Source organism: Neltuma alba, unplaced genomic scaffold (assembly GCF_004799145.2).
Source record: "Neltuma alba isolate B1F8T4 unplaced genomic scaffold, ASM479914v2 tig00003724_pilon, whole genome shotgun sequence".
In the NCBI taxonomy this organism is placed as follows: Eukaryota; Viridiplantae; Streptophyta; class Magnoliopsida; order Fabales; family Fabaceae; genus Neltuma; species Neltuma alba.
In genome coordinates, this window is record NW_021633405.1 from 1 (window position 1) to 55,288 (window position 55,288).

A 55,288-nucleotide genomic window follows, 5' to 3' on the forward strand; every position below is an offset into this window, starting at 1 on the left:
GAATGATGATGGCATTAAGAGCTTTTTCCAGGAGTGCACGAGCTTTACATTAAGTGATTACCTTCCACACTGTCACAAATACATTCTTTCTTGCTCATTTGTTAATTGGCTTTAGAATATCAACCATTTTCTAGTGCGTGGATTATGAGAAGATCTTGTTTTACGATTTACTTTATGTATGATATCATTAGCTCTCAGACTAATTTTGTGGTTTTATTGACATTGACCATATTCTACTTCTCCGTTCCACCAACATTCAATTTTTTATAGTAAAAAGTATGCTCAATACATATCCTATACATGATTTTCTTGAATTTCTTGACATTCAATTGAGCATAGTCTACTTGATGGCCCCAAAAGAGCATATCATCCTACTTTTCGTTTCACTGTTTTTGTTATTTTAGACAGCCTCGATAGATATCATGAATTTTATTTTGCCAGGGATTCAGATGAAAGCTGAATTCCATTAATAGTTTTAAAAAAATTTCCGTTCAACTGGTTTGGTTTATTATTCAAGGACTCTATTGTCTACTTTACCTGTGAGAATGAATCCAAAATAGGTTCCTAATATGTTTTGCTAGCTGGTTTTTCTTCAGCTATTTCATTCGTTCTATGTGTATATTTGGTTGACGATAATTTTATCAGTTAAAAGAAATTAAAATTGCAAAAATGTCTCCAGCTAAGCTCTCTTCGTTAGAAACTTTCATTTCATGATTTACGAGACTCGTGAAGTAATTTGTATGTCTGGGAATTTGCAGATTCTTCTTAATCCCTTATATTTGCCTGGCTCTCGAATCACATCATCACATTTCGACACAAAAGTACGAGCCCTGGCACGGAAGTATTTGTAGAAGCCACTATTGAGCTCTTGTGGTCTGGGGGACAACTTGCAAACCCATAGCTTTGCTGCCAGAGTCCCACGCGGTTCATTCTTCGTTTACTTGAAATAGTTGTATCGCATTATTATAATTATTTTTATTTTTATATGATTTGGCTGTAAGGGTAGCTTTTTGCTCGCTATCAGTAACATGGTGGTTTTGGCTTTGAAGTGAGTGTATGGGTAAACGATGTTATTGTAGTGACATCCATTTGCAATACATGCTAAATTTGAGTGGCTTCGTGGTTGCAAAGACGAAAGCTCGTAACTGCACACCGTTTGAAGCCCCTCTAAATTGGGATGGCCTTACTTGTAGCAATGACGTGCGCGCGCGTGTTTCCACCCACTTTGATATTCATGAAAGCAAGAAATCAATGACCCATTCTCAGACTTTTTGCTTCTTGGTGCAACATGCATTGACTATTTCACTTTAACGCATAAACAAAAACGCAACAAAATAAAATCTCAACAATGCAAGACGCGAGCAAAATATAACTCACCTGAACAAAATGCACAAAGATATTATTATTGCTCAATTAGCAACCTCAATGTCCTGTGATTGACTGATTGAAATTAAACACAACAATAAATCTCAATTCTAAATGCAGTACTGGGGGAATCATAGGCAGTAAATATATTTGCAGTACTTATTGCATACAATCATTATTACCCAACTTCCTTACAAACATACCCAAATGCACAGAAAAAATTTAATCCATTCCATCCTTACAAGTTTCGAAAAACCTCTCTGTAAACAACATATATAGCTGATGACTTTTTTTTGGAGTCAGTATCATAACAAAAAAAAAAATCTTTAAAATCCATCTATTCTTCTTACCCTTGAAAGAGCAAAATATAATTGGCCATGTGTAAAAACAAGCTTACATAGATATAAGCCCACATGACATAATGATAAACCTTGACTTTTATTAATGGTCATTGCAAATGAAAGTGTGATTGGAAATTGTCTTCTTTTCATCAGGAAAGGCAAACAACATTTTAATGGATTCATATCCATTCGGTGAATTAGAACCTTTTGATTAGGTTTTGAACCATTTAATGTTATGGCTTCAATCACAAATTTACTAAGATGACTAATACACAATCTGGTTCCATTACATAATCCTGCAGCTTGGTCAATATTTCTTAAAAACATCACAGTTGCTCCTACCTTTAAAGTCAACTCATGCAAAGGCATCCCAGATCTACTGATTGTATTAAAAAATTCAGTTGTATGGAGATCATCAAAACCATCACTGTCTTGAGATGATCTGCAAATTGTATCACAACTAAGATACTCGATTGATTCCCTTGGCGACAAGGAACACATGTAATCATTCACTTGATTAACAAATTCAATCGTTGATGCTAAAATTGCCCTATCATTGAAATAAATGGTATTTGTTAAATTATTTAGTAGATTTGGATACGTCGATGACACAATTGTAGCCACTGGATCTGTACAATCACCTATTAGCAATTCATGAGGTATTTCAATCTCTACTATACCATCATGTGGCGTTCCTAACTTACCATCCCCCACATCTAAAAGCCACTGTGAGAATTTTTGCAATTGACTATAGTCATTGTCAGATGAAGTTGAAGATAGTCGCATATTCTTAGTCAGTTGGAAGATGAGGCAATGATCCCAAAGGTAAGATGAATTAATACATGCATTAACAATATCTGCTCTTGTACCATTTGGGATTATTGGAAGTATATGATGAAAATCACCACCCATCAAAATGCACTTGCCACCAAATGGATAATTAACATGCATAATATCCCTTAATGATCGATCAAATGCTTCAATGCAGTAACGCTGAACCATGGGAGCTTCATCCTATATAATTAACTTTGTGCATTGAATTAAATTTGCTAATGGAGAATTTTTCTTGATATTGCACAGACTCTTCATTCACATAAATGGGAATTGCAAACTTTGAATGTGATGTGCTACCAGAGGGTAATAGTGTGGCAGCAATTCCGCTTGAAGCAACTGTAAGAACACTATTTCCTTTGGCATGAAGAGTTGATGTTAACCCATTCCACAAAAATGTCTCCCCTGTGCCTCCATACCCGTTTACAAAGAAAAAAGCTCCAGTTGAAGAAGTCAGTGAAGGCAAAACGGTCTCATAACTTAGTTCTTGCAATATGAGATAGTTTGAAACATCAATTATTGGACATGACAAAGGAGTGGGAAGGGAAGGAAAATCTTGAAAACTCTTTCCATTTTCTTGCAGAGATAATTCAATCTCTTTAAGGGCATCTTGCTTTCTCTTAAAATCTAAAGTTTCAACACCTACAACATTGTAGCAAAAAAGATTCATTTTATAAGCATAACAGTAAAACTAATGAATAAGTATAAATCCATTCAACATATATAATATTAGAACTTGTGTAAGAAAATATAAAATGCAAACTTACTTGAGGACAAATGATCAATTTGTGATGTGTACAATAAATCTTCTAAAAGTATTCCTGAAATCTCTTTCCAAACAAAGTCAAGTCGACTTAAGTAAGAACAAAGAAGCATGCTTACAAACATCTTCCTTAATAGCCTACCAAGTGTCCAATTGGAAGCCTCTTTTATAGCAGATATGTATTCATTGTCATTATCAAGTAATCCAAGTGCAAAACATGCATATCTAAAAGTGGGATAAATAATACCATCAACAGTTCCAATATCTTCAAATGAAGAAGGACCTTTAACTTTTGTCAAAAGAATAGGAAGGTAGTAAAGTTCTCCAGATGATGATGGTGCATGGATAATTCTGCCAACTGCAAATCTTTTTTTTCTATGTTTCCATAATCGCTTACTCCGTTGATAAACATAATGAAGTGGAAACTCAGAACGTGTTTTGGCAAAATCATCCTCCTCATTTTTCTTCATCCAAGCAAGGAACATTGATTCACACACTTTGGGCTTATCCAAGAGTTCAGCAACATCATCAGTATTTGAATAAATAACATTTTGCTGATTGGAGAGATGAAAACTCAACCTTTTAATAGCAAGATACCGATAGTGTATATCAAAAGCAAAGATTCGCCAAGCTGCTTCACACACACACACACACACATGAAGTTGTAATATTGTTGAATCTCATCAATTAGTTGCTTAGCAATTTCATCTTGTTTGCTATCATACATTAAGGCAACCACCCGATTAGTCACTTTAGTAATATGCTTAAATAAGTACTTGATAGCAGTAGATTGATTGCACTTCTCAATATTAATATGAGCTTCAATATTCAACAACAATGCAAGGTTGTAAGGAACAACAAATCGATTGTCCAAATGATGGCCTCTCACTTCTATTGTTCTACCATCATATCTTCTTATATATGTGGGATATCCATCCTCATCAATAATTGTCTCATTAACAAACTTCTTAGAAAAATATTTTCTACACTTGTTATCCTTCATGCAAGGTGATTTAGGATTCATTCGACCACAAGGCCCATGTACCATATATCTCTTCACCAATTCATATAGTTTGGGACTTGAGTGCCTATCAGGGATTGCTGCAGATATGATATTGTCCATATTGTTTTGATCTTTTAATTTATCACACTCTTCAAGCCACAATAGTATATAAGCATGAAGAAGACCTCTTTTTTGAAACTCTATAGTATACACCTCTATATTCATATGTTACACTGATTACAAGAAATTAATTGTAATGAAAGAAAAATTCATTCATACCTGCACTCATAACACCAAATATCTTCTTCTTTTTAATGGTTGACATCAATGATTTGAGTTTTATTTGGAATGCCCTACTCAAGATTTCTGGTCTATGTGGTGAAGACACTGAATATCTTTCACAATATCTTGTTATCTCAAGCCAAGCTGGATTACATGTGAAAGTGATAAATATATCTGGATATCCTACAAATCTACATATGGCCGTAGCATCCTTGTAATTTTGAATCATATAACATGCACCTCCTATAAAAGAAGAGGGCAAAATTATACATTTCCTAGTTGAAGATGCACTTCTCTCTCCACTCAGCAATGCATCGTGTAACATACGATTTTTTTTTCAAAAAAAAAACTGTAATTAAATCTATATAATAATATATTATTATTAAAAAAATAAAAAAAATAAAAAGTCATCTTTTCCACCGAATTCGGTGGAAAAGATAGGGGAGGGGGAGTGGTTGCATTAATGAGGAAAGAATTTTGGAAGAAGATTTAATGAACAAAGAAAAACATGGGGTAAGGTTGAAAAACAATGGAAGGGTATTAAATGAAGAAGGAAAAGGGAGGAAGAAGCGGATGGAAGTGGAAAAATGAGAAGGGAGCGATGGAGGGATATAAATGAGGGGGGTGTTAAACGTTCTCACCAGTTATATTTTCAAGCCAGAAGAAAAGAGATAGAGAGAGAGAGAGCGAAAGACAAGAAAAAGAGAGAGAGAGAGAAGAGAAGAGAAGAAGAGAGCGAGAAGTTGAGCTGAAATACGTGATCTGATAGTCGGGACAAGTTTTGGGGATCATTTAGGTACACAAATATACTTCTCTTTATCAAATTTCCTTTATAAATATTTCCTATATATTTATAGCTTTATATTATTAGTATCATTATAATGTTTAGAGAAAATTTTACTGTGGGTATAGAGTAAATATAGAGTTTTGACAATATATGACCGTAGAAATTTAAAGATACATTATTAAGGAATTTTAATCGGTTTATTTTTGTTGAATGATTATTTTGAGAATTTTAAACTAAGATTTTAGTTGAAAAGTTTATTATTTAGACTTGTAATATGTTTTTACCGATTAAATTTGAGTTAAATAATTTATTTGAGTTATTTAATATATTATGGAGGTTTTAATCGGTGTAAATATTGAATAAGTCAAATATATATTTTTGAAATAATTTTTGAAGGCTTGAAAAATTATAAATTGAGAATTTTGTAAAATTAAATAAAGCTACAGTTTGTTTATAATTAAAAATATATATATACTTTTGTTAAATTTAAATAGCCTTATATGTAAATTATGTTTCAAAATAATATCTATTATAAATGCCTAGATTTGGGAGAGTTAATATATTTATGTAATTTTGGTTTAGAGAGTAGTCTTAGAATTTTAGAGTAGCTTTGGAGTAGTTTTGAGTTTATATTAATAAATATTTGTGTGCAATTTTGTAGACTTGAGAATTTTGGAGTAATCTTTGTGTGAATTTTTGTAAGCTAAAGAGTACCAGGTAACTCTGAAAATTCTTTCTTGTACATGTGAATTGTGTATGATTATATTATGAATTTACTATATTTTTATATATTGAAATACAATATTGTGATTTTTCAAATGAATGTTTTGGTATGTTATTTGATTTTGTTAAGATTTATTGCTATTAATTATGATGAATAATTAAATATATTGATGGATATGGAATTGTTATGAGTGGTTATTAAATGGTATATAAGTTTATTGCTATCTTATTTTTAATATTTGAGGACGTATTCATGATGTACTATTATTGGCATCTGACATGCATTGTTGGGCTAAGGATAGAAGGAGATTGCATGGATATAAAATTACCACGTGGTATGCCATCACTCGGTGCACAGTGTGGCACTTGTCAGGGCCCCTTCTTCCATGTTTTCCTTTGGCCGGGAATTCATTGGAGCTGTGGGACATGTGACACCTCCCTATTCACAAAGGAGGGGAGCCATAGTCCGAGCTTGAGCTCTATATCTTTGGCCGGATATATCTCTTGTATCGGTGAGCTTGGAATAATTCAGTAAAATGGATTAGTTCCTATCGGACTATGTGTTAGCCTATGGCTCCAGTCAGCGGTATAAGGGTGGACGGTGATATAAGGGAGGCATCATATTGCATTATTTTTGGATATATTAGAAAAATGATATTGGTATATTGTTGGGAAAAATGAAATTGAATTGGATGTCTCAAATCCGTGATTTTTAATATATTTATACACACATATAAACGGATTTTTGGTTTATCATATATGATTTGCTTGTATAGGTTAGAATTTCAGTAGTTACTGAGACGTTAGATCTCACCCCCTATATTAACAATTTTTCAGGCGAAGGATCTAGTAGGAATCAAGGGAAGGCACCAATGGAGTGAGCCGTGAAAGCTTTTGTGCTCCTCAAGCACATGCTATGTTATATTTTTATTTGCCATGACTATAAGACTTTAATAGTTTATGTTGTTAAGTTATGTTAGAAATGTTTTGAAATTTTAACTTAATTGCAGTATTAAAAATATGTATAGACTTTTAAATTAAATATTTTATTGCGTATATTGATATAATTATGTGAGGTGTTACACATCGGACAACCCTTGGTATAAATCAACTCTAAGCTCTTTTTGATGTTTTCTCACCCAAAGTAGCTCTTGAGACTCAATCATTGTATAGCCATCAACTATGAATTGTTGTAATAATCTCCCTGCATGTAATATGGTTGACGTCTCTATTGTGTCCCTGCTGCAATTACTTAGTAAACCAGAAATAACCAGCCAAGAATGTAACAGTGCAAACAATAAATGGAAAAAATCCTGAGGCTTTGATATTAATATTCAAGAACTGAATCAAAGATACAACAAGCTTCAATGATTCAAGCCAAAGCCATATTTCCCTCTAAACCAAAAGAAAATCACAACAACGATAACAACTTCTACAACACAGGATTCGAGAGGCCAGATCTCCCCCTCACCAACTCTCTTCTCAAATCTGTCCCAAGGGCATTACCATTTCATTACAAGCCTTATACGTCCCCAAAAGCAGTCCTACAACCCCTACAAGGTGTCAGACCCAAAAGGTTGGTAGCTGGCTGTAAATTAGAGTTGCTCCTCATTTTCTGGAGCTCTAGGACAATTGCTTTGACCAGTGGGCTTCCCTTCATCTACCCTTGGTTGCTTCCTCAATTTCCTCTTATATGTCTTCTTAAAACCAACAGCTATATCAGCTGCTGTATCATTTCCCACTCCTACAAGTTTCACCTTGTCCTCAAAGGAAAATTCGGAAATTGTTTAATTATAGTTGCAGCATTTTCCCATGAATTTTCAAATTCAGGCAGATCTTTCCATTTCACAAGAACTTCTAATTCACCATTGAGAAGCTTTCGGACTTTGCCAATGTCTTGGGGCTGTACTTGTAATTCCAACTCCTCAGATAGTGTAGAGGGAAATGTAGGTGTCACAATTGCTGAGTGTACTGACTTTTTCAGATTTGAGACATGAAAAACCGGATGAATTCGGGCTGTGGGAGGGAGTTCGAGCCCGGATGCTACAGCCCCAACCTTTTCTGAGATCTTAAAGGGACCATAAAAGCGAGGGCTCAATTTTTCATTGATTCTTCGAGCCAAAGTTCGCAGTCTATAAGGTCTGAGTTTGGCATAAACCTGTTCACCAACTTGGAAATGACCTTCCCTTCTATGTTTGTCGGATTGCCCCTTCATCTTACCATTAGGATTGAGTAATCCTAAATCTGACTTTATGCCTTCAACTTCGACAACTATAAAAGAAGCAAATTAACTTTCGATGAAAAACTAATGAACTATTCTGTAACACTTAACACATCTTCTTTGTCATTTAGGTCAGTACCAACTGGAGATATCACGCCTTGGGTACCAGTCATTGCTACAGAATCCTCTTAATGCATAAGCTTCTTGCCTCTGGTTGCTGATATTCCCCTCCGTGGCTGTACTTCTGGATTATAATTCTCAAAGGCACAGAATCTTCTACTTCTGCGCCTAAAAACACTATTTTTGAAGGCCATTTCTCCTATAAAAAAAACATTCAGTAAATCCAATAAACCGCCCAAATGAAGACAATCATGTGATTTAAAACTTCTACTGTAAGGGGCTACTGAATATAATACCATCTGGTAGATAGGTCCCAAACTTGGTGTCCAGGTTAGTTGCCACATTAGTAGTGTTCTCTAATGCACTCGCTCTTGCTCAACGTTTAAATCCCACACTTTTTTTGTCACCCAGTACTGATTCTGCTTGTGTATTCATCATGCAACCCTTGTCACCAGATGGTAAATTTGACCAACTTCTTTGAGTCTCACCTGCTTTTAGAGGCTGGTACTGATTGTGGTTATCTTCAACATAAACATTGCTTAATATACTGTTTGTATCTTGAGCTACATCATATTATCCCCAAAAAAAAAAAAAAAATTATAACCACAATGTCGAATTATTTTCCTTCATATGGGTTATCTAAATCGCTTCTCGATAAACTGCACAACTAAAGTTAAATGGAAATGAAGCATACTTCTCTCTCGAGTTGGAGTTACAGATGAACAAGGAACTGATGAACTAAATGATTAACTTGCTACAGTTGAGGATATTGAACTTCTGCAGCAGCCATTTTCTGCTACAAACTTCACAGATTTCCCATCCATTGGATAAGCTGCTTCCTCGTGCACGATTGCTGTCATGGAACTGAGTTGGTATGCCAAAATGATGGAGAAAATACTAAGCGAAGTTTACTTCAAACCATCAAGGAGCATGCATATCAAATTATAATCTCTTCGACATATATTCTGACAAATTTTGGATAATCATATGTCCTATTTGAACTATGGACCAGAGTTAGAAACTGAGCTACCAGAAAGACGGTAGCTTCATATAAGAAGTTCTAAAAGTCTCATCATTCATTACACGGCTCAAGGCAAGTATTATTCACCCGAATTTGTCACCGTCAGAATCCTTGGTTTTAATAAAGACTACTCCCACAAAACCGGTGATCTGCACTTTTTTTAAGCATAATAATGTAGCTTAAGTCTTTCACCCACTTAACTAAATAATGCTGTCAAAGTTATTTAGAAAAAAAAAATTAATATCTATTTTTATGCATCTAATAACTTTTTTTTTGAGTTGCAACATAAATGAATAGCCTAGGCATCAAAGCTAATAATGGGCCATCCACATCTGAAGATAAAATGGTAGCGAAATATTAGGATCTCCTAGCGAGAGCACACATCTGAAAAGAAAATGGTAGCCAAATATTAGGATCTCCTCTATAGTACGTTTAGTGAAAAGAATGAAGAATTCACCATCCTTGATTGCACCTCTGCTTAATTCTGTTGTATTAATCTCTTTAATCAAAGGAAAATAACATAAAAAGAAGTTGAAAATTACAATATTCTAATTTAAATACCTAAAACTTCAAAATTTCAAGAAAGAAAATTATGTCTGATTAGGTATTTTGCAAATATAATTAAATAACAAAAATGTCTTTGTATCAAAAAAATTATTAACACGTTGTAAACTAGTAATGACAAGTGTTGAATAACAAATGACAAAAAATATATTGGTAATGACAAGTTATTTATTAATAAATTGTAAAGTAGCAATGACAAAAAATGTACTACAATGACAAATTTAATAGCTTTTTTTTTTTAAACCTGATATAAGGATATCTTAATTAGAATTTTGAACCCTTAGGTGCTGAAGAATTAAAGTAATGCAACTTTTATTTTATTTTTTGTGTTTATTAAGTACAAAAGATTATGGTATTGTAAGTAGCGCACTCGTAAATTTGCTATGCATGCAATCCTTTATCTTCATCATACCAAAAAGCTGCAAAGCTATCTCACCAATCTTATCTCCCCATCAAGTCACTTGTATAGAGAGGTCAAATCTTTAGTTTTTTTCAATGTGTAAGAAGTAAGATTAATAACATTAAAATGATGATTTCCTTTATATTTCATTTGAATTCGCCCTGTCCTCCCAGTATCTGACTGATTTAACGGTAAAGGCTTTGGATCAACTCTGAAGAAGTGATTTTATAATGTATGAGATAAACATGTGAAAGTAGCATAAAATTTTTTTCTTTTTGAGTGATTCTGAAAGACTGCCAAACTCCCCGTTAGAGTGATTATCAGGATAATCACTGAGGAGAAACCGTGGATTTCTCTCTACGTATGAATTAACACTTTGAATTCAAACTCCATCATTCAATTCACTCTGAGAATTATGCGCGAAACCAAAAGCATTTGCTTAAACAAATTAGAACAATGTTTCACAACAATAATGGAAGCCAGTTATTCATTCATTACTATGATCAAATTGAGTAGACGTGGTTGCAAGTGATGCTTTACACATATCGACTTGTTTAGAGCGCATCCAAACAACAAAAAATTGTATTCTACCCATTAACCATGGACAGAGTAAACCAACCCCCCCCCCCCAAAAAAAAGGCCAACTAGTGTTGATTAAGGCAATACATCTACATGTAGCCATGAACAGTAAAATAAGCCGTTTGGAATGAACAGACAGCTTATTGATATATTGATATGATGATGATTGATGATTGAGGTAATACATTTAGAGCGAAAGGGCATAAATACCCATGAACAATTACCATATGTATAGATGGCACCATAAACAAACCGTGGGTCTAAATATGCTCATGATGATTTCAAAAGGCCCTGTTTTACCACAGTCATTAGACTTAGAAAACGTTTGTCAATTTTGAGCTGTGGGTCCATTTTCCCATCCATGTGTCATCCAAGCCGGCTTGTAACACTGTGTGGTTGAAAGGTTTGATCAAAATGAAAGGGTAAGGTGGCAAAGTTGAGTGTACGCGTGGCACGGAAGTCGTATTATTTTTATGCTCCCAACTCAATAAAAATTACTCTTAAAATACTCTTAATTATTAAAAAAATACAATCAACTCATTGTCTTTTCTTAATTGAATACACAAATTCACTGTTCAAGTTCATCACTTCAACGGTCCAAAACCGCATTGACATTGTCAACCTACCTTCAATTTTTGCGAAGCTTGTATCTTCACCTTCTTCAATTTCCATGGCAACGGCATCATCTCCGATCACTGCCACTGGCGGCCATTCTTCTCAGCCTTATGATCGAGCCAAAGTGGTCAAGGAGTTCGACGAATCCTGGAAGCGAGTCCTAAATCCCAACCATCAACCTCAGCGACATTGTCAACAACGACTCCCCTGATCACCGCTCTACTGTTGTGGACCAAATACTCTCCATCGCCTCCACAGTCGGCTTCTTTCAGATCATCAACCACGGCATCCCCTTGGAAGTCCTCGACCGCACAATCTCCTCCATCAAGGCGTTCCACGAACAACCGACAGAGATCAAGGCGCAACTGTACCATAAGGTGCCGACGACCGATGTGAACTTCATATCAAACATAGATTTGTGCAGTTCACAAGCCGCGAGCTGGAGGGACACATTGCAGGTAAAGCTAAACCCTCCCGTGGATGCCTTCTGGTCAAATAAAAATAATATGACTTCCTGCCATGGGTACACTCAGCTTTGCCACATTACCCTTTCATTTTGGTCAAACCTTTCAACCACACAGTGTTACAAGCCAGCCTAGATGACACATGGATAGGAAAATAGGACCCACAACTCAAAATCCACGGACGTTTTCTGAGTCTAATGGCTGTGGTAAAACAAAGCCCTTTTAAATCATCATGAGCATATTTGGACCCACGGTTTGTTTATGGTGCTAGCTGCACATATGGTAATTGTTCATGGGTATTTTTGTCCTTTCGCCCATACATTTATATGCATTTTATCAATATCTATACAGCTGGTGAAAAAAGAACTTTCTACTCGTGTTCAAGGTTTAAATGATAAATTTGTCCTTAAGTGGTTTTTTTTATGTGTTATTGCATTAATTGATTGATTTTAGGATTTTTCATAAAAATTAGAATTTTAGATTGAAAATATGAATATTGTGTGATGTTTTATTCTTGGCTTGAATTCAATATTTTCTATTTTTTTGAAGTCAATTCTCATATTTTTGAAAAGTTGATTTTTAAAAAGTTTTTCAACTTCTTACCTTATTTTCAGTCCATATCTGGTCTTTAATTTTGATATAGATTATATTATATTTGAATATAATCTATATTAATAGATGTACTTAAATTCTTGTAGGTCAAGAAAAAGCAAAAGAGAACATCCAATGGTGTAGAATTATTTTTTGGAGTTCAAGTACAATCTAATGATTAAGTTTAAATGGATTTAACTCTTACACCTAAAAGTCCATTCTTGCTCCTACTATAAAAAGAAGCATTATCTCATGAGAAGAGATAGTCACCTCCATCTCTACATATTAATCTTAATTCTATTTATTCACTTATCACTCATCCTTCATTATTCCATCAATTTCACACCATTCATGGGAGCTTGAGCTTGCTTGGGAGACAATTTGAGAGAAGCATGGAGAAAGTTAAAGTCTTGGGCTAATGCTTGAAGATCATAAGAGAGTGATTCCATTTGTCGTTTTAGCTCAAAAGCTTGAGATTATTTAGTTTTAAATAATTTTGAGTTGTATTTTTATGAGACAATTTAGTTATAGATTGTCTTTGAATTAGATTGATATTTGGGTTTGTTTTGTGCTTAATTTTCGCTGGAATTCATGTTTATGAACATTTACATTGTTAATTAAATTTATAATTGAGTTCTCATTATGGATTTAATTGTCAATATGATTTGACTTGCAAATTTGGGTTCTTTACCTCTTGATTGTTTGATTGAGTTGGTAATTTATTTAATTGTTTAATTAGATAATTATGAACATAATTTTTAGAATTAATTTGAATTAATTGTTACCTGTTTTGACAAGTTTAATCAACTGCCCTTATACCATTTTGAGTTTTCTAATGGTTTAAGTATTTTTGAACTTGTTGGCTTTTCATATTTCAAATAAGTAATTAAACTTATTATTTCCATTCTCTCGTCACCTCTCTTTGGTCCAATTTATTGATTTGGCCTATGAAAGTTAACTCGATGTAAATCTTGAGTTTGTTCCCTTGACTATACTTGAAGAAACCTCTCATTTTTGTGTTCTTAATTTTCTTTGCGTTTTCCTTAATTTATTTATTTAGCGTTTTAATTTTCCTTCTAAAAATACCCCCCCAAAATTAAGTTTGCATGCATTTAGTTTAATTTCACTTTCATATAGATTTTAGGATTTTTGCATTGCATTTTTTGTCACTTAAAGTCATATTGAAAACCCATAAATTACTGCTTGGGAGAGTAGCTTAGGTTGCCACTATATTGCATTTGTAGTTGGTCCTAGTTTAATTGAGTAATAGCAACAGAGGCATTGTCAGTCACCCTCTTTAATCATGTACATTAAAACTCTCTCTTAATTATAAGCTTTTAATATCTGTAATCAATAAAAATATTTTGACAAAAGGCTAAAGTATACATTTGGTCCTTTAACTTTATACAAAGTTTTATTTTGATCCCTTAACTTTAAAAAGCATACACTAGGTTCTTTAACCATAAAATTATTAGGCTTTAATGATGATTTTTCATAACAATCATGAATGTTGTAAAAATTAAACTAAATTTGTTAGTATTTGAGAATATTTTATCATTTTAATATCTTAATGTTATCATTTTTAAAAAAAATTTTAGGGTTAAAGAACTAAAAGTATACTTTTTAAAGTTAAGAGACCAAATTGAAACTTTATTCAAAGTTAAAGGATCAAATATATGCTTTAGTCTTGACAAAATATTATAAATTTGGAAAGCAAAGTAAATTGAAATGAAAGTGAACTTTTTGTTTAACTCATATATTATAGGATAAGAGGTAGTTACTTTTTTGCTTGCCATCCATTCGCGTGTCAACCTTTTATAACATGGGCACAAAATTTTGGGTTTTTATTTTATTTTATTTTTAATCTAAGGCTATTTCGATAATGTCTGCAGGCACAAATCTCACCTATGCGACCAAAATTTCTTATTGGGCAAATATCTTTTTTGGATGATAATGCTATTTGAGGGACGCCAAATTCATTTGATTTATTTTCATACAACTATATGGAGGACTCTGGAGGAGTTCATAGGTGAATCAAAAGCCTTTCAATGGTGATAGTCCAGTTGATTTTAATCTCTTTGTATTTGTATACAACGTTACGATTGTATAAATCCAGTTTGGTGTCACCGTAACACAGAGGGATCGAGAGCGAGTAGAAAATCTAATGATTCTTAAAAAGAGTGGGCCGAAAACAAAGATATTTAACAAACTACTACCTTTACTCCTAATTATAAGAGCCAGTTGACTAATTTGAGGAGATTAAGGAAGTAAGTTGAGTTAGTTATTTGTCCTAAATAGGTGTTGTCTTTCTTAAAATATCCTTACTAATCAAGTGTATTAACTAGAACTATAATTATTAGTAAATTGTCTTGGAAAAAATTGAGTAAATATGAGAGACAAAGTGGATTGAGGTCTTATATTTAGGATCAAAATAAAAATCAAACAGGGTCTTATATTAAAGACCAGAGGTAGTATATGAATTCCTCTGCACTGCAGTCACAGTTTTGACCGCAAATGATGTAGTAACTAATTACTAATTCCTCCGTTCCTATTTATAATCACATCTGTAGATTAGATCTTATAAATCAGAGGTAGTATTACATAATATTTTGGGCAATAAAATGCTTATTGAATTTTCAAGAATTTATGTTAAATTTTAATAAAATAATTTGAAAGACCTTTTTTTAAAAAAAAAATTGGAGTCCTTTAGTAAGATTTGTCTAATATTTCAACACTTAAATACTACGTTTGGTCTTTAATATAAGAGCTAGTTGACTAATTTAATTATGTTAAGAAAATTAGTTTAGTGATTTGTAATAAATAGGTGTTGTCTTTCTTAAAATATCCTTGCTAAGTAAGTATTTTAGCTAGAACTATCATAATTATAAGGACTACTTTGAAAAAAAAATAGATAAATATAAGAGACAAAATGAATTTAAGTCTTATATTTAGAATCAAAATAAAAGTCAAATGATTTTTTATATTAAGAGCTGGAGTAGTATAACAATTTAAATTATAAAAAATTTGATTTTAAATGGAAAATAAGTCACTACATCCTCTGCATTCAAAACTTTGACTGCAGAGGATCCAGATCCATTCATTCGAATGAGAAATTATATTTTTAAGTTTCACAAAATTTTAATACAGATGGTTTCCCGTCGTAACAAGGAAAATTGCCATACAATACCCCACATTCTCAGCTCCATCAAAACAGCCTAGGAAACAGAACAACGATACAGCTAATCCGTTTTTGGCCAGTAATGATACACTTAATTATACGCATAATAAACAAACAGTTTGGAAGTTTTTCAAAAAGTAGGTGTATATGAGTGTTTAGACTTCACGGCCATACCTCTATCTCTCCGTTTTTGAATCCGATGATGTGAAGGTGCCTGGATCTTGATAGAAAGAAGGTTGCAGGGCGCTTAATTTGATATCATAGACTCTCGAGTCGGAGAAGCCATCCCAGGACTCAAAGGGCAAAGAACAAGCATAACCAATGTGATTCCCGCACTTGCGACAAAGAAGCTTGGTTCTTCGCTGAAACAAACCCCAGGACCTCTTTGAATTAAAGAAAGGTACCCATCGAAGCTGTTCGACCATACTGAATCTGCTCTCGTCCACAGAGAAGAAGGAGATTAGACCTCGCTTGATCGATTTCTCATACCTGGTATCAATGGCAGAAGTGTTGCGATTGCAGGAGTTCAAGTTCAGCTGATATCCGCACGAGCCGCAGCTGCATCATCAATCAGAAACAATCAGCTCGCATCACAACTTTCTAGTTTCAGCTTCACAGTAAATTTTCGATGATTATATTATTGTTAATAGGTTCAATATTTGAGAAACGAAACCCTTTCAGAAACTGCAAGAACCCCATCCATTAGAAGCAGCTCAGATTAGAAATTTCTGTTTGAATTTGACAGTAATAGCGGCAAAGCTCTGAAATCAAGAGTTCTTTTATGCTATAAGTGCAATTCCAAATACATATACAGGAGAGTTAGAGAGAGAGAAACCTGTAATTGACATCTCTGATGTAGGAAGACAAGTGAAGTCCTTGACATCCCTCGAGCATATCGCCGGAAGCGATCATCGTTTGTGTATGTGAGTTGGGTTAGTTCAGTCCCGAGACGCTTCCATTTTATAATGGAAACTTCGCAAGGGAACAAGAAGCCATCCGTCGATAACGGTAACAAAACGAAGGCACCAGCAGAGCGTGCTCACTGTGGGCCGGTCTTGGCCCAAGTAGATCGAAAGAAAAAGATTTTAACAAAAAGCAAAAGAGAGAAGTTTGTCATTGTTAGGTATTGTAAGGTTTTGTTATCAAATTTGAAGGAAAAATTCATGTCTCTTTTGGTCGAGTGACGGAGAACAAATCTATGACCGTAATTTTTTACAATAGTTATCATTTTGTTGTCGTTGTTTTTAATTTATGTCACTTTTTTTTACTTTTTAAGTAAAAGAAAGATGATATTTCTTATGAAAAAGGCGATATTTCTTACTTTAACAAAAGAAGACGAAATTTTTTTTTTGTTTCATTTCATTAGCTAACAAACAACTTATTAATCTTTGATTGATCGTTTTAGTATTTTATTACAAACTCTAATAAGAATTTTTAACATAAATTTAACCAGGGAAAATTTATCAAATAGAAAAATCAAATTCTTTACTGTAGTACCAGTTTACTTAACAGCTACACTAAAAAGAAAGCATTTTAGATGTTTTGTAATCGATCTCATACGATGAGTAGGTCTAATACTGGGGTTATAATTGTAAGCATGAACAGAAAGCGAATGCTTGCTGCCAATATAGACAAATTTAACACAGGAAAAGTTTGTCGAAAATTAGTTTCCTATTGTGGATTGTGGAGTACATTTTGAGGGTTGCTGCTTCCCCTGCTTAAAGATGGGGTAGTCAGAATTCGGCCCCTGTTCACAAATAAAGAGAAATGACTATTATTGATATTTGCAGTCTCTTTCTGAATCATATTCTTCGCATAGAATGATCAGGTGAACTAAAAAGCCGAGTTTGATTGCAAAAATGGGCAAGAGATAATGAAGCAATGAAGAATAATAATTAAGATTAGGCAAGCAGAAACATTCTATTACACCAGAAGTGGAACTTTTTGCATGCCATCTCGTCAAATTTTCTGGATTAACCATGGAAATCGTGCTGCATGCTTTTCACTAGCTTTGCTTAGTTCTTGAGCCATTTTTGGCTTTTGAACCCCACTCTGAGACGGCCTCCCTTGTTCACCCTCACCCCCCGGTGATGTCGAAGCATCTGCCACCAATGCAACTTCTTCCTATTGCCAAGTTTGGGATTCCTTGACCCTTTGATCCTAACAAACTTAGAAGGCTTTCGTTTCTTAGAATGTCTGACGTGTCTCAGAATCCCCTCCACAAGTCCATGAAACTGCCCAACCTGTTTTCCACGTGACACTTTAACAATGGTGCCTCCCCTTGTCTTCTCAGATTTTCCTCTTGCTAGCAACTTGTGCTTGTTTTTGCCATGGAAGATCCTCTGCCATATAGAATGATTGTGATCCGCCTTACTTGTTTTATTATCATCTTCATCGTGATGGTGATGATGGTGAAGATGGTGGTGATGGTGAAAGATAAGTCTAAGCTTATTTTTCAGCCTCCTCAAGCGTCCAATTGTTTTCTCAGGTCCTCTCCTATGCCAAGATCTGCCAGAACTGGAACTTTCCGTTCTATGTGAAGAGCCAGCATCATTTTGATAATCTGAATCACTATTCTCTCTTGAGCTATCCTCATATGTCTTGCTGACCATATCTCCTGGCGAATCACCAATGTCCTCAGATTCACTACTATATATGGCACTGCTTTGATTAGATGTCAAGCGAGCACGAGAGCAGGAGCTTGAACTGAACTCTTCTGATGATTCCGGATGATGTGGTGATGAAGCCCTCATCTTGTGAGCCCCTCTATTCTCTGAAACTTTTCTGTCTCTGTAACCATGAGCGGGCATTTTAGACTCACTGGATCTCCAGTGAGGTAGAGCTCGTCTTGGTACCATAGGATGAAGGGGCTGTTTCTCTCTCCTGTGAGTCTCTGACTGAGCCACTGGGTTTCTTCTCGTTGGCTTGTCTTTATTTGGTGAACCTGCTGTTATGGAATTCAGAGGAATCCTAATCCCCTGTATACACTCATTAGCATGATTCACCAAGTGGTCATTCCCACTCACTGACCAATTTAATGACTGAAATCTGTCTACTATGGCCATGCTCTGCACTGGAGGTCGACGTCCATTCTGGCTTAGCAACTTCTCTCCTCTTGAAGCCAACAGGGTAGCTCTGCATGCCTCACCTTTTTGGCGGCTTCTCCATGCTGAGATGCTGTTCTCCTTTTCTGGGTCAAAAATCTGATTTTCTACCTTACTCAGTGACTTGTTTCTGGAGAAGATGGGCTCGACATTTGCTGTGGTTGAATCTTCACACTTACTAGCTAGTTTATGCGCCTGCTGACTCATTAATCCATTTCCTTCTAACAGCAACCTTCGATAACAAGGCCGGTTTCCTGGTATTCCTTCATTTTTCTGTCTTTTATGGCTCTCTGAATTTGTTATTTTATGCATAATCTTGTCAGCTGCACCATTCTTTTTGGAATATACTAAACTTGAGTAAAGCTGCAAAGCCAATATACGAGATTCAATTCTTTTTATTGCATTAAACAAGTCACTAGAGATGTCTCCCTCCTCATCCTGAGCTTCAAGCCTGCTAGAAGTACTTGGATTGCTTTCAATTTCAGAAACTCTATATGGTAATGATGTTTCACTGACTTCTCTAAGCTCACCAGATTTTGAGTGTTCACCCTCGCGAAAAGTGCTCACACTGTACTTCTGTTCATGATGACTGCTCTCTTTAATAGGATTAATGGGCTTCTTGTTAAATAGATTTGCTGCCTTTACTAAGTTCTGCTGCATTATACTGCTTTCTTCACCATCATTAAAGAGTGCTTTTCTCATTGCTTTTCCTTTATCAGAGATGCTACGCTTACATAGTCTTGGACCTGCTTTCTTTGCTGGTGACTTTGATTGGGGTTGTTCATCCTTTTGCGAAGGAAATCTACCGCGTGTTGGATATTTTAGAGAGCAGTGAGAACTGTTGGCTGCCAACAAAGGCCTTAACTGGAGATCAGCCACAGGTTGAGAAGTGAAGGGTGTCTTGGAGATACCAGTTTCTGTTGCTATGATCTGTCAAGTGAGCACAGAGAAAAATAAATCAAACAATAGAACTGCTATTCGTATTCCCGCATCCTGCCTTTATGTTCAGGTTCGTGCAAGTGAAATTACTATAGAACAAGTTGTTTCCTTATCACCAAAAAGAAAATGTGCCTCCTTTTTTGAAGGGATAATAAAAGAAAACATGAAAAGAGTAGCGAAAGATCTTTTCTGCAAATAAAAGATGATGATCCGTCTGAACCTTTAAAATAGTCTCGAAAACCCTTTCAGATGCTACTTCCAGCATATTTTTCAGTAATTCTTGAGCTCTCTCTACCAACTGCCCAAAGACAAAAGAATAGAATATTGAAGGAGCTGGTCCTTAAAGTGCTTTAATAAGCAATAAATTTTAATACAGAATCCAGCTGTGCTTTAATAGAAGAATAGCATAGCATACTTTAAGCTCTCATAAACTGTCACGCAGAATTTAGTTTTAGAGCACTCAAACACTATTGTAAAAGATAGAAAGAAATCAACCCCAAGAAATTATCATACGCAGACAGTAGTGACGTAATGGCCAAACAAACCAGATAAATGAGCCCCAAGAGATTCATAGAGGAAAACAAAGTCAGGAAACACATCACTTTGATCGAGTTTTCCTATCAAATCTCTCCCATAAAATGAAGCACATTGTGAAAATAAGAATTTATAATCAATTGGCATTCTATCTAGTATGTGTAAATGGAGGAGTTAGCAAGCGCAAGGAAATGTACTTTGAAAGGAGGCATAATTAAAAATCTCCGGGAAAAGCTCACTAAAGGAAAAGAACACTTACATCCTCTGAAGTTGTATTCTGAAGGCCAAGGCTATTATGTTCTAGGCGCCTATACAACAGTCTCATAGCACGGAGATTATTTTCTGCTTCCTCAAGTTCCATCTTTCTTCATTAAGACGCCTGATACTGTCGTAAGTAGAACAGTCTTTAAAGTCTAGTATGACACAGAATTATGGGGAATAACAGGTTTACTTATATTCAATAAATCATACAAACAGTAACACTACATCAAAAACCTTATCTAACATTGACCGTGACCCTCTCTTCCTGTTATTTAAGCAAAGACACAACGCTAAGCAAATTACCCATGATAGTACCCTCGTTTTTCTTTATCATTACGAAAGTTAAAAGCAACGTGATATAAAACGAACAAGAGAAAGGGGAAGGGATGAGATTAGAGAAAAGGGAAATACCGCCTGTAAATTCAATATCCAAGTCTTCAAAAAACGCCTTCTGTAATCTGTACAACAGTGATGGAGGGGTACGTGAATCCACACGCAGGTGCTTTCAACGGCGCGTGGCTTTCCGAACAGTGGGATTGGCCGCCTTCCTTGCGGCGGTTCTGATGGGTGTGGCGGTGAGACAAGAGACACAGGGAGGAGGGTGAATGGAGGACGATGGTGGCTAGACTGAATATGTGTATTGTGATAAATGAAGAGCGCGTGTGGAGGCCGGGTGGCCGTTAGATGCAGAGAAGGCGGTTAACGGGGTGGTTATGGTTATGGGAGGAATTCTTACATGTACTTGGAGTACCACATAACTTGCTCTGACAAATAAAAATTCTCCAAATCATACGGTGGGACCCATACTTGTTGCAGGCTTACACACACACATATATTTTTTTTTTCTTGCACGTGCTCTCTTTTTTCTGCCTCTCAACTTTCCAGTCTTTTTTTCATATTTAATTCTCTCTCTTTTTCTAATAAAACTTCTTCTACTCACTTTAAGTTTTATCTCTACATCTTATTTTTGCATACACTCACATTCTCTCTTCATTTTTAATTTTATTTACTCTATAATTTAAGTAACAGCACTACGTTTTAAGCTTCAACTGGAATTATAAAGTAGCATTACTAAAACATTGAAATGAAGAAGGTTTCCATTTTCATCAAAATATAACTGTTTCAGCAATTTAATCAAAAAATAAGAAAAAATAAAATACTTTTATAAACATAAGCTATCACTCGTAAATATCAATGAAGCTGCAAGACAGGTTTGAAAATGCACTTTTTTACCACAAGAAAGATTACTTTTTTTTTAAAATTAAAACATCAATGCGCCAGTAATCTCATAAAAAATGAAGAAAAACAAAAATACTTGTATAAACACAACTTATTATAAGCAATTGTATGTCATTGAAGATAAAGAAAGACCTAACTAGATATTTTATTTAGTTTGATTCTCTTTATCAAAGTCTGCCCATAATTTCACATGTCAACATGAATTAACCCATCAAAAAGAAGGGAATTTTAAAAAGTTGAGAAAGAATTTAAAGGCTAGTTGTAAAACATTACCCCAGTCCTTAATATAAGAATTAGTTAACTAATTTGAGTAGATTAAAAAAACTAGTTAAGTTATTATTTATAATAAATATGTATTGTCTTTCTTAAAATATCATTACTAATCAATTATATCAACTAGAATTATCATTATTACAATAACTACCTTAGAAAAAATAAATAAATATGAAAAATAAAGTAAATTAGAGTCTTATATTTAGGAACAAAATAAAAATCAAACAAAAAAGACCAGAGGTAGTATGAATTATGTATCCAAAATATTTTAAAATTTAAATTTTTATATAAGTATTCTAGAACTTTTGATTTGCAAAAGCAACACTATTATTTAAATGAGAGATTAAATAAAATTAAAAATGAAGAGATAAAGAGAGGGACGGAGGGAGAACGTGTGAGGGCATGCGAAAATAAAATAGACAGATAAAACTTTTATTAGGGAGAGGGAGACAATTAAATCAAAAAAAAAAAGAGGGAGAGTTGAGAGTCAAAAGAGAGAGCGCGTGCAGAAGAAAAAAGGGATATACTAATACAAAAGCCTACAATAAGTATGGGTCCCGCCATGTGATTTGGAAGATTTCTATTTGTCAGAGCATAAGTTACATGGCACTACCAGTGAATGTAAGAATTCCTCATGACTATGAAGGTTTTGAAGGAAAAAGGCGTGTTTGGCAAGCGTGAAAAGAAGAACAAAAACTGTATTCTGAACAATTTAATGGGCAGCCAAAACCTATCCTAACAATAAATTCCATAAACTCATCATTAGTAATAATAATAACTAATATTCTGAAAATAATAAATAAAATATAAAATTAAATAATCCTAAAAATGAAAACTATTAAAATATTAAATAAATATTATTGCATTGTTATTCATATTCCACCATATTGATGTAAAACAAAAATAACAAACGGGATGAGATAAATATCAGAAGAGATAAAGGAGAGGAGATCGATTAAAGAAGGCAGATAGATGGGGAAGGAGAATTAAGAGAAACCGCAATCTGAGTAATTAAAGAAGGCAGATAGATGGGGAGGGAGAATTAAGAGAAACCGCAATCTGAGTAATTCAATCAATATCCAAAATGTATCCCAAGTCCCCAACTGTAAATCCTAGGAACTAATAAATAGTAATAATAATAACTAATATCCTGAAAATAATAAATAAAAGATAAAACTAAATAATCCTAAAAATGAAAACTACAGCAAAATGATACTCTATTCAAGTCTAAAATTAGACATAACATAAAGGAATAAGAAAACTTTAGTCCAATTATGACGTTGCCATGGTATGGAAAACCGAACCGAAAATCGACAAACCGGCCAGAAAATTGGTCCGATTGAGCCTATGAATCAGGGTCACTTTGACCCGGTGTGACCTGGTAACGACTCGGGTAACCCACCCGGTTTGGTGGGTTAACCCAAGTCCCCCTTTTGAAAAAAAAAATTTTTTTGATGATTTTTTTAAACAGTTGTTGATAATTAGGACTTAGTGATTAAATAATTATAGGGAGGAATATTTTGTTATCATATATCTATTTTGATGGGTTGAATATTTAGTGATTTTAGTAGTATGATATTATAAGAAATTGTAAGGATGTGATTATTTTACTAGTGATTCAAGATATTAAATTGATATCTAGTTCTTAGTGAAATTTTAAATTATTTTTTATTTTTTATTTCTCACCGGTTTGACCCCTGGTTTGACTCTGGTCTAACCCACTAATCCTTTATCTATTGTTTTGACCGATTCAATTACTAGTCCAGTTTTTAGTACTTTGAGTGTCGCTAGTTGATCAGTGATGTTGATGGAGACTGTGTAGTTAAGGAGAACATGCTAGTTTTACGGATTCATGAAGTTTATTATCATTGTGGTATCAAAGCATGATATTATGCTTTCTTACCTGCTAAAAATTCTGTGTGTTTGGTAAACACGCCTTTCTCTTTCAAAAAGAGAAAGGAGAAGAGATCGATAAAAAAAAAAAAACAAATAGATGGGAAGGAGAATTGTGGAAAACTGTTATATGAGTAATTCAGTTAAACCAAAATCTACCCTAAGTCCCTAATTGTAAATCCTAGGAACTAATAAATAGTAATAATAATAGCTAATATCCTAAAAATAATAAATAAAAGATAAAAAACTAAATAATTCTAAAAATGAAAACTATTAAAATATTAAATAAATATGGCTACATCTTAATGGAGGCAAGCAGCGGTGGTTATAAAGATTCTAAAGGAGAAAGGTGTGTTTGGCAAAGGCAAAAAAAAATTTTAAACATGTAAGAAAGTATAATATCAGGTTCTGATACCATAATGATATTTAACTTCTCCTGAATTTGTAAAACTAGCATTTTCCTCTTGACTACACAATCTCCAATAACAACACTAATCAATTGGTGATACAGACTTCACAATTGGTCTAAATTTTTCTTATTTCTCTATGTTATGTCTAATTTTAGACTTGAACAGAGTGTCATTCTACTACTTCAGATAATGGCGGTGCCTATGACTTGGGAATGAAGGAGAAAAAACTATACAGATGAATTGGGATATTAATTCTATGGTTGTCAAATGCAAATAATGAAGCTGTCATGCATGGCGCTGGTTTGGGGGGTGAAGACAAAGTGTAGTGTATAGAGGAATAGAATGATACATGAAATTGCCGAATCTACTATTCGATTAGAGAAAAGAGGGAAGGAAGTGGAGATATTTTCTACTTTTTTTATTTCAATTATGCCAAGTTGCCAATCTCGTTTCAAAACAGCAACTCGCCAAGCTCATTCCTACCCCTTCAAAACCAAGCTGGTAGCAATATCCTGTTGAAACTTTTTGACAGGTAATATTTATTTATTTTTTTCATTTGAGTTTAGGTAACTAGCATGATGAAATATGAAATGAGTTTAATTTTTTAAATTGATTAAAAAGTGTTTAATTAATATCAATGTTGATGATGGATAAATCAGGCAAAAAAAACTCAATGAATAATGATATAAATAGATAAATACCAAAACTAATAATTAAACGGTGATATATTGATTATATGCATATAGATTTTGGTTCTAAAACGCGCAGAACATGGTCATGCAAAGACGGACGGTTTTAATTTTCATTTAGCCTTTTTATAAAAAAAATAAAAATAAAAATAAAAATTGAATGTAGTATATTTGTTTGAGAACAAGTTAATATTTTCAAATTTATACTTTAATATTTGAATTTTTTTTTAGATCTTCTTCAATAAATATCATTTCATCTAAGTTCTTTTAATTTTCCTTTTGTTCAATAACTCTTTTTTTTGGCCAATCTTTTGTTCAATAACTTGCTTAATGAATAACACCAGTCTTATCTCTTTATTGTGAACCTTTTCCATAGCTTAGTTAACAAAGAAAGGGTTAATATAATTTTTAATCATTTAAATTTGTCCTAATTTGGTTTGAATCCCTTAAATTTCAAACTAAGTTTTGGCTCTTAAAGGACAAAATAGTCAAAATTTTTATTAAATTATAAGAACAAATTTTTTAATGACAAGAAATTTAAGAGACCAAAACTTATGGTTTAAAAGTTAAAGAACCAAAACCAAAATAAAAACAAATTTAAGGAGACAAATTATATTAACCCAGAAAGAAACTTAAATTTGTATTTGGCCAGGGAAAAAATTTAAGAACTTGTGCCCGTGACATAGGAGAGAGTAAAGAGATTTATTTTAATTATAAATCTAAAATATTAATTTATCTTATTATTTAAATTTGTAATATTTTTCTTAAACTATACTTCGTGATTTTACATATTAAAAGAAATTTTTATTAAGTAGTTCTAAGACAAGCAAATGATTAAGAGAAATTTTTTTTTTTTCTTTCAAAAATAAATCAACACACACTTTTACAAATTCATTAGTATTAAAAATAAATACATCAATTTTTTAAACTAGAAGCAAAATAAGTTAGTCATGACAAATATACCTGATTACAAAATTAATGCCCTAGCAATCATGACAAAAACACCTGATTACAAAATTGATGCCCTAGCAACACAATCTGCAGACTCGCCTTCCTTCATACCTGCTGTAGCGGACAAAAACAACGATTAAACCCAAAACCGAATGAACAACAGAGCACAGAGGGCCCTAATCTAGTTTTTTTCCCTCCTTGTCCGTGACCTTCAGTGTTCTATTTGTTTCTTTTTAAATAATACATGATGGGGAGCTTGACATAGGCCTGAGATGCAGCAATTTGACTCTGTTAAGGACCTTTTGTGCCACATCAAATTACTCGTTGACATTAGGAACTAAAATTTTGAACATGTAAATGTAGATTGAGTCTAACTTGAATGATTAATTTTCCCAAACAGGAACCAGCGGCATAACATGGCAATGGATATTTCAGGACACAAAATCATGTCAGTCATGCATAAAGGCTTGACATTTGCAAGTATTAAATTAAATGCCAAGATTTTATCTTTACATTGAGATAGGGTTACTGATTGCAACTACATCCAAAAAGATAAAAAGACGAGAGAAGAGTACATCTCTTCACTACCTCGGTTTCTCCCACAGCTTTAACCATGGTGTTTAATTTAATATAGCCCAAAAAAGAAAAAAGCCTACTATTTCGGTGTATATCATTTTAATTAAATTGAATCCCACAGTGCTCTTGAATTCATACCCATGGCATGTATCGCTTCTGAAACTAGCAACTGATCATTGCTTGGAGCGCTTCAAGTAGACCAACACGCCAATGCCTGTTAGAACAACAGCACCCGCGAGAATACCCGAGCTTATAGACAATCCATTGCTCTTTTGTAATGTAGCAGTAGCAGATTCCGGTGTTTTTGATTTATTGGAATCGGCAAACTCCAGATGCAACCTTAGTGCCTGTTACAAGATTACCTCAATAATCAATTCACAGAAGGCTAATCACTAAATGAAAGAGCTAACAAAAGCAGCCACATCATTACCTTCACTCCAATAGATCTAGCATAGTTAACGGCAGCAATGAAATCACCATCAGTTTCAAGAAGAATTTTATCACCTTCATCATCCTCATACTAGACACCCAGAAAATAAAAGGATACCATAATCAATGCATATACCACCAAAAAAAAAAGAAGAAGAGGAAATTAAATATGCATTACACACCATAATCAGAGGACGTTCTCCATCGTTAACATTACCAAGTCTTTGCATGATAACAGACACAAGTTCCTCTAGGTGTTCAGCCCCTGAAAACAGATGAACACACAAATCAAAGGGAGCGGGAACAAAGTTACAGAATTACATGAATAGGATCCACATATCAATCCAAGAGGACGTTGACTGGAAATATTCATTGAAGAAAACAAAACTTCTTAGTCCCCAAGCTCTTGTTATGCTTTCTTCAAGCAAAATAGTCACTCACCACAGCTTAATCGATGTACACGGCCCTTCGGGTCCTCAAATTTAAAGACAAAGGAATTCCCAAAGCCAACAGATGGATATGTTGACTTTGCAGTCTCTGCTGCTTCTGAAGCCATGAACCCAGAGACATCACTGCATTGAAACATATGACATGTTGCTTTAAAGAACAAACCATATCTCATATCAGAACAGCATTTACAGTACCACAGGGTACCTATGAGTGTCATAATCATCCGGTGGGTCTAAAGCGAGTGCAGAGTCCCAAAATGTTTGCATTATTGTGTTTGCCACATCATTGACAGCTCCAGAGCTACTTTCCACCTATAAAGCCATACAGAATAGGTGATAAGATAACTTCACGTGTATAAGTATCAAGCATCAATATTCAATATTCAATATTCAATACACAAAATCTATAGCTTGCCACATGATACAACTCATTTCTCAGACTGTGTTACACAGGGCCTACATCTAATTGCAACAGAATACACCAAATATTCTCTGGCCAGGCAGTAATATAAGATATTGCAAGAATGCCCATTAAAAGAGTTCCTAAAAACACTTTGAAAGGCACATCGACGCCAGATGAAGAGAGTTCCTCCTTCAGCAATGCGCAGCCCCCAGTAAGAGGCAGGCATACAAACTCTCGAGCAACTCATGCCAGATGCTATCTTTTATATTGACTGTAAAACAAATTCATTTCCCGTACTCTATCTGTTATTATTTACAGATACTTTAAACAAAAGTTACCATTGAAATTGCAGCATGAGTTATATGCAAAACATCCACACAAGCTGCGACATATCCATCTGCACCACAAATGATATCACAAATGATAAGTAATACCTACAACATGAAAAACAGCCTATGACACGAATAAAGCAAAGCTCACCTCTGTCCACCACAGGAAGATGTAAGAACTTTCCATCATGCATCGTATGCAGTGCATCGAGAATTGTTGTCTCCAATGATGCACATTCTGGGTTTGGAGTCATTACCTGATAGAATGAGATATAGAGTAAGGGAAAGGAAAAGGAAAGAAGAAAACTGCAGAAATCAGAGCCAGTATGATAGAAATTATCTCAGAATAAATCTTTAATCAACTAAAGTTGCTTCATAGAAGGATAAAAATTGAGAAAAGACCTTTTCCACTAGAGTCAACTCAGGAGATAGATTTTGAGCCACAACCCGCATAAGGATATCCTTTGAACTGCATGAAGTATTTACGTAAAAATATATTATACAAGAAGCCCAAACTCCAGTTCACAATCGCTTATCTTACAAGGAGATTTCTAGCCTTAAAAACATGCGGTCAGGAATGTTATTCAGAATTAAGAAATTCAGAAGGAAAATGTTCATGATTACGTTAGTATCCCATGAATCTTGTTTCCTGCAACAATAACAGTTGAATTAACACGCAAATCCCGCATCTTTTTAGCAGCTACATAGACAGGATCTGATGCTGATGAAATAGCAACCCTGAAAATACATAAAGCTATAAAACTTGGTAAGGCATAGCTTGGCAAAACACATAAAAGAAAGGATAAATACGATGTGGAAATTACTTTGTATGGTCACCAATAATAGTTGACAGTGAAGGCTTGAACATGCGCTCCCTCAATGTTTCTATGAAAGCATTTGAAGCTGGTTAAGATTAAAATCAAAACAGAGCATTAGCATCATTCCAACATAAAAGATGATACCAACAGATGTAAACTTCATTCTGATCTCATCATTTTTGAACCAATAAAACAATGTTGGCAAATTTTCAACACTTCTAAATACACAAAAAATTGGTAGAATGTGAGGCAACAACCATAAAGACTAGAGAGACGATGTTGTGGAAAGCTTTGATAGTAAGAGATGCTTCTGTTAAAAACATTTATAGTAGAGGAAAGGCAATATAGTATGAGATACAACTCTAAGCAAACAGACTAAAAGGCAACCTAACGCTATATTCTAACAACCCCTCAAGTTAAAGCATATAATGGAGCAGTCAAAATATTCCTTTTTCAGTTTTAACTTTTAAGGAAGTAAACATGCCGGTAAAACAAATACTAGAAAATGGTTGAAATAGGATGCAGACGAGCAAAATGAACACCCAAAAACCACGCACCTAAAATCAACAGAAACCCATTTACAATATAAAAAGTGAATTTTAGTCGCAAAAAGCAATAAGAAAAGTACACAGGAGTTCAGGAAAAGCATTGGAATTTCACATTCATCTTGACTATCATATATCAAGAATACATAACCCATTAACCCATATCTTTAATTTATTTGAAATTTGACTAGAATCAATTGCACAGAAAAAAATGCAAGCAAAAAAAAAGAGATTTCCACCCCTCTTTACAGGCTAATTCAAGTATTTATTTACTACTGGCTCCTATGTCTAACTTTGTTGCCAGAAAGATTAAGAAAAACCTTTCCCACGCAAAACTCTGACATCAGCCCCTCAATTCAACAGTGGCAGTTATAAACATTTAATGCTTTCATAGACCCCATATACAGATAAAGGAAGTTCACAGATTACATACAATCAGTCCCGTAAGATGTGTATATAAATAAAACAACCATTAACCAACCAGATAAACCTCCTCCTTTCTGCCTTTCCACCCCTTCAACTGCAGCAGCAATGGCACTACCCTGCTCAGCAGCCTTCTCCATCCTAGATATGGCATCATATAGGCATTTGGTAATATCCAGCAAGGCAATGACTTCACCATTTTCCACAACAGGTAGATGCCTGAATCTACCTATTAGTTGGGGCAAAAAAGTTAATTGTATCTCAAGTAAAGAATCACTTTATCGTTCATATCTTTATTGATTTAAAATTTAAACATCAAGAGAATCAACAAGACATAAACATTGACTCAATTCTTGCAACATAAACCAAGTAAAGAAAAAGAAATAATAGAGCAAAGAAAGAATCCTTTTACAGAAAGAAATGAGCCCTAACTGTGCAGTAACATGGTCATTAAATATTATATTGTCCTCTGAGAAGAATAAATGCCATAACTTCAATTGAGATCATCTTGGGCCCATTGAGAGGATGAAAAATAACAAGAAGCAGAGAGGACAACAGGCCATGGACTTCATGAACAAATAGGAAAGTCTAAAAGTAAAGGAACAGGACTGAACAATTTTGAGTCAAAAGATACGACAATAAAATCACCTACAAAGTCCTTGTTAAGTAAATTTCTCATCGCAATGCCAACGCCTAATGTGAGAAACAATTAAAGATACTTTACTGCCAAAACTTGGGCCATGACAGACCTAGGAATTTGCCAGCAAAGTCTTTATCTCCAATTATCATCACTACTGCCACAATCCCTTTATTTATGCACGATTTTCATGCAATTAACCATATACATAATAACAAAAGGTAACAGTAAAATGAAGCTAACCCTGAACCATCTTCTGAAGGGCTTCAAGAGCTAGTGAATCCGAAGTGACAAATATGGGATTCCGGGTCATTATCTTTGACACTATTGTCTGCTCTGGTCGTAACCCCTCAGCAATGACTCTAGCAGCAATATCCTGGCCAAAAGAACCACAAACTTGACATATTTCATAAGGAAAATGCTTACGAGCACTAATCTCAATGGACAGAGCAAGAGGCAGACATTAGTAGGTCCTCTAAACCTTATCAGTAATAATTCCTGAAAGCAACGCATTGGAGTCAGTTAACAAAACAGCATCAACTCGGCGAGCTGCCATTCTTCTACATGCTTCAGAGACTGTCGTCCCTTCAGGAATTGTTAGTGCTTTTGACAACCGAAGTTTCTTCACAGTCCTTTCGCCCCCAGTAGCCCTAAAAAATTTCATCAATAAACCCAAATTATACAAGAAAACCAATACAACAATAGCCCTATCAGCAGTATATGAAGTCAGTCCCTTCTGCGGGCAAACCGGAGCAGGGCAATGGCATCGCTCTTGAATTGCATCAGTTAATAGAGAAGTTCACCAGTCCCGCGTAATCAATGAGTATATTGTTCCAAAAAAAAGACCAGCCCAAGCCTCACAACATATACATCCACCATACTGAAGAATTATAAAGATTGTAACAGAACAAGAACATTAATGAAGAATTGATAATAGAAGCTCAGAAACCTACGGTTGCGGAGGCGGAGAAGAGGGTTTGGTGGCAGTGCCATTTCCATTGCTTCCATTTTCAAGCGGCACAGACTTCCTAGAAGCCGTAGATGGTGGACGCTTCTGGCTCGAACTGCTCCTTCTGGAACCAGGATGAGGAATTTGACTACTCATCTTCCCACAGACTGAATCTTCTGCTCTGAGTCTGATCAGCGAGCCGGAGAGAAAGGGAGAGATTAGGGTTCTTCCCTCTCCGCGACCAGCTGTGGCTGTGGATGAAGCTGTGGCCCCCTTCACCAATTCAAACCCTCTCTCTCTCTTCTTCGGTCAGGATGAAAAGTTAAATTTGATCATATATTTTTAAGACATTTTTTCCCACTCCTGCTCTTTGCGTTTCGTGTGGACATTTTGATTGGCGGCATGGGAATCATATCAATATTTTATTTTTATATGGCCATAAAGTAACAAAGTCACATCAATATTTTACGAAGTGGGAGTGCTACTTTTGGCCACACACAAAAGCAAAGCATGTTATGATTCTATTTTTTTTGACCAGGAATGTTATGATTCTATTTACAATAATCCTCCTCCACTTTTAAATATAAAATTTTTATATTAGTAGGTATAAAAATTTTATATGTATAAGAATCTTATATTTAAGATCAGAAGAGTAATTTTTAATTATAATTTATAAAATATAAAGCATGCTTATAGTTTTATTGGTAAAAAGAAGTGACGATTATAATTGTAATTATAGTATTTGTTTTGGTAGAACAATAAGCCGTAGTATAACTAATAAATTAGATAAAAAAATTAATAAGTTATAGATATAATTTTATAAAGCGTAGATTGCATTGCATTTTTTAATATCACAAGAACGCCTTTGATGCCACTCGAATCATTGCGCGGCTTGCAGCTGGTTTATTTCAACCATGAGTTTTTTTTTAATTAAAAAAATTGAAACCACAAAACATGATCGAATATTTAAGCAAGCCACCGGGGAGAAAAGGGATGGAGAAGCCTAATGAATCATAGGCCAATAGATTCTTTTATTTAATATCTATATCTTTGCTATCTATATGTGGACTATCTTAAAAAATATTTTGATAAATATGTAAAAGAATAGGTTCGATATTTCATCCATTCTTAAAAACTGGTTTGAGGCATGCTTGGAATGCTGCTAGAAAGGGAAAATGAGCATTGGGAGAGTGAAACTTCAGTTGGTGGCTTATTTAAGGGTGAGATATTGTTTGGATTAACTTTTGAGCAAATGGGCTTTTGAGAAAAAGTTAGGTTGGAGCAAAAGCCAAATTTTGTAAGGTGTATTTAGATTAGCGGTAACAAAACTGATTTTTATTCTATTTGACTTTTGTAAAATTTAGTTAAAGTAAAAGTCAAATTGTTCACTATATACAAGAATAGTCATGTCCTTTTTATTTCTTTTTTTCTTTTCAGATAATGTAATGTGTTGTTAAAAAAAAAAAACTACTTGAACAAATATATTTATTTGCAACCTCTATTATTAAGACAATTAATATGTAATTTTTTTGTGTGGTTATTTAATTTTGTGAAAAAAATTATGGGATTTCATCTTTAAAATCTTTAAGAAATAATAATATTTTTTTGGCAAAATAAATCATTTTTCTAAAAACATATTTAATTACTTTATTAATATATATACACATTAACTTTTTATTATTTATATTATTTATGTCTTATTTATTATGTTGCCAGAATATATATTATTAACAAATTTATTGCTTCAAATAAACATATATTATGAAATATATCTTATATGTAATTATCATTTAAACTTATGTCTTTTTTAGTAATTTCTACATATCAAAAAGCACTTCTGACAACAATTATCACACTCTCACTTTATCATAATCACTTTTTCAAAAAATTTATTCTTTCAAAATCTATTTTCTTCAAAATCTATTCTTCAGAAGTTATTCTACAAACCATGGTTCGGTCTCATCCAAACATCCTTTAAGGCAACCCTCAAAAGTGCTTCTCATAAACACTTTTTCGCAAAACGAGACAAATTCCTTTATATATTTACTTCGTAAACCGTAAAAACACTTCTGAAACTATAGTTTGGTTTTCATCCAAACACCCCTTAGTTTTCATCAATCATGTCATGATATTAACAGTTAAGCTTCAATCATACATTAGTAATTTTTGTTAATGATTTTTTAATTGCAGCATCTTATTATGATTTGATTAACTAATATGAATAAATTAAAAATGTTACTTAAATTAGTTAATACTCCTCCGGTTCTTAATATAAAACATATTTAACTAATTTGATTAGATTAAGAAAGTTAGGTAAGTTAGTTAATTAGAAAAAAATATGACATGTTTTTCCTAAAACACCATAATCATTTTTCTTAATATTCTCCTTCCCTCTTCTACTTGATTATAATTGAGGGAGTATCCACAAGGGTAATTTAGAAAAACTTGATAAATTTGAGAAATAGCTTTTATATTTAGGATCAAAATCAATTCAACAATTAGGTCTTATCTCAAAGGCTAGAGGAGTATAATATATTTGTTTAAAACACCTTAATTATCTTTTTTAATTTTCTCCCTAGCTCACTCTCCTATTTAGTTATTGTTGAAGGAATATCATTTTATTGGTATTATGGGTTGCTGACGAACGATTATGCAATTTCAAAGTGTGCAACTGTCGTTGGCTAATAAACACAAAGACACACAAAACCAGGGGGTGTGTATGCTAAAATAAATAGAAAAAATCACTGTAAAATCTAAAATAATAAAATTGCCAAAAAGCATTGATAAGTTTTATTACAGAATATGATAATATTACCTTCGGTCCTAATTATAAGACCTAGTTAACTAAGTTGAGGAGATTAAAGAAATAAGTTAAGTTAGTTATTTATAATAAATATATGTTGTTTTTCCTAAAATATCCTTGAATGTCTTGGAGGATCAAAGCTGAAGTATTTACTTGCAATGTCTTGGAGGAAAGGCAAGTCTTTTTTTAATTTATAAATATAAGAAATATTTCACCTTTGTCTTGTGTGTTTATTAAATTATTCTCATTATAAGCCCATTGATTATATATAGAACAATTAAATTGCTATCAAATTAATAAGCCGTACGACAAACATTTAATATGGTCATTTAAAAAAAAGAAATCTAAATGTGTTACATAAATTTTTGACAGGTTTAATTGTTTTTAATTACTCTGGTCTGTAATATAAAACATATTTAACTACTTTGATTAGAATGAGAAAATTAAATAAGTTAGTTAATTATAAAAAATATGATATGTTTTTCCCAAAATACCATAATTATTTTTTTTAATATTCTTTCTCCCTCGCTTACTTGATTATGGTTAAGCGAGTATTCATAGGGATAATTTAGAAAAATTTATAAATATGAGAAATAGATTTTATATTTGAGACCAAAATTAACTTAATAATTAGATCCTATATTAAGAACGGAAGGAGTATATTTTTAATTTTAGTGATCTTGTTATTTATTATTCCTTACAAAATGATTGAAGGGTGGAGTATAACCTAGGAAAAAAATTTGCACGTCAGCAAAATTAAACTCCGTAGGAATCCTTTGCATGTAATTATAAAAGTGAATATTTGGTGGAGATCGGAAGAAAACAGTGAATAATGAGTGTATTCTTAAATGAAATAATTAATATATAAGTCCTTATAGTTTCAATTAGTTTTTAATCAGGTCTTTATAATTTTTTTTCTTTTTATCAGGTCCTTATACTTTCATATATTTTTAATCAAGTCCTTATAATTTTTTTTCTTTTCATCAGGTCCTTATTGTTTTACTTTGTTTTTAATTAGGTCCTTGTAGTTTTTATTCTTTATTTTACAAATAATAACATTTTAAAAATAATAAATTATTGTGAAAATCTTATGTTAATATTCTTTTAAATTTTTAGTTAAACAAATATATTATTTATTTTCAATTCGAATTTTTATAATTATAAAATTCAAATTATAATAATAAATTTTTCTAAAATTAAAATATGATTATAAATAATTTATATTTAAGTATAATTATTATTCTGATTATTTATTAATTACTAAATGATTATATTAATTATTTTGTCCAATTATATAATCATTAATTTAAAAATAAAATTAATTTTAAAGAATAAAGTTAATAAATAATTTTTCAAAAACTACAAAGCACCTAATTAAAAAATAAGCGAAACTATAAGGACCTGATAAAAAGAAAAAAAAAATAGAAAGACTTAATTAAAAACACACGAAAGTAAAAGGATCTGATAAAAAGAAAAAATTTTATAAGGACCCAATTAAAAATCAGATGAAACTATAAGGACCTGGAGATTAATTATCCCTTCTTAAATTACATATATAACCGCTTCTCTCTCTCTTTTTTTTTTTGTCACTTTTAGACCGCACTGCATTTCAAGGAATAAATGAATTATTAATGAAAATATCTTATTTACAAATTTTTTGCAATTACACTTTACAATAATACCACATGTCTGGGCAAAAACAAAACCTTGGCTAAAAAAAATACAATACCACATGTGAACGCAGGTTAAATTATTTTATTGAATGTAATTAAAATGCCACATCTAATAACTTTAAATCATACCGGATCGGATACTTACTACTCTTCCGGTCCTTAATATAAGACCTATTTAACTAATTTGATTATATTAAGAAAAATAAGTAAGTTAGTTAATTATAAGAAATGTGACATATTTTTCCTAAAATTCCATAATCATCTTGTTTAATACTCCTCTCTTTTCTATTTAATTATGGTTGAGAAAGTATCCATAGGAGTAATTTAGAGAAAATTAATAAATATAAAAAAATGAGTCTTATATTTAAGACTAAAACTAACTCAATAATTAGGTACTATATAAAGGACCGGAGGAGTATAAGCGCAGTACTCTATAGCAAATATAATATTGTCTTCCTAAAATACTCCAATTTATAAATTAGGTAAATTAGTTTAATAAAAAATAAGAAATATAAGTAATAAAATGAATTAAAATCTTACATTTATGAGTGAATTGAATCCGTTATCCATCATGTCACACTCAACACAATTCATTAAAAAAAAAAAACCTGGGTTGGCCTTTTAAAATATTCAAGAGTAATGACTATTTATTATTTTACGTTATCTCTTACCAGTCTTAACATTGACGACGACGATGATAAATAATAATAATAATTTTCTTCCCTTGATCTGTTGATATGCTTGAAAGCATATGGAGACCTTATGTACTACACTTTCCTTTTGCGTTTAAACAAGGGACAAAAGGCAAAGCTATCAAACCCTTCATGCAGCCAAAAAATGCAGCTTCCTCCGAGCGTATATTTACACAGAAAGTATCAAATTAGTAGCATAAAATGGTGGTTAAGTCAAATAAAATGGACTCATCACTTTTTTTCTGGGTAAAAAAAGTTTAAACAAATTAAATCTTAAGAGCTTACCAGGATCAGGCCATGGACTCAAATAGCACAAAGATATTTATATATTGCTCACCAACAAAGTCTTTATATCAACAGTGTAATTTGAAGTGATAACATTGTAAGTTATAACCCAATTCTTACCAATTGAACTAACTCTTATTGGCTGGTCACTTTTTTAAATAAGGTTATAAATTCACAATAATGCTTGAATAATTAAATATAATCTTATAGCTGGACAAACACTCTTCCAGTCCTTAACATAAAACATATTTAACTAATTTGATTAGATTTAAAAAGTTATGTAAGTTAGTTAATTTTAATAAATATAATATATTTTTTTCTAAAATACTATAATCATCTTTATTGATATCCTTCATCCCTATCCTATTTTATTATTGTTAAAGGAGTATCAACATGGGTAATTTAGAAAAGAAAATTGATAAACATGAGAATAAGTCTTACATTTATGATCAAGATCAACTCAACAATTAGATTCTATGTTAAGAACCAGACGAGTACTATAGATAAGTATAAAAGTTCAAAATAAACAGACAATGTAAAAAAATTAATGGGAAGGGAATAAAAGAATTGTTAATATAGTAGTATTAGATTTAGACTAGTTTTAATAAACAGAAGACTCATGGCCAAAAAAAAAAAACAGAAGACAGCGTTCAACAATATGGAATACTTTTTGATATGATCAAATGAGTGGCGATCGAATGTTTGATTGTCTTCAAAGGCTTTACTTGTAAGTGATGCAAAAATTGATTTCCCTAATTTCCCTCCTGACATTTTTCTTTCTCCCATCCCTTATCACATGATAATCCAGGGGCCGTGCTATATGAGGACTCATCCATAACTCGCTAATGAAAAAGCTGATATATTGCATTAAAAAAAACTAATATATATATATACTCTTTCGATTCTAAATATAAGATCCTTAGACTAATGTGTATAAAGGTCTTATATTTAGGACTGGAGGAGTATTTAGTTTTTTAATTTTACATATAATTTTAATTTAGTCCATAATTTTTTTTTTGTTACAGAAAAGTTTAGATGAGTTGGATCCTGACGACTCATCAGGGCCAATGTATGCCTCCAGGTTCAGAGAGCACTTACAAATGTACTTACAGATTGCCCACCAACAAGGTCCTCACATCGGCAGTAGAATTCAAACTCATGACCTTATGAGTTATGAGCTGACTCTTTACCAACTAGACCAACTCTTATTGGTTAGTCCTTATATTTTAATTTTGAGAAGGTGGCTCTACCGGGAAAAAAAAAATAGGGGGGCTGGGATTCACAGACAAGACTGGGCCGAATGGTAGTTCCAAAGGCATATTTTTTTCTCGGGCTGCATATTGAAGGTCCATATTCCCCTTCCTTGAGAAAGGGCTGGAAATATATTGGGGGAGTGGGGCCCAGTTTAAAAACTGAGAATGAGAATCCCCTGCGGCTATATTTGATATTTGTATTCATGTTGTTTGAGATGGTAATAAAAATACTTCAAAAATACTATTCCGGTCCTTAATATAGAACCTAATTATTAAGTTGATTTTAGTTCTAAATATAATATCAATTTTTCATATTTATTATTTTTTCCTAAATTACTCTTATAGATACTATTTCAATCATAATCAAGTAAAATAGGGAGAGAACATATTAAAGAAAATGATTATGGTGTTTTAGAAAAAAAAATGCAATATTTCTTATAATTAACTAATTTACCCAACTTCTTTAATCTCGTTAAATTAGTTAAATAAATTTTGTATTAAAGATCTGATGAATACCTTATTAATTATTATTTACGAAATATAATAAGTAAATGTATTTATAAACGCTCAACATAAGCAAATTTGTGGATAATGTGATTTTGCTTAGTTTTTAGACATCGGTGTTGTGCGTGGTAACTAAAGCTTTAAAAGCTTATGAGTTAAGCTTTCCTGTTTAGAGTTGGACTGCCAATAGACGTGTGGGTGCCAATGATGCAGCTAGGAGCACTGCCTATGCCAAGTGCCAACTTTGAAGTTTTGGAGAACAATTTTGAACTTTTGAAAATGTAGTCCTTGTATTATAGATATGAGAGTTGGATGGTTGGCGTAAAAAAATAATGTTCGCCAAAAAATTTATAGATATTAAAGATATTACTTGAATTAATTATTTATAAAAAATACATATTAATTTTTCAAAATACATTTTTAATTATTTGTGTCGAGAACCAAGATAAAGACGATAGAAGTGTTATATTCGGAGGAAGCAAAAACGACGTGCGAAATTGCGGATGTCTTTTCATAGACGACAAATATGACAGGACAGTTTCATAATATTAACTGCGATTTTCAATATAAATATTAGTGTAACTTTTTATTTAGTTTTAAATATAAAATTTTAATTTATTTTTTATATTTATTTTTTTAAAGTAGTTCTTGTAGTAGTTGTATATGTTAAAGATTTTATCAAATAGTGGTTTTAACTAATATATATGATTAATAAAAATATTTTAGAAAAGACAATATTTATTTATTTTAAATAACTAATTTAACTAATTTTTTAAATCTTTTTAAATTAATTAACTGGATTTTATATTAAAAACAAGAGATATTGAGAAACAAATGCACGACAAGGATGCCGCGGGATACGCACTCTTATAGGGGAACATGTGTTAAAGTTGCTCATAAAGAAATGGCAGTGCATCTCTTGGCTTAGCGGCTGGAGTTGAATTTTCAAGCCATCGGCATCTCATGATAGTGTGCGATTGACGCAAGAGGTGATAATTGAAAACTATTGTAATTGCTGCTCTTGCCCACTGTCCATTTGAAGGTAAGATGCTTCCTCCATATTTTTTTATAATCAACAACTATTATTTTTTTATCTCTAAATATAAATAATATTTATAAGTTGTTTTAAATTTTCATAGTAAATTTCTTATTTTTTCCTCATTAATTACTTATTTTAATACGTAATATATTTATTATCTTATTTTTTAAACTATCATATCTTTGTATTCACATTCTCTCTTTTTCATAATTCTCTTTATTAGAATGACTTTCTTATTATTTTTCTTATACTCTCCATCTCTCCCATAAATAAAGTATTTTGAAAAAAAAATCTAATTTTTACATATTTATTGTTTTTAACTAACTTTTTAATCTATATGAAATATGATGGAGTCCAAAGTTATGTATAAAAAAGGATAGAGGGAGTATTTACCATAGGTTTTTTTTGTTGTAGCTTTTTTTTTTAAAAAAAATTATTGTGGAGAATAAATGGGTCATTTAATAATATTTTTGGTATATTTTTATAAAACATAACTTCATTTGTCCTATTTATAAGGTAGAGGGAATATTTTTTTCATCTTATCTATAAGTGATGTCATTAAATTTTTAATATAAATATGTTGTAATCTTGGTTATTTATTATTATATAGATTGTTTTTTTTTTTGAAAAGTGTATACATTAAATGAGAGTAAAGTTAAAAAATTATTAAATTTTAAAGTAGAATTAATAAAATTTAAGATTTTTATTAGTTACTATAAAATATATTAAAAGTGATTTATAAATAAGAATAAATGAAAATATCATCTCAACACACATCATACCAAATAGACCAATGACTCAAAAAATAATTTTAAAAAGTACTTTCATGTAATTAAACACAAAACTCTTGTTACATGTTTAATTCTTATACCGTAATTTTGTTTTCACTCAATTATCTCCTCTGCTGAATTGAATTCTCGATTTGACGACATTCCACGTCTCCTCTCATCACCATCAAAAAACAGTGCGAGTTAGATAACTAGGGTGATCAAATAGGGGCGTGCGAGTTACGCCGGCGTGCATGTTTTTTCCCTCATGCTGGGCGGGGAATAAATTGTTAAATTAAAAAAAAAGAATTCTATTAAAAAATGACACAAAAATAATACTTGAACTTGAAAATATCACAAGTGGCTAATTTGACATTTATAAACTTACTGAAATGATTATATTGCCCTTCATTTTATTTATTGTTTTTTGAAAAACCAAAGCTCCCACTAGCCAGCCAGTCACTGGAGCTCCGGTGCCAGCGGCGACGATTGACACTGGAGGTTCGATCAGCCAAAAATTGGTCGTTAGAGCTCTGGTAGTCGGAAACAATTTTTAATTTTTGAATATATTTACAATTTCAATATAATAGTTAACAACTTTTGTAACACTGTTAATAACTTTAATATAGCAGTTAACAACAGGTTTTTAAGAAAATTCAAGAAGTAACATTTTTATTACTTCAGTAATGGCGTTAACAAATTCCGTAACTCTATTAACAATTTCGGTATAACATTTAACAACAGGCTTTCTTAAAAATTCAAAAAAAGGCATTTTTTTCAACTTTAGCAACTACTTTTTTTAAAAAATTTTTTTACAATTTTAGTATAACGGTTAATAACTTTTGTAACTTTATTAACAATTTTAATATAGCGGTTAACAACAGGTTTTTGAATTTGTCAATGAAGTTGTAAAAATGTTACTTTTTGAATTTTTTTTAAAAACCTGTTGTTAACTACTATATTGAAAATGCTAATAACATTACAAAATTTGTTAACCGTTTTATTGAAGTTGTAAAAATTTTCAAAAACAAGTAGTTGCTAAAGTTGTAAAAATACCATTTTTTTTGAATTTTTAAAAAAAACCTGTTGTTAAATATTATGCTGAAGTCTTTAATAAAGTTACGAATGACATTACTGAAGTTGTAAAAATGCTACTTTTTTATTTTTCTTGAAAACATGTTGTTAACTGTTATATTGAAGTTGTTAATAGTATTACAAAACTTGTTAAATGTTATACTGAAGTTGTAAAAATATTTTTTTTAAAAAAAAGTAGTTGCTAAAGTTGTAAAAATGCTATTTTTTTAATTTTAAAGAAAATATGTTATTAAATACTATACCGAAGTTGTTAATAGAGTTACGGAACTTGTTAACGGTATTATTGAAGTTGTAAAAATACTAATTTTTGAATTTTCTGAAAAATCTGTTGTTAACTGCTATATTAAAATTATTAATAACGTTACAAAAGTTGTTAACCGTTATATTGAAGTTGTAAAAATTTTCAAAAAAAATTGTTTTTGGCTGCCGGAGCTCTCGGTGACTAATTATCGGCCAGCCACCGGAGCTCCGATGACGGGCGCCGTTGCTGGCACCAAAAATTCAGTAACCGGCCGGCTAGTGAGAGATTTGGTTTTTTAAAAAATAATAAATAAAATGAAGGGTAATATGATCATTTCAGCAAATTTATAAATATCGAATTGGTCACTTGTGACTAAATTGGAATTTTGCAAATTCAAATAACCATTTTGGCATTTCTAAGTTCAAGTATCATTTTTATGTCATTTTCCCAATTATATTCAATCATATTCTTGTTCGGAGTGTCATTGAACAAAATAAGCCCTAAATGTATTCTCTATATATTTTTTGGGCAATAATAAAATTTATGAGATCAATATCTTTAAAATCTCTTCTCTCACAAGGCAAATTTTCCTTTTTCTTTTAAACATAAAAACAATTTTTCCTTTAAATTAAATCTTGTGATAATTAAAGAAAATAAAAATTATCCGTTCATTTTGGCTTGATGCGACGTTGTTCTTCTTCTTGTACACCTTTCTGTTGAGATTAAGAGGAGCCTTACAACCCCATGCATTATGACCCCTTTTTTTTCGCAATTACTACACTTTGTGTTAGCTCCTTTTTTTGCTTATTTTTCATGGGTTTTGTTGCTCATTTGGAGCTTTTTTCCTTGCTTTTCTTGGTCTTCCAGGTGCCCTATTGTATTTTGGTGGTTGCAAGGGAACCATAGTTGATTGTGGCCAATGTTCTTCACTTGCCACTGCACCAATTACTGAAGCATAAGCTCTCATGAATGAATCTTTATTATAATAAGTAGAAACATAATCTTTAGGTACCCCTCTCATTTGATAAATTACAGCCATAACATGTCTATAAGGGATGCCAGTCAAATCCCCAGCCTTATATGTAGAAGTCATCATCTTAAGATCTACCACCTTCCTTTTCCATGAACTCTCTATCTCAAATCTCTCATCAGCAGAGCCATCAAAATGGATGGGCTCAACATGTTTAAGCCTCTTTAAGTGAAAGTCCAAGAGCCAACCCTTTTAAGCCCAGTTATTTTTTTTAATTATCAATATGTTGATATAATTATTTATTTGTCTTTTATGGAAGTCTGAACTAGAAAATTATTTTAAAGAATCAATATTTAATCTATATAATTGAAAAAAAGTAGATGTCTTGAACTTGTGAGAGGACAATTAAAATTTCCAATTCTTTCAAGGATGGAAGTTAATATTTTTAGCATTTCAATTACTATAGTAGCTAATAAGCTTTCTTTATCATTAGTTCATATGTTTTAACAAAATATAAAAATTCTCTTATTCTAATAAATGCTTAGACTCTCATTTGTACTCATAAATGCTTCATAGTTTTACTTTAGATAAAGGTGATGAAAATAAAAACCTTGATATTTTTAGAACTAAAGAAGAGCCCACTTTTAGTAAAGAACAATCAAATATTGTTGATCTTGATGATGGTGATGAAGATGAAAATAATAATCATGTTGATATTGTTAATATGTAGTTACTTAGTTTTTATCTTTCTACTTTTCCTATTTTATTTTATTTCCTAGTTTGGATAATAATCCATTAATGTTTGATGTTTTAGTCTGTGCATTATTAGTTTATTTTACTAATATTATAATTCGAATAAAATTTTTTAGATCTTTTATTTTTTATTTTTTATTTCAAAATAATTGAAAAAAATTTAAATTTTAAAAAATAACATAAAAGGATTGGCCTTTTTAGGCCATAAGCCCACACTTCTCAAGACCGCATTTTAATAATATGATAATTTTAAGATATGTGAGTTTTAAAGGGCTGGTTTTTTTAGGCCTGGCCTTTCAAGGGCTAGCCTTTTATGGCCCACTTGGCCCTTATTGATAGTTCTACCCATCACTAGTCATATAACATGTATAATTATTCGAGTTGTTCTTTGCTCTTTAAAGTTTATCCATGATTTAAAGACTCATCGCATTACGAGATCTCTCCATGCCCTCTCTCTGCAATCATTCTCTTTATTAACATCCTTCTAATTATTTTACATATTGTGATGATGGATTGTCTCTTGTAGCCAATATAAAAGAGTTGAATGTCTCTGCAATATTGTTTTGTACAATGTTACATTTGGCATTTATTGAGAATGTATGCTTACTCCAAAGCCTTGGGTCATACTTATCTAACCAATTAGCAGCATTAGCATCAAGCTCCTTTAATTGTTTTATATGATGGTTGAATTCTTATTTATTTATTTATTTCCCTACATGCATTTCAATGCTCATCTTTCAAATTCTTTCCCTTATATTTGAGCTTGAAATTGGCATATAAATGCCTAACACAAAACTTATGCTCATATTCCATCACCTCAAACACCTCTTGTAACCCCTACAAATTAATTAAAAATATCTATGACTATTGAACAATTAATCAATTATTATTAGCAAAAAATAGAAATACATTAAATATCTCTATAGACATTATACCTTTTTCATATCTAACATTACGACCCACCTTTTATCTTGGCATGAGCCAATATCCTCAAATAGCAAGGTCATAAACTAGTTCCAACTATCCTTGCACTCAAATTCCACAATGGCATATGCTATAGAACACATATTCTCATTTGCATCTTTTTCAACTACAAATAGAAGGCGCCCTCCAGACCTACCTTTTAAGAAACAACAATCTACACGTATGATTGGCTTACATGCTGTTACAAACCCATGTTTACACAAAGACACATATATAATCGCTTAAATATAGACCCTTATGCCTTGACCCTCATTGTACCTCTTGGGTTAAATTTCATTTTTGCCCCCACAAAATGGATATATTTGGGAAAATTGTTCAGCATCTCGACCATCAAGCACTTCTAATGCTATTCTTTTTGCTTGATATGCTTGAAAATTTGAAATTTCAATATTATGATCCCTCGCACTTGATTTGAAAATGCTATTGCGCTCCAATTTGGTTGGTCTTTAATGTGATTAATGTACCTATTTGACAACCAACTTGTACTCACCCATTTATTTTTTCTTCCCCAACTGCAATTGTGCTTTTTTTAGTGAAATGACTTAATTTGAAATGCACCTCCAGCATGAGTTTTTGATGCATGTATAATCCATCTATAATTGTGCTTACACTTCACCCTAATTCTTGATGCTTCATTTTCTATGTACTTGAACTCAATGTCATTCTCAATGGTATATTGCTTTAATGCTTGCCTATAAACTTTGAAGTTTGCAAACTTCATACCAACTTGAAGATTGATTAGTCTTTTAAAACCTATCTTCTCATTAAACTCACTGTATTATTGTCTTTCTATTTGTTGGCCTTCATTATCTGATCCATTTGGACTTGCCAATTCCTCACTGTCATCATAATTAGACTGTGCTTGCCCATCCCAATCACATCCATGTTCATTGACTACAATAGGTGTTGGGACGATGTTATCAATATTTGGTCCATTTTGTGCATTTTCATTCCTTGTACCTCTACTCATGGATTCCCCTAATTGATTATCATGCAACCATTGATTAACTTCTACCTCTATTCCTCTATCAAAGATTTTCAAGAAATAAATCTACCTGCTAATCATTATTACTATCAAAAATTCACATCCATTCAAATCAATTTGGATGTTTAACTCCTCCTCTTCAACTCTTAGTCTCTTCTCAAGTATTGGAGTTTCTTGTCTATTAACCTTATTCTTTTTTGTGGTTGTTCTTAACATTCCAATAACCTAACATAAATAAAAACATATATATTAAAAAAAACATCTCATATCAAATAAAGATGAAAAAGATAATTTAATACTCCTCTAATCCTCAATATAGAACCTAATTGTAGAGTTGATTTTGATCCTAAATATAAGACGTGTTTCTTATATGTATCAATTTTTTTTCCAAATCACTCCTATTGATACTCCTTCAATCATAATCAAGTATGATAGGAAGGGAAGATATAATTAAGATAATTAAAATACTTTAAGAAAACATGTCATATTTATTATAGTTAACTAACTTACTTAACTTTCTTAATCTAATCAAATTAGTTAAATAGTTCTTATATTAAAGACCGGAGGAATATAATGAAAAAATGAAAAATTGGGTATAAATTCCTTCTTGTGAGCATCAATGGCTGGTTCTGTATAAAAATTTTCCTTGTTTCTCTCATCCTTTACCACTACCATCACAGGCCTAATTTGATCTAATAAATATCATTTGTGCAGCACATTTACTATTTGTCTATTTGATCTCACTGTATTTGTAACATTGTAGATGCACTCATCTTGCTAGAAAGTTTCAGATTTGTGTACTCATGTTATCCAAGTGTCACTCACACACACACACACTCTTGCTTACATAAACAAAAAATCAGGCAAATTCTCCAGCGAGTTTAATCAAATATAGATAAGATGCAAGGCATGAGTTCTAAGTCAGTCAAGGGGCAGAGAAAAGATTTAAGGAGATTTATTTAATTATTTAATTGTATAATAGATAAGATAGATTATTACTTTTCGAAACAGAACATCATAGTAAAAAATGATTGCGAACAATCCATCATCTAAAATTTAAGAGACGAGCATAGCAAATGATAAAAAAGACACATATCACTATCCTTTCTTTGTAGTTTCATTGAAAAGAAAAATAGCCCAACAAGAATGAGAACACAGAAACAATCAAAGCATTGATGAAGGAAAAAATTACCAAGTTTGGCCTTGACTACAGCACAAAGAACCTACAAAACACATCCTAAATAATACCCAAATATAAGGAAGTGCTTACCGACACTTTTGTTCAATGAATTCGCCTTGAAGATTATTCTTTGCAATAGTGCTGCAAAGAATATGAGGTTGGGTTTTCCAGCAAATATTGTTTTGTAGGGGATTGATAGGAAAATATTCATATTTGTGCAATTGTCATGAAGATGATGCATTTGTGTGAAAATCTCAGAATTATATAGATAATGAGGGAGCTGTTTTGGAACGATGCCATTTAAGCTGGATATTAAAGCTCCCCATGTTTTTCTCCATCGTCTTCCTCCATAGAAAAAGTGTGTACTGGTGACTCCTATGCTTCACTTCCATGCAAGGCCGCTGATGTTTCATGTGCCCTAAGGAAATGTGCCGACAAGGAGGCAGACTTGCAAGACAAAAAGAGACGATAACACAATAAGTAAACGAACAAGCTCAAAATTATGAAAAGAAGTTCAAGAAGAAAGATGGTAATGAAGATGATTTTTGAAACAATAAAGATGATTAACAATGAATCAAATGTTGGGAAGAGAGAGGACTTGCGAGTTGCAGAATTACAAGAGGTTGAGAAAACAAGACAAAATTACAAGAGGCTGAGAAAACAAGACAATAACAGAACCTCAAGCTAGGGATTATTATAGGTTAAACCACTAAAATGCCATTTACTATAATTCTGAGTTTTAACCTGAAATAAATATAAGATTATCAAAATTACATGTCATTTGCCACATAATTTTTAATAAACTTACATGGCACTCACTCCGTTAGATTTAACGGCTATTTTAACGATATGAGACTTATAGTTAAAATTTGAAAGTTGAGGGTGTGTAATTTAAACTTTTAAAGTTGAAGAGGTCTTATGTAACTAGCCTAAAGTTGACGGGAGTTATATGTATTTTGGCCTCTTTTTTGAAAACATTTAAACTTCATTAGCATGTGAAAAAAAAGACTAAAAGAATAGAAACATGCAATGTAGTAAGCCCTTCCTATTGACTTTTTAAAGCTTGTATTGCTGGTGCTTTAGTTAACATTTCCTTGTTAACAATAACATTATACTATTATCTGTAATCACCACAATTAAAATGATTTATTGATTTGATCAATTATTCCCCCAAAAATCCAAACAAAGAAGGCTTTAGGCCAAACCTCACTATTAAACCGTTGGTTGTTATTAAATAAAAATTAAAGTAGTGTACAGCAATAAAGGCAGAGTTGTGGGGTGTCCTCACAGGGTTGCAGCTGACAACTAAACTTGGTATACAATATTTGATTGTTGAATGTGATTCTGCTGCTGTTGTAAAAATTTTAGAAAACATTATAGTTAGCTCTGATATAGATTCTGCTTTGTTAAAGCTTGTGAAAGCTGAATTGATTAAGCTAGCACAAGTTAAGATCTAGCATGTATATAGAGAAGCAAACTATAGTGCTGACTGTCTAGCTAAGTTTAGTTTTAGTATTGACAGGGTGCTGAAGGTTTTTGACAAGCCTCCCCAACAGGTATCAGGTTGCTTGTACAATGACTTTGTGGGTGTTGCCTTCCCACGTTCAATTTTGATGCAATAAGATAGGCTAAATGCCTCGTACTATTCACCAAAAAAAAATTAAAGTAGTTGGCGAAAAAATTAAAATAATAAAATGCACTAAAATTTTTAAATAAGGTACAGATACAAATTAATTGCTCTATCTATCATGGATTATATTCATGATACATTGTATCTCCATTATTGACTCTAAATTGGGTTCCAAAAGTTAGCCCAAAACACATTCATGGCTTGTTAATATAGGGCTTCCTATTTCCTAACTTAGTAATGTGGCCTCTTTTATGTTTTAACATAAATGGTTAATATTGATTATTATAAATAAAAGAAGCGTAGCCATCAAATTCAAACTATCAGAAATAAATACAATATTTATTGATGAGAGAAAAATGTCAAACTTTGCAAGCACGTTTTCTTGTTGGACTCTATCACAAAAACAGGGCCACCGCTTTTATTCTCGATAATATTTCCCACTTTTTCTATGAAAAGGAATATTCCCATGTGATCTATATTATTGAATACATAATTGACTTGTCACAATAAAAATTACCAAAATTTCCATTTATGAGGGAAAAATTGAATTGTTGCTTCATTCAGGATAATCTTAACAGTTTCTCTTCTTTTTTCTATATATGCATAATATTTATCACCCTAACTTGTCAATTATTTTATTCTCCTATGTGTTTTGGCGTTAATAATTAATGTCTTTTCATACTCATATAAATAATGGAAACTTAAGCAAGAGACATGAAAAATTTGTATTTTTTCATGCACTTGAATAAGGTGTCAATAATGTTTACAACTAGTGAGTTTTTTTTTTTTTTTATATACTTAAATTTACCTCCAGATGCAATCTATGGTTTAGGTTTTTGGTTGACACAATAAAATAATACAATATAGTGCGATTACAACACATTACAACAAATAAGATAATTCTTATTATATAATTTTGACTGTAATTTGGAATCAAGTTTGCTTAAATCAACCTATGGATATCTGTATTGTCCTTGAATCAACATTTAGATATTTTTATCTTCCATTTTTGACATGATGGATTTAAAAAGATGATTTTGCATTTGTTTTTTATTTTTTAGATAAAATATAAGTTTTATTTCATGATTCTTGGCATACCGAAAAAATATTATGTAATTATTATTTTATTACTCCATACTATATCTGATCCTTATTATAAGACCTCGAGGTCTTATAATTAGGACAAGAGGTACAGTACCATTACATTTTCATTTTCATTTTCTATTGTTCTTTGAACCAAAAGGGCATTAATAGTTTAAGGTTACACATTAAAATGTAATGGAAATTATGAATTTTTTTTTCATATACCTCAAGTTCTATATAGTTTTTCTTTTTTGGGTGTATCTAAATATTCGAAAAATTAAGCCCACCTTATTCACAAACACGAGGTTGTTAGAAACAAATTATTTAATCTTAAAAACATATCAAGACAGAAATTGTTGATCCAAATCCTTTTATTTGTGTAAAAAGCATTACCAATCCAAAGCTTATAATTGTAATTTTTTTAATAATTTAATTTTTTTTATTTCAATCAATCATAATAATTTTAAAATACTTTTAATCGAAAATATGAATCAAATTTTCTTGGGAGAAGAAAACTCTTGTTGCCACGCATAACTTTCATAAATTAAACATTTTTTCTTGCACGTTATATTAAGCGTGAGAAATAAGGCTTGAGAGACTTAGATTTTACATTTGAAAAATGATGATTTATTGACCGTAAATGATTGCACCAATCTTCTTCAGAGAGCAACAGATTTTGCTCTCACAGTGTTGTTGATATTCCGCAATCAAAGCGCACAGCGCAAGTTCAGACGGGGTAGTTTCACACGCACTAGTCGCAATCACAGTGTTTGTTTATCCTAAAGTAGGTGTGAAAGTGTGAATTCTAGTGCTTTTGTGAGACAGGGACGATGCAATTACATACTCGAATCAAAATATCATCAGGTACAAAGCAGAATAATAGTAGTAGTAGAAATAGAATTGGAATCGAGTTTTCATTGTTTTGTGAAGATTGTAGTGAAATTCGTCGACCAATGGGCGGGAATAACGCGCATTCTCTTTGAAAAAACTGGAATAAATTTACCAGCAAATCAAATCTTGACGATACGAGAGAGAGGGGGAGAGAGAGATAAAACTAGCTGCGGACTTTTTTCTGCCCACCCTCTCTTCCCCTTCAAGACAATCACATGGTCCTACCCCTTCTTCTCACTCTGTCCCTATTCTGAATTTATTTTTCGTCCTTGGGAACAAATCTGTTGGATAATATTTCTGCAATCGTCCTCCCGAGATGTTTCTTCAATCCTTACAATTCTCCTGACATTCCTCTTAGATCTCCGGAACCTGTCTCTTCTCCGCATTCTATTATGTGTCTTGTTCATCCTTTCACCGAGTCACCGGGATGAGGTATTTGAATTTTTAAAGAATAAAATAACTCGAATGCTTTTCGCGCTGATTACTCTCTGGGATTTCCAGATATTTTATGATGAGTACTGGAAGTTTCTTTCTTATGTTTCCTTTTGCTCTGGGTTGCATGTCATATTTGGAGCCGTTCTCTGGATTCAGGTTTCATTGATATTTCGACATTGCCATTTGTTCCCAATTCTATCAAATGGCGTGAAATTGGGGCGAGTCGGTAGGTGTATGTCATATAAGTTGTTGGAATTTTGAGTCTCAAGTAATACCCTATTAAACATTAGTTTTCAATAGGGTATTGCCATTGCCTATCTTCACTGGATTACGTGTTGCGACCGCTGACATCTTACACTCCCTTTAAAGTATCCCACTTTTGGGCGGTTTTACCGGACGTTAAAATCGAGTTAGATGGATTGGGAAGTGAATTCTAAGTAAAGCTGATAACTACATTTTATTTTATTTTCAATTTGAATATTCGTCTGGTACTCTGGTTAAACAGTTCAGGCTGGGTGTGTTCTGCATACAGATTTTGACAGCTCTGAGTTTCGTATGCCGATTGAATCCATTCATCAATCAATTTTACCCTGCTCAGGTATCAAGTTCCTTCTTACTTCAAGCCAAGAGATTTAGATTCCGTTAGCCATGAACTTTCTTCATAAAGCATTGGGGATTTGCGTACAAAAATACTAGATATAGTCGCTGTGAAGTAATAGAGAGGTGCTGCTTCGTGTTCGTTGTAGATGGACCGACGAAGTTGGCTATGGCGCAGGAAGTCATCTGAGAAGAGCCCTGGTGAAACTGAGAGTTCAGGGTCAATATCGTCTCATTCAGAAAGATTCTCTGATGATCAGGTAGGGCAGTGGTGTGGCTCTGTTCTGCCCATCTTTCTAGACCGTTTCTCTCTATTTGTACGGCAATTCTGTGAGATGAAGAACTAGTTCCAAATAGCTCTCTGTATCTGCCGTCATGAGTTTTCTCGGCCGTGATCAATTTCTTAAGCATATAAGCTTTTACCATTATAGCGAATCGTTTGGAGTTTGATATCTGTGGTTGTTCAAGTTATTCTGATGTTGGAAGTCATACTCTGATGTTTCTGCTATGTTTTCCAAGGTATATCCAACGCAAGCTACTCCATCACCAGAAGTCACATCTAAAGCTGCACCCATTATTGAAGAAGAAGTCACTGATGTGAAGATTCTTACTGAAAAGTTATGTGCTTCTCTCCGCGATATTAGGGCCAAAGAAGACTTGGTAAAGCAGCATGCGAAGGTTGCTGAAGAAGCTGTCTCAGGTACTATTTTAGGACCTTCTTTCATCTTATTATGTTTATTACCACATACATTTGAGGTTCATCCAAATCATAACTCAAATAAACCCCCAAAATATGATGCTATTAGGAGAATATGAAGAAAACTTGCATGGGAAACAGTCCAACTGATACTGAAAGTCATAATCAACTGCAAACCATTTAGTCATGCACATGCCCTGTACTGAAGACAACTGTTGAGTTAGTTCATGGCAAAGAAAATATGTTCTCAATATCCCTAAAATTTTTCTAATTTAATTGTCAGACTTTTATGCAATGAGAAAGCCATTGATCTTTGGCAATTGCTACTGTCATTGCTTGATTGTTGGTTACTTTTTTGCAAGTGTGTGCCGACATTTTTGTGGTTTTGATGGATGAAAATTTCAAGTAAAAGCTAAAATTGTCTTTTCCTGTTCCATGGGTCAAATTCATATTTGGAGAATCCGGTAATACTGGATTTTTTTTGGGGACGTTCATCCATAATTCTTTGACTTATCACCACTTTAGTTTTCTCTCTTTTTTTTCCTCAAAGGTTGAAAGCTTAAATTTGCAATTGAGAAAAGCTCCTGATGTTGGACTTTGGGTGTGTTTAGGGTGGGAGAAGGCTGAAAATGAAGTGTTGTCTTTGAAACAACAACTTAATGCTGCAAATCAGAAGAACTCAGCTCTTGAAGATCGGGTCAGTCATCTTGATGGGGCACTTAAGGAGTGTATGAGGCAACTTAGACAAGCTAGAGAAGAACAAGAGCAAAGGATAAATGAAGCTATTGCAAATAGTTCTCGCGACTGGGAATACAAAATATCTGAGCTTGAGGTTCAACTTCAAACAGCTAAAGTCGAAGTTTCCGCACCAATTCGTTCTGATCTTCACCTTAGACTTGAGGCTGTGGAGAAAGAAAATTCAGGACTTAAACTTGAGCTACAATCTAGACTTGAGGAGCTAGAATTCAGGATCGTTGAGAGAGATTTGAGTGCAGAAGCTGCTGAACAGCAAGTAAGCAACAGCTGGAGTGCAAAAGGAAGGTGGCCAAGCTTGAAGCTGAGTGCCATAGACTAAAAGGCATAATTCGTAAAACATTCTCTGGTAACGATCACAAGTCTTTGACTGCCTCTTCAGTTTATGTAGAGTCCTTTGCAGACAGCCTGTCAGATAATGGAGAGAGGCTACAGGCTATTGAAAGTGATGTGCGCAAATCCGGGGGTTGGGAGATGAATGAATGTGAACCAAGCCGTTCTGATCATGGGCATCTGCTTTGATCACAGAACTCAATCAGTTTAAGAACGAAAAGACCATTGGAAAAAATCTTATGGCCCCTTCAGGTGAGATCACTCTCATGGATGATTTCCTTGAGATGGAAAGACTTGCCGCATTGCCACATACAGAAAGTAGAAGCATTTCTGCTGAGGCAGGACTGTCATCAGATCACCCTAGTGGAGACCAAAATGCAATGAGAGATGAATTGCAATCCGTAATTCAAAAGAATGCTGAATTGGAGGAAAAGCTAGAAAAATGGAAGCAGATAGACTTGAGAAAGAGATGGCCTTGGCTGAGTGCCAAAAGCAGCTTGAGGCATCACAGAGTCGCATAAAGGAAGCAGAGTTGAAGGTAGCAGAGCTTCAAACTAAGTTAGCTCTTGCAAATAAAACAAATCAAGAAGCTTATGAAGAACTAAAGTCAACCAAAACAAAGAATAAGGAAACTGAATCAAAATTAAGGGTTGTTCAAAAGCGAGGTAGAGGATTTGGTTTCCAAAATTGGTTCATTAGAGAAGCGGATCGAGAAGGAGCGAGCTTTCTCTGCTGAGAGTGTTGCCAAGAGTGGGAGGTTGGAAGATGAACTTTCGAGGATGAAGCATGAATCTCAACTCCGGCAAGAAGCTGAGAAAATACACAGAGAAGATGTTAACGTTGAGTTGAGGTTGAAGCAGGTCAGTTTGCTAAAACATATTAGGAACACTGGAAACCTGCTCTTAATTTTCCATTCTGCTTACTTGCCTTGACAAGAGCTAATTTTTTTTCCCCAGAGACTGTTTAGACTAGTCATAAATCACATTAGCAGGATTGAAGCTAAAATCTAGAGGAACCATATGTGAAGCTTTGTTGAATTGCATGAAGTTTATGTCTTGCGTCACACATTTAATTGTCTTCACATCTTAACTGCAGGAGAAGGAACTTGCTTTGGCTGCTAATAGATTTGCTGAGTGCCAAAAGACCATTGCATCCCTTGGTAATCAGTTGAAGTCCCTTGCAACACTGGAAGATTTCCTGCTTGATTCAGAGAACCCTATGGACCTAACTCGTGAAGTTACACCTAGTCCCAAAAATGGTGCTGATCCCATGAAAATGCATCATCAGTTCGATTTTCCTAAAAGAAATTCTGAGTCATCGATATTATTAAGATCATCTGGTACCCTTGAGAAAGGCCGTAATGGTTTTGGTAAGTTCACCCCCAGAAGTAAGAGTGTAAGCAGAACAGGAACTCACTGAAAAGTTATAACTAAATGTGTTCATATTGTTTCTTTATAGTCTCTTGGTTCAGCATTTCTGAATCCAAAGCTACATATTTTACTTCAAGAGCACTGGTTGCTCAAAGCATACATACAGTTATGTGTAATTCCAATATTTGTAAAGCCAAAGTGGTTTTGTTGACTTGTTACCTTACAGCTGTCTTTGCTTTGCTTCTTTAATTCATGAGTCATCAACAATGAGACAACCATCCCATATATCAGATGGAAATTTTTAGGCCTAATCTAGTGCTGGGGTCGTTTAGACAAGTTGATTTTTGTTTTATGTTGATTGTTTTTTCTGATGGAGTCTAGAAGAAGAAGTTACAATGTCTGTCATCTCTATGATTGTCCGTATGTGACCAATTCAAACTTGAAAGACGTGAATAGATTCTGTCTCTCTCTTTTGCCTTGCAAGAAAGATAGGTGGGGTCTAGTGATTGGATTGGGTCTGTACTTCTGTTTATCTTTTCCGAACAGCAGATCAGGAGAAGTACTGGAGAAGATTCG

The 55,288-nt window shown here is 32.9% G+C and overlaps 4 protein-coding genes, 1 long non-coding RNA gene and 1 pseudogene across 9 annotated transcripts; 2 read left to right on the plus strand and 4 right to left on the minus strand.

Moving 5' to 3' along the window:
• Positions 1-2,715: 2,715 nt before the first annotated feature.
• On the minus strand, positions 2,716-4,423 carry LOC114742362 (uncharacterized). The gene is made up of 3 exons (XM_028930634.1): positions 4,077-4,423; positions 3,305-3,879; positions 2,716-3,179 (listed from the first exon to the last, which is right to left on the minus strand). The coding sequence occupies exons 1-3, from the start codon at positions 4,421-4,423 to the stop codon at positions 2,716-2,718; spliced, it is 1,386 nt and encodes a 461-aa protein (XP_028786467.1).
• An 11,380-nt stretch (positions 4,424-15,803) lies between these two features.
• On the minus strand, positions 15,804-16,760 carry LOC114742357 (uncharacterized protein At4g08330, chloroplastic-like). 2 transcript variants are annotated; one of them, XM_028930629.1, is made up of 3 exons: positions 16,684-16,760; positions 16,023-16,406; positions 15,804-15,885 (listed from the first exon to the last, which is right to left on the minus strand). In XM_028930629.1, the coding sequence occupies exons 1-2, from the start codon at positions 16,758-16,760 to the stop codon at positions 16,025-16,027; spliced, it is 459 nt and encodes a 152-aa protein (XP_028786462.1). In that variant the 3' UTR covers positions 15,804-15,885; positions 16,023-16,024. The 2 variants fall into 2 exon arrangements, with proteins under 2 accessions (XP_028786462.1, XP_028786461.1); XM_028930628.1 differs by having other exon boundaries at positions 15,804-16,406.
• Positions 16,761-17,863: 1,103 nt separating this feature from the next.
• LOC114742363 (uncharacterized) lies at positions 17,864-21,164 on the minus strand. The gene is made up of 4 exons (XM_028930635.1): positions 21,098-21,164; positions 20,685-20,810; positions 20,112-20,189; positions 17,864-19,882 (listed from the first exon to the last, which is right to left on the minus strand). Exons 2-4 carry the CDS (start codon positions 20,784-20,786, stop codon positions 17,864-17,866), a joined length of 2,199 nt encoding a protein of 732 aa, XP_028786468.1. The 5' UTR covers positions 20,787-20,810; positions 21,098-21,164.
• Positions 21,165-26,071: 4,907 nt separating this feature from the next.
• On the minus strand, positions 26,072-32,023 carry LOC114742360 (CBS domain-containing protein CBSCBSPB3). Of its 4 annotated transcripts, none has more exons than XM_028930633.1 (15): positions 31,704-32,023; positions 31,232-31,400; positions 30,994-31,126; positions 30,172-30,342; positions 29,152-29,230; positions 28,952-29,065; positions 28,730-28,796; positions 28,479-28,584; positions 28,337-28,395; positions 27,801-27,907; positions 27,588-27,718; positions 27,329-27,411; positions 27,148-27,237; positions 26,856-27,064; positions 26,072-26,252 (listed from the first exon to the last, which is right to left on the minus strand). In XM_028930633.1, exons 1-14 carry the CDS (start codon positions 31,853-31,855, stop codon positions 26,891-26,893), a joined length of 1,635 nt encoding a protein of 544 aa, XP_028786466.1. In that variant the 5' UTR covers positions 31,856-32,023; the 3' UTR covers positions 26,072-26,252; positions 26,856-26,890. The 4 variants fall into 4 exon arrangements, with proteins under 4 accessions (XP_028786466.1, XP_028786465.1, XP_028786464.1 ...); XM_028930632.1 differs by having other exon boundaries at positions 26,072-26,255; XM_028930631.1 differs by lacking the exon at positions 26,072-26,252 and adding an exon at positions 26,335-26,408.
• LOC114742361 (uncharacterized) lies at positions 27,801-44,148 on the plus strand. Its single transcript, XR_003739865.1, has 3 exons — positions 27,801-27,928; positions 33,070-33,074; positions 44,130-44,148. It is a non-coding gene; the product is annotated as an uncharacterized LOC114742361 (long non-coding RNA).
• A 6,510-nt stretch (positions 44,149-50,658) lies between these two features.
• Positions 50,659-54,801, plus strand: LOC114742358 (filament-like plant protein; annotated as a pseudogene).
• The last annotated feature ends 487 nt before the right edge of the window (positions 54,802-55,288 follow it).

Excerpts from the sequence above, each read along its gene's own strand:
- LOC114742362 (XM_028930634.1), bottom strand. The coding sequence starts at position 4,423 with ATGGACAATATCATATCTGCAGCAATCCCTGATAGGCACTCAAGTCCC. Across the intron at positions 3,880-4,076 it reads AATCAATCTACTGCTATCAA|GTTGAGTTTTCATCTCTCCA; the intron begins GTACTTATTTAA and ends TGCTATTAAAAG. Across the intron at positions 3,180-3,304 it reads AATTGATCATTTGTCCTCAA|GTGTTGAAACTTTAGATTTT; the intron begins GTAAGTTTGCAT and ends ACAATGTTGTAG.
- LOC114742357 (XM_028930629.1), bottom strand. The coding sequence starts at position 16,760 with ATGATCGCTTCCGGCGATATGCTCGAGGGATGTCAAGGACTTCACTTG. Across the intron at positions 16,407-16,683 it reads ATCAGAGATGTCAATTACAG|CTGCGGCTCGTGCGGATATC; the intron begins GTTTCTCTCTCT and ends TTGATGATGCAG.
- LOC114742363 (XM_028930635.1), bottom strand. The coding sequence starts at position 20,786 with ATGGAACTTGAGGAAGCAGAAAATAATCTCCGTGCTATGAGACTGTTG. Across the intron at positions 20,190-20,684 it reads AGAATACAACTTCAGAGGAT|TTGGTAGAGAGAGCTCAAGA; the intron begins GTAAGTGTTCTT and ends GTCTTTGGGCAG. Across the intron at positions 19,883-20,111 it reads TTTTCGAGACTATTTTAAAG|ATCATAGCAACAGAAACTGG; the intron begins GTTCAGACGGAT and ends CTCACTTGACAG.
- LOC114742360 (XM_028930633.1), bottom strand. The coding sequence starts at position 31,855 with ATGAGTAGTCAAATTCCTCATCCTGGTTCCAGAAGGAGCAGTTCGAGC. Across the intron at positions 31,127-31,231 it reads CAGGAATTATTACTGATAAG|GATATTGCTGCTAGAGTCAT; the intron begins GTTTAGAGGACC and ends TCTTTTGGCCAG. Across the intron at positions 27,412-27,587 it reads TGTACATCGATTAAGCTGTG|GGGCTGAACACCTAGAGGAA; the intron begins GTGAGTGACTAT and ends ATCTGTTTTCAG.